This window comes from Rhipicephalus microplus, chromosome 3 (assembly GCF_043290135.1).
Source record: "Rhipicephalus microplus isolate Deutch F79 chromosome 3, USDA_Rmic, whole genome shotgun sequence".
NCBI lineage: Eukaryota > Metazoa > Arthropoda > Arachnida > Ixodida > Ixodidae > Rhipicephalus > Rhipicephalus microplus.
Genome location: NC_134702.1, coordinates 165,669,057 through 165,741,145, shown reverse-complemented (window position 1 = coordinate 165,741,145; position 72,089 = coordinate 165,669,057).

The window sequence follows — 72,089 nt, the reverse complement described above, 5'->3', positions numbered from 1 at the left end:
GGCTACATGGATGGATGGATGGATGGATGGATATGGCTGTACCCTTTAGATCGGGCGGTGGCTAGCGCCACCAAGCCGTAATACCTAATGAACCAAAAATTATGTTTATTTTTTTTCCTTAAAAAACAGTTTGAGGATTCGTACTTTGCAGTGAAGAGTTTAATTTTCACTCGTGCCTTGACTTTAGCCACCAATCAGATAACCTCCTTCTAGTTAAGTCTACCCGCTTAAAGTCTATTTTGCCCTCCCGGTCCCTAAACCCCAGTGCTTTGAAAAACTCTGCGCCATCATCCTGAACTATAGGGTGAAGCCCTTTACAGAACATTATCAAGTGTTCGGCAGTTTCTTCTTCCTCTCCACACGCACTGCATACTGTGTCTACCCCTTCGTATTTGGCCCGATATGTCTTGGTTCGCAGTACTCCCGTTCTGGCCTCAAACAGTAGAGAACTACCCCGAGTATTATCATAGATCCTTTCCTTGGCAATTTCCTGCTTAAACGTTCGATAGATCTCTAGTGCGGACTTCTTAATCATGCCCATTCTCCACATGTCAGTCTCCATTTCCTTCACTTTCTTCTTAACCGATAGTTCTTTTTGGTTTGGCCACCTGCTGTTTTCTAAGTATTTACCAGTCAACTTCCTGGTTCGCTTCCTCCATTTTGTATCGACATTCTTCATGTACAAGTAGCTGAAAACCTTCCTAGCCCAACGCTCTTCCCCCATTTCTCTCAATCGCTTCTCAAATTTTATCTTGCTGCTAGCTTCCCTGCCCTCAAATGATGTCCATCCCATATCAACTTGTACTCCCTGATTTGGTGTATTCCCGTGAGCTCCTAAAGCAAGCCTACCTATTCCACGTTGCTTAATTTCTAATCTTGCTTGAACTTCTGATCTCATGCACAAGACCGCATTGCCGAACGTCAGCCCAGGAACCATGACCCCTTTCCATGTTCCTCTCACAACATCATAGCGATTGTAATTCCACAGTGCCCTATTTTTCATGACTGCTGCATTCCTGTTACCTTTAGTCGTCACGTATATTTCGTGTTCCCTCAGATACTCGGTCCCATTGCTTATCCATACGCCCAGATATTTGTATTTATCTGTTATCTCTAGCGTGACCTCCTGTATTCTAAGCTCACTACCTTCGTTGTCATTGAAAATCATGACTGCTGGTTTTTCCTTACTGAATCTAAAATCTAACCTATCTCCCTCATTACCGCAGATGTCCATCAATCTCTGCAAATCTTCCTTGTTGTTGGTCATTAGCATTATATCATCTGCGTACATTAATGCTGGTAGTGCCTGATCAATAAGTTTTCCTTGTTTGACTAAAGAAAGGTTGAAGCCCAGTCCACTTCCCTCTAATTTTGCCTCTAATCCTTGTAGGTACATCATAAATAATAAGGGTGACAGGGGGCACCCCTGCCTAAGCCCCCGTTTTACCTCTGCAGGCTTGGATACCTGTTTTTCCCACTTTATAACTACCTTGTTACCTTTATAGATACCCTTTAAAAGATTAGTGATTACATGTTCCACGCCTAGTGTGTCCAGTATTCCCAACAATTTTTCTTGAACCATGCTATCGTACGCTCCCTTGATATCCAAAAATGCTAGCCACAGGGGCCTGTGTTCCTTTTCTGGTATTTCGATGCACTGCGTCAGTGAGAACAGATTGCCTTCCAACCTCCTGTGTTTCCGAAACCCAGTCTGCAGTTCCCCCAGCACCCCCTCATCCTCTATCCACGCCTGCAGTCTTTCCTTTATAATCTGCATCGCCAGCCTGTAGACTACTGATGTCACTGTAATAGGACGGCAGTTGTTTATGTCAGCTTTGTCCCCCTTTCCTTTATAGATCATGCTCATCTTGCTAAGTTTCCATCCCTCGGGAACTTCACCATTGATTATTATTGTGTTCACTGCCTCTCTCAAAGCCTGCTCAGACTTCGGACCTAATGTCTTTATCATCCTAATTGGAATGCCATCTGGCACTGTTGATGTACTACTAGGAACCCCTTTCTCAGCCCTTTCCCACTCTTGTTGTGAAAATGGAGCCATTGCACCACTTGATTCGTCCTTGTCTATTGTGGTGCATAAAGTACTTCTTTGTTGAAATTTTTCTGTCACTTTTGTTCTTATATATTCAATAGCTTCGTCCCCTTTTAGCCTAGCACCTTGGGCTGTGTTTATAAATCTCTGCTCTAGGCTCGTCTCATTTCTTAGGGAGTTTAGATGGTTCCAAAATTTCGCAGCTGCCTTTCTATCTTTTTTATGTACCTCTGCCAGCCACTGAGCTCCCTTCCTTCTAATCTTTTCATTGATGAGAAGGGATGCATCCCTTGTACAGCTTAGAAAGGTTGCCCATTTTCTTTCAACATCATCTGTCGGTTCACCCCGCTGCTTAGCATGTCTGTGTTCTCTAGAGGCTTCCTGACGTTTTGCTATGGCTCTCTTAACTTCCTCATCCCACCAACTTTTGGGTTTGTGTCTTCTTTTCCGGGGTGACTTGTCACGCGTCTTAGCAAGCTCTAGCTCAAAGAGTCTAATTAGATTCGTGTATGTCCACACTGTCTTATTATCCTCCGTGATTACTTTCTCAATTTGTTTAGTGGCTATTTCAATTTGCCTTTCTGGATAAAAATTTTCCTGTAGTTGCTCATCTTGTCTCCTTCCCACTTTCACTGCTCTTCCAAAACTTAGCTTGATACGTTTGTGATCGCTACCCAGACTTCTGGAGCCACCTTCATCTATGTGCATTCCCCTGAGCTTATTATACATCCTTTGTGACATCAGTGCATAATCTATCGTCGACTGAAGCCTTCCTACCTCCCATGTTATTTGCCCTTCACACTTCTCGGTACTGTTGCAAATGATCAAATCAAGCCTTTCACACATATCCATGATCATTTTGCCTGTCGGGATGGTATACCCATCTATATCTTCTATGTGCGCATTCATGTCTCCTAGTATAATTATCTCGCACACTCTTCCTAACTCCTGAATGTCCTTTGATATACACTCTACCATTGTCTGGTTTTCCTCTCTGGCCTTTGCTCCCGTCCACAAGTACACGAAACCAAGGAGTGTCATTTGACCTGCCACTTTCCCTTTTAGCCATAAATGTTCCTTGCACTCCTGCTTGACCCTTTGCCAGTCTGTACTTTTATGAATGAATGCCCCAATACCACCCCCCTTTCTGCTGCCTTCTGTTCTATTACAATATTCCCACGCGTAGTCCGGATTGTTCGGAGGTTGTTCCATGTCCCTGAGATGTGTTCCTACAAAACCGTATACCATCGGCCTCTCTACCCTTAGCTGTTCTTCTATCTCTTCCCACTTCAGCCTGTTCCTACCACCCTGCATGTTAATATACCCTATGTCTAAATTGGCTCGGCGCTCGTGACTACGTCTATTTATGCCCCGGACTCTACCTATCTTAGATATTGGTGCCACTTTTGAATCGTATCTGTCCATACCACCTGTCGAAGAGTCTCCCTGGTTGTTTTCCTCGTTAGTAGCTATCCTGCACCCCGAAGGGCTCGCTTGCCCCCCAAAAAAGCTACTGCGCGTCCTGCAAGTCGCGAACCCACCTCATGACCTAGCCGACCATCGAAGTGAATTCTGTCTCGTTGAAAACCTCCCCACCTATGCACCTCTCTGTTTATTTCCACCACCTCAAAGCCTTTCTCCCGACTCATCCGCCATATCTCTTGGTTTGCGTTGACCACCGCTCTTTGCAGGTTGCTATCACGCACCGGTACCTCCGGTATCGTGCATATCACTACCTGTACCTTCGGAGAAGTGGCGCGCATGTCATCGACGCCTTTCGCCAGTGTGGCTGCTAGTCCTACTACATCTCTATTCAGGACATCGTTTAAACCGCCTGAAATTATCACTAGGTTTCGTCTATCAGCTGTCGTTTTGAGCTTTGCGCTAGCTTGCCTCATGACTGGTTCCAGCTTGCGTCCTGGGAACGCCCCTACTGCAACCCTCTTGTCACCTCTTACCCTCTCTTTGATGGCTTCTGTGCATCGATTTAAATTCGAGTCCCCGGCGATTATCACATGCTGCGACTTTTAAGCTGGAGCGTTCTGCACCTGGGGGCTACTTGCACCTTTGACGCCGGCTGCTTCTTTCCCTCCCTGCCCCACCACTACCTCGCTGAAGCTGGGCCTTGCGACAGTTGAACCGGCTAAACCTGTTTTTTCCAAACTTGCTTGCTTTTTCTTCTCCACCGTTCTGGTTGCCGGTTCCCTACTGTTCCCTCGGTAGGTCGCTTCTTTGTTCAGCTTCGCTAGCGCTTCCTCGGCGGACTTCAGTCTTTCTCCCATTGCCCTCGTTTTTTCTTGCTCTGTCGCCAACTCGGTCTCGAGCTTGGCGATTCTCATCAGCAGTTCACTCTGGGCAACCATCATTTTCTCCATTTTTTCCTCGACCTCACATTGCCTACACTTCGCGTCAGCCTCTTCTCCATCCGCTTCTACGCTTGGGTCCACTTTCAAACCCACTCCACATTCTGAACACTTTACAGTCTTTTTAACCATGTCTTTCTGACACCAATTGTCCCTATACTCGATAATTACTAAACTCGAGCCCTGCACTACGAGAAAAAAAAGTCTAAGCTCTACTACAAAAATTTGCGTGTTCAATGTACGCGCACCTCCCCCGCGGGGTGGCAAAAGAAAAAAAACAAAAAAAATCAAACACACACACCCACACTAACTAATAAATACCTGGTGACTGGCCCCCGAAAAAGCCGTACCATAAAATAAGTGCTACGAAGATTTCAACCGCTGCCTTATAATTATAAAGACAAGCTCAAAACATGCAAAAACACTTATCTGCGCAGTCGATCCGGAGCGCTCAAAAAACACGTCCATCCACCTTGACAGACCGAACTGAAAAGCTACATACAGGAAACGGTACCGCCATCTAGTGAACACTGCAAGAACTAAACTAGAGGTGGCTACATACAGGGGACGGTACCGCCATCTAGTGAACACTGCAAGAACTAAACTAGAGGTGGCTACATACAGGCTACAGGGGACGCACAGCCCACGCCCTAAGGAGCTTCGCCCCTATAAATTTGAAGTTGATATCTGTTGACGACCCATTCTTGGTGAAAAAGCAGGAATAGGTGCGACATTTTTTTCGCAGGCAATGAAAACGCGAGTCTCTCAGCATTTTTGATCGATGATAAATATATTGATTGCACCCTACTTCAGACCGAGTTCATGACGTGTTTGTCGGAAGGTATTGACAGAGAAGCACTGGTTCAATTTCGAAAGCACTGCCGGTATATCGATTGAACGATTTCTAGAGCTCCTTTTCTTTTATTTTAATCCGACTTATGCGACGAGAAATGAGAACGCTGTGAAACGAAACAACGGAATATGTATAGGTTTCTGCATAGCCTTGTGCTAGAGTGACCTGTTTTAACAAAACGTAATAGAGTTCTTGACGAGCATGTGCAGCACACTTATGTAATTGTTTTTAGTTGCTAATGATGATCATAATAATGTTTATGCTAGTGCTTAAGGTGCTTTACAGGCGTGACGTGTACCTCTCTTATTAGCAAAATCAAAACTTTTTTGCGACCTATGTTGGTAGAAAGAAATGGCTCACTTCAATTGAATTGTTGCATCAGATAAATTTGATATTAGAGCTCTCTTTCACATAACAGAAAGATCAAATAAGCTATGTGTGTGAAGCGGTACAAACATGCTTCAGCCTTGAAAAATTCTCACGCGATACACGTACATAAGGTAGTTCTCGCCCAGTCTATAAATGTGCTAGCCCTGGTGCAATGCATTTACAGACACAAGAAACTTAAGTGAGGATCAAACCAATACTGAGATGCCATTGTATAAACTCTACTTGATATGTCCAATTTATAATTGATGAAAAAAAATTGATCGAATAACCCAGCAAGGTATTCTTAAAACTGATTTGCTGTCACCAGTTTTGACGTTCAGTTGACCGCAGTAAGAACATGTTTGAACATGATTGAACATAGGAACATGATTGAAAGCTTGTTTTCTATTGTTCACAAACGAACCACTTCTGCTCGGCATCACGGAAACGCCAAAACACTACAAATATATCTTGCAATTATTTTGCGACACTTGTCCGCCGCTGCTTCTGCCATCAGAATACTACATTTAGGTAACAAGAGTAAACGTTAAGGCATGCATGAGTGCTATGCAGTCTGCTCGCCACGTCGTCATTCTGGAAAAATGTCAAGGCTAGTTGATTCATCTGTTCGTATGGCATGGACGTTGAACTGAGTTCTCAGAACTTCGTTTGGACAGCTTTACTTATTTATCAACATTTTGTGTACAAACCAAAGCTTTAGGGTTGATGATTGATTTGTGGGGTTTAACGCCCCAAAACCACCATATGATTATGAGAGACGCCGTAGTGGAGGGCTCCGGAAATTGTGACCACCTGGGGTTCTTTAACGTGCACCCAAATCTGAGTACACGGGCCTACAACATTTCCGCCTCCATCGGAAATGCAGCCGCCACAGCCGGTATTTGATCCCGCGACCTGCGGGTCAGCAGCCGAGTACCTTAGCCACTAGACCACCGTGGCGGGGCAAAAAGCTTTAGGGTTGATATACACAGCAGGTTTATATGCGAACACTTGTGATGTGGGTGCCATTATTTTTCAGGACCAACGTTCACATGAACTGCTTGAGTAGCATTGATGACAAACATATAAAGTGCATTGAGTTAACTAGTTGAGATAAGGAAATTACTATAAAAAGGCATTACTTATGATATGTCGGCAAACAACAATATATACACCCTTTTGTGCTCTTAATTGAAAGTTTTTTATCTGAAAATAGGAATCTTTCCTCTGCACGTTATGTATAATGCTGCTGTGAAAGCAGACATTTTCTTCCCGCTTTACAAAGAGCTTTTCCTATCGTAAGCTTCTGCAGTATTTAGTAGCTTAGATAACTTCAATGTGAAAAAAAGGAAACATTTTGCAAGTGATAATTTTTGATAATATACGAAAATCAAGAAAAATAGAGTCAATCGACGTTGCCTCTGTTAGTATCAAAACATCCCTGACACCAAGTTTGGAAACGTGAGTTGCTTTTTTTTTTGTTTGAGAGCCCTTCATTCCGGGGTCACCTATGACTGGCTATTAGTGGCAAGCAATGCATAAAAAATATTTTAATATAAATTTAAATTTAAATTCTCGTATGAGTTATAAGCACCGAAACAATTACACATTCTTCTGCTAAAGAGGATCATGTATAGTTGCAAAACAGCAGGCGCTAACGTTCACACTGCCGGTGGCGTGAACGCTGGTGCGCATCGTAGCGTTGCTTAGCAGAGAAACCGTGAAAGGCGCAAAGCACGCTAACTTGGACCAGTGTTTCCTACCGAAACATATAAATTGCTGCTAATAGGCCAAGAGAGACAGAAGACTTCAATTGGACACAGATACACACTATCCACTTTTAGGTAACGCGGACGCTGCATTTTCTTTTGTTCAGCAACGCGCAGAAGGAATCTGCCAGCGGCGCTACCTTGGAGGGCAATTAAAATTAAGGGACCCTAAAGCTTTGCCTGGAGGAGATGAGTGCGATAGCAATATTCTGTTTTTTGTTGCGTACTTCAAAGCTTAGCGCATGAAACCTTTTTTAACTTGCTATGCACTCACTATGTGACCTTAAGGAAATAGGCGAAGTAGCGTGCATGGCTTTCGTAGTGGGTGACGGACTTTCAACCACGAAACCATTATTATAATGACATCTTGCGAGTCCCGTTGGCATTGGGTGCTTGTAGCATGCTTTATTACGGCAATATGTTTGTTGTAATGTGAAACATGTATACAGGACGTGTGTGTTTGTAAAGCATGAAATGACTTTTACTTCATCTCTAAGTAAAACATTTTTCTTCACTGTATGGCAATTCGATTCAGAGCTGAGGTGTTGCATTTGCGAATCTGAAAGAGCAGCCTTGCACCCACTCCTAATTGTAAGTTCACCCTTCAAGGGGTCTTGAGGGGATGCCTATAGCATGTGATTCAAGTCCGCCTTGCTGTCACAAAATTTGCACTTCTCTGAATGAAGTTCTTGAGATCAGTGGTTCATGGTTACCGGACAAGGAAATAGTATTATGTGTGGTTTAACGTCCCGAAACCAAGATGCTATTATCAGAGATGCCCAGACAAAGAAACGTATTGTCTGAAGTAGGCGCCACGCCTCCGCCTGCCCTTTGTGCAACGACGAGTGTGCTGGAGGATAAATGTTCGTGTTTAGCCTGTAACACTGCGTGATATCTGTATAAGTAGTCATCCAATTAGATCACCCTCTGTCCGCCAAGCAAGTCCAGGGTAATCAAGAGGCTCGCTCTGGGAGTCCTCGAGATGTCTGATGTGCAGCCTCACTGCCGTGTAAATATCAGCGAAAGACTGACTAGACTATGCTTATTGTTATCTGGACGTTTATTGCAATAGCAAATATATGGACACATTTGGCTAGATTTTTCCGCCACCGTCATCCACTGTATATGTATACGTATGCATATGAAAACGCCAGAAAGAAAAAAAAAATCAGAGAAAAAGCCTGGCGCACGGAATCGAACGTGGGACCCGCGCGTTGTGAATGCGTGGCGGGAACCACTGAGCGACCAGGAGGTTTTTTTATTGCCTTGCTTATCAAGACTGCTCACATTTTACATATTTACTAATTGGTAAAAATACAAGTACGTCACAAAATACACCCACACAATTGATTGACGTACCGTCAGCTCTTAGCTGACTATTGATCAATATGTGGGCATTCGTAACAATCGCTCAATGCACCCAATCAAGTTTGGTACATCCCCTTCGCCCTTCAGCACTTCAAGAAAATGGCGCACAGATTCGCAAAAATATTGACGCACAGATAGCGATTCTACATCCGCGTTTTCAAAGGCACATTGGATTCTCCATATACTGTGCAGGCGCAAAAGCATGATTATATCATAAGGTACACCTGCCTCGTTTCCAACAGAAAGAAAACGGACGCCGTGTTGACCTAACGGTAGTTCTTTTTTCAAGGTTTTTGCATTATGTGCGAGAAAAAGACCCTGATCCAGCAATCTATAAACACGTGTTTAATTGTTTCCGGTTTATTACTCAAATGGAAATTGTGCTCCATGGCACGAATATTTCTTTATCCTGCAACCACATTTTAACTGGTAAGGTACCAGTATGTAATTTAAAAAAAAGTTCTGACCCCTGGCACTACAAGCATTCTTTCAACACGTTTCAGAACATCGTGTCCTGGGCCTGCACAATATAGCTGATTGTACCATGGTACTGGCAGTAAAACATCGACAAGGTTTTTATACAATTTTTTACGTGGTACTTCAGCCAGATAATCTAACGAAAATCTCACTGACAAAGAGTCAGGAATCAAGTATCTCAAAAGGCTGGCGAAACTTTGTGTCATATACATAGGAGGACACGAATACCATAGACAGCCATTGCCTTGTCGATAATTTTTAACAGTGATGCATGCGTGGCTTACCATGACGGTTTCCACTGCTATTGACTGTCTACGTCACGATTTCATGAACAGAGACAATATAGCAACGTTGAAAGACTGGCACATCCCACTCCAGTACAGCTTGTTTGACGGAGCTTAAAAGGTTCAAAATCAAAACTTGTTTTTACCAAAACAGAAAAAAACCTGCGGATATTCATGTAGCAAAACATGTTGCACATCAATAGAAGCTTCTTATCAGTTTTAAAGCAACTAAACTTTATGATTACTGGCTGACACGTATTAATTAAAAAGCAGGTTCAATAAAGTGGCTAAATGATTACATATAATAGGTATTTGAAATTCAAGGTAACCGACACTCGGTCAGAAAAAAAACGAAACGCGATCAGTGGAACAACTACTAAGTGTAATACGCGCACAACAGTGACCTCCCTGCCACAACCATCGAGAAATATTGATCGCGAAACGAATACACAAGGCATGCAACTAATTTCTGTTCAGTTCATTACCAAGTTAATGTCTTTTCGTTCATTGGAGCAGGAATGATTAAAGTGCCTTGAAACAATTATTCTTGTTCATTCCGTCCTGATTTTAATAATTTGTATCTAGAGGTGAGCTTAAGGTATCTTTAGATTGTTATAAGGTGCTCCGCATAACTGTCTAGTATTTTTCATTAAAACATCTCTAGTATTGTGTGTGCCACTGCCTTTAGCATTTAAACTTTTTTGGATGGGCAGCGAATGCAGCTTCCAACTTAATACTTTGCAGCGAGTGGTTATGCACATCTTTGGAAAACTGCAAAGCCCTCTGACTGGTTAGTGAAAGTCGTTAGAGAGGAAGTTGACGTTTTGAAAGTATTCAGAACGAGTGTTATGACCACGTAGCCTCTTTCTCACACGAATATAACAACATAAATGTCAACTAAGGATATACATACAATCATACTAGTGGGCAAAGAAACAGCAGCAGGCACAGGATATGCAATCTTTTAGAGTAGAATGACAGATGGACACCAACATGCATCACTATCAGAGAAGCAACTAACAGCCATACCTTCACAACAGTTCACATGCCCACTAGAGTTTACATATGCAAACTCAGCAGTATAATAAAGTTGCCAGTTTTTACTCAAGATTTCGCCAGTGTGGTTCAACGGGAGTGAACAAGCTCACCAGGTCAGGGTATGTCCAAGATGGGTTGACAGTCGACGATGTCGGCCAACAGCAATTGCAGGGTGACGGCTGTGACTACCGCGGAACAAGCCATGATGCGAGGCAACTGGTTGGCAATGAGGGTCTGATGCATGAAAAGGAAGTGATTAGACGCATACAAGTAGCTGGTCAAGCAAACAAAATAATTAAAAGGGAACACTTCTTTAAAAATGCAGAGAATTGGCTGACAAGATGTGTCTGCTACAAGAGTAATTCAAATGGATGAAATAATGAGTAAGAACATGACCATTGACATAGATGCCTATGCTGCTATGGGAGAACGTATCAGGACACCTAAGATGAAAGATGGGATTGGATTCTGTGCCATGGATCGGATCGTGTGAGAGTGCTCACATGCGCAGGAAATAACAGACGCTCTTGTAAAGAGCGCCGTTGTATTGATGCGGCAGTGCGTGCGAGGACAGGATGGCGTTCATATCGCAAAGCCTGAAGATTAAGAAGTAGCGTTGTATTGTCAGATTTTTGACAGAATCTGGTGTTGAATTGGCCACGATTCAGCAACTACGATTTCCATGCCCATGAAAAAAAACATGAGATAGAGAGATGCTTCCATTCGGATGACAAACTCGAGAACGCTGTGGAACACTGCGTCTTGTCACGGCCACAGGAAGTGTTGAAAAAAGGAGTCCTCGGTTCGTTTATCACTTTGATTGTTGGCATCACACACTATATACTTAGACTACACATTTAATTCAGATTCGCAGTCGCTGATTCTCTCGTCACTGGCTTCTTAGGCGCTATCTTCAAACAGTGCGCAATCCTCAGCGCCTTCAAGTGCACTGGATATGCCGCACTTCTTAAAAGACCGCACAGCCAGGTTTGGATGTCGTCCGACGCTGCAGCAGCCGACTTCAAGCGACGCATATTTTTTTGATCCACTCCAAAGTCTCCCCGGGCTTGAACATTGAATGACGACTACGCAGCTAGGACAACTGTCCTTTTATAAGCGGCAATATAACGACAGCACCTGTTTGGCGCCACTAAGCTAAGCCACACACAGACCACTTGAAGCGCGACTATAAATGACAAATGGTTTGCCTCAAAGCTCGCCAAAAAGATCCAAATTGAGGCCTCTTGTGTGTACTTAAGCCAAGTGTTGGTTCGGCCACTAACCGCTACAATGCTGTCTAGGTGGCGCTACTTGGGCTTCACTTTTCTCAATGAAACATGCCACGTTTTTCAAACCCTCGAGTGTTGGTGGGCTCTAGAGTTTGATACAAAGATATTTGAAAAAAAAATTAATATCGTATACATACTTTTCATTGTGTTTGTAAACGATCGATCCTATAAAAGCTGGGCCAGGACTGAAACAAAGCTATGCAACAATCTAGCAGCCAAAAAACAGAGAAGTGAGGAAAGTTAAATACGACAGACATATAATTTGTGAAGCTCCGTTTTGAGCTGAATCATGGGCCCTTTACTGAATATTGGTGGTAAGAAATCAACAATTTAAGCTTATTTGCGGTCCTAATAATGTTCTTAAGCTCGAAAATATTAAGACTACCCCGCTTTTTTAAGGGTGGCAAGGTTCGTTGAGTTATTACAACTAATGAACAAAAGCAGTAGTTTGAAACTGCCATATATTAAGGTTCTTACCAAACTGTTGGCGCTAACAGAGTAGTATTTCTTTCTGACACTCCTCATCAGCTGCATTAGCGGCAAAGTAAGATCAAATTGTGCATGTCATTTTCTTCTTCCGGCCCGTGCATATTTACCTAAAACAAAATCAAGAAATTTCATCCAGAACATCAAAATAAAATAACATGTTCTTTGGTACACCACAGCATGAAGCACAGTTATAACCAACGAGCAGATGCAAAAATGTTCCAAAAGATGGGTCACTTCATGATTGAAATAGCAGTTCGGCGGCAGTGCACGAACCGGACGCAACGTAACAAATCTTCTGCTTTCGCAGACGGACGCGGGTCACGTCGCCACCACTTTGGTCATCGTGGTCCTGCGCCTGCGCTTGGAGTTTCACGTGACCTGGACGTGAGTGGACCACGCAGTTCGGCGGCAGTGCATGAACCGGACGCAACACGGACGCGGGTCGCGTCGCCACCACTTTGGTCATCGTGGTTCTGCGCCTGCGCTTGGAGTTTCACGTGACCTGGACGTTTCACGTGACCTGGACCTGGAAAACGCTTAAAAAGACGACATCGCCGAGTGGACCACGCAGTTCGGCGGCAGTGCACGAACCGGACGCAACGTAACAAATCTTCTGCTTTCGCAGACGCACGCGGGTCGCGTCGCCACCACTTTGGTCATCGTGGTCCTGCGCCTGCGATTGGAGTTTCACGTGACCTGGACGTGAGTGGACCACGCAGTTCGGCGGCAGTGCATGAACCGGACGCAACACGGACGCGGGTCGCGTCGCCACCACTTTGGTCATCGTGGTTCTGCGCCTGCGCTTGGAGTTTCACGTGACCTGGACGTTTCACGTGACCTGGACCTGGAAAACGCTTAAAAAGACGGCATCGCCGAGTGGACCACGCAGTTCAGCGGCAGTGCACGAACCGGACGCAACGTAACAAATCTTCTGCTTTCGCAGGTGAGAAACGGTGTTACTGACGTCTAAGTTTGCTCCTGTGCCTGTGCACTGCTGCCGAACACAGCGTGAAGTGTATTTGCTTTGAGTGAAGTGTTCTTGCTTTGCTATGGGAAAGGATTCCGCAAAAAGTGCGGAGAAAGACGCGGAAGAGGACGCAGCAGATGTAAAGGATTTAAAAGAGCTGTCGAAGGCATTTGAAAATATCAAACGCGATTTCAGAAGTGAGATTCGGGAAATTAAAGACTGCATAGCCTTTTGCTCTGACACCTGCAGTGAGGTGAAAGATGTAGCCACTGATATTAAGAATATGAGAGCTGAAATGCAAGAGCTCATAAGACAAAACAGGGAATTGAAAGCGGAAAATAAGAGACTGTCACAAAAATGCGATGAGCTCGAACAATATCAGCGCCTAAACAATCTTGAGATAAAGGGTGCGCCGGTCGGGAATGATCCAGTGGATGTTGTAAGAAAGATAAGCGAAGCTGTCGGCACGGCAGTTGATCTGTCTGATATTGACGCATGCAACTGGATTCCCACTCCTAAGCCTGGTGTGAAGAAAATAATCGTTCGTTTTGTAAAAAGAACAAAACGTGACGACATACTGGCGAAATGTAGAAAGAAGAGGCTCGATAGTTCTATGCTTGGGCATGACAAAAAAACGCCCATTTTTGTAAATGAGCATTTGACGCAGAAGGGCAAGGCATTGCGTGCAGCGGCAATACAAAAAAAGAAAGAAGCCGCATGGAAATTTGTCTGGACATCCGGTGGCAAAATCCTTGCACGCAAAGATGAAGGATCGCGAGCGATACACATTGCGGATGAGACAAGCCTGGCTAAAATTAGAAATTAGATGTGACATATGTCATAAAAAACTGAAAAACATTCCACTATGACTGATCTTGTAAATAACCAAAAGTATTACAGTGTTGAAGACTTTAGTAGGGCATTTCAATCCGGAAAAGGCTTGTTTAAAGCATTGCATATAAATTGTAGAAGCATAAAAAGAAAGGTCGACGACATTGCTAATTTTATATGGTCTATAGCTATCGGATTTGATGTGCTAGTTTTCTCCGAGACATGAATTACTTATAAAGAAGATGCGCCGTTCTTTCCAGGCTATAGTCATGAACTTTTTTGTCGTAACCAGCAAAAAGGTGGAGGTCTTGCTATTTATTTTAAGGATACGCTTTCGAGTGAACTGCTTGATAAGTATACTGTTATGAACGATGATGTTGAATGCATTACAATGTGTGTTGGCCCATTCATAGTAATTGGCGTATATAGGCCACCATATGGCCACAAAAAGAAATTTATTGAGTTTCTTAATGTTGTGTTATCCACTGTTCGCGGGAATACTCCTTGCATAGTTATGGGTGACATAAAAATTGACCTCTGTTCCAATGATCCTTATGCCAAAGATTTTGAAACGCTCTTACTTACATATGGAAGTACAAATTTTATACGTTCGCCTACTAGGATTACATCAACAAGTGCTACGCTCCTTGATATATACGCCTCAAATTTAAGTTCACAGAATATAAAATTCGGGGTATTTGCGTATGACATAAGTGATCATATGCCCATCTTCTTTCTTGCACGAGTTACTTCTCAAATTGGTCAGAAAACAGAGACATCTTTCCACCGAATTAAAAACAGCAAAACTCGGGAACATTTTTTTCAGCTAGTTCAGAACATAAATTGGACCACTGTTTATAGACAAGAAAATCCTGATGATGCTTATAACACATTCATGACGTTATTGAGTACTAGCTATGATGCGGCATTTCCACTTCAGAAGCGCTCACGTGGCAGAAATAAGAAATGCAGAAAGCCTTGCATAAATGGTGATCTTTACCGGCGCATAAAAATAAAGAATAAATTGTATCATGATTTCATCCGTTCGCGGAACACAGACGCCTTAGCTGAGTGCAAGAAATACAGAAACGTTTTAAATTCAGAAATACGGAAGGCTAAACAGAACTACTATAAAAAATTATTTGAAAGCATTTACAATGACCAGAGGAAGCTATGGGAGGTCATAAATGGGCTTACGAACAGAAAAAAGGGTTGTAATAGGACACAGGACCTAACAATTAATGGTCAGATTTTCAGTGGTGAAAGGTTGGCCAATGTCATGAATGAACATTTCATAAATGCGGGTTCCTTTATTTTAACGGATGAAAAGCGAGATAATGCTCCAACTCCTGATAAATCTCCTTTGCCGTATTCTATTTTTCTCGCACCCACAGATCCGGTTGAAGTAGAAAGATTAATTAGAACACTTAAAAACAATGTTGCATCAGGGATTGATGAGATAGGTTCTGTTGAGTTAAAAATGGTGTCACCATTGATATCTAATGTCTTGGCCTATATTATCAACCTCACCCTCACTGACGGTGTATTTCCAGAGCAGCTAAAAGTAGCAAAAGTCACTGCAGTACATAAAGGTGGTGATATCAATACTTTAGCGAACTATCGACCTATATCCGTTCTTCCAACAATATCAAAAATATTTGAAAGGGTTACTTATGATAGACTTGCATCCTTTTTTGATAAGCACCAAATAATAACAAAAAGTCAGTATGGTTTTCAAAAAAATAAATCAACAGAACAAGCTCTACTGTATATGAAAGATAAGATAATCGAAAATATGGAAAACAAAAAATATACTCTTGGGCTCTTCCTCGATCTTCAAAAGGCATTTGACTCCATACAATTCAAATCATTGATTCATAAATTATCAAGTTATGGGGTGCGTGGAGTTGCACTACAACTGTTTAAAAGTTACCTAGAAGATCGTTATCAATATGTAAAACTGAATAACACTATTTCTGCAAAGATAAAGTTGAACCAAGGAGTCCCCCAAGGGTCTATACTGGGGCCATTATTGTTCCTTGTCTATATAAATGATATTGTCGATATACCTCATTCTCCTGAACTTATAATGTACGCTGACGATACGAATGTTTTCTTTTCATCAGACAATCTAATATCACTTGAGGTCAGTGTAAATAATTATCTAAGCAATCTTTCAAATTGGTTAAGGCAAAATGGACTGCGCTTGAATGCAAAAAAAAACAACCTATATGATATTCCGACCTGTAAACAAACCTATTAGTAACATAGCTGTAAAATTCGAAGGAAATTGCATCGCACATGTTAGGGAACAAAAGTTTCTTGGTGTATGGTTTCAGGAGGAATTAAACTGGAATACACATGTAAATCATCTGATCACCGCATTAGCGCGAATAGTTGGTTGTTTTTTTAGAACAATGCACTTAATCCCATTGAGGTTAAAAATAAGTATGTACTATGCACTCTTCCATTCTAAAGTAAGTTATGGGATGTTATTCTGGGGAACGATATCACAAGGGAATTACCATAAGTTAATAATTATACAAAAGAAAATATTGCGCTGCTTTGAAAATTACAGGGGGAATCTACAAAGCTTGCGCACTGCTCCACTATTCATTAAACATTCCATACTCAGAATTGATCAATTAGATCATTTTAAATTACTTCAGTTAATACAAAAGACTAAGCTATATGAAGAAAGTTGCACCGAAAGCCCACACTACAGTATGCGAGAACAAAAGAAACGAGCTCCTAGAACAAGAACCAAGTATGGAAAACAAAGTATTGCTTACCAGGTACTTCAGGTTTTAAATACCCTTGCAGATCAATTGAACTTTAGGGCTAGTAGTGCGACTTTCAAGAAACAAATAAAGAACTTATTCATAACCACCGGTCTACACTATCGAAACTACGTAATGAAGTCTCATGCCTCTGCAAATGCTTAAATTGTTCATAAACTTCTATGTCAATTATACGAGTGTATACAGCGGAATTCATTGTATCCGCATGCATTTTGTGTCTGTTTTTGAGTTGTTTCATTGATATTGTTTAGTTGTGAATTATAACGAGAGTGACCTCTAATTCTTAAAATGTGTTATGTAAACTTCTTATGCTATTTATGTTTGAATTTTGTGTTTACAATTTCAGGTTGCTTGAAACCAATGTATTGAATATATATATTGTTTAAGCTTTGCACTGTCACGGACTGCGGAGGGACAAGGGCCTTTGTCAGGCTGTTCGCCTTTAGCCCTTTGCCCCTGCAGTGAGCTCTGTATCCGGCTTACTGTAAATAAAAATACTACTACTACTACTACTAAAATAATGGACTCAGACTTAACACAGCAAAATATAACAAAAACCACATGGATGCTTCACCAGATATGCGGCTGGCATTCTCGATATGCCCTGGCACCAAATAAGCGGAGACCACACAGTTTACTGCTTGTCTCGTATGTCTCTACACATCTAAGTACACGGCCACAGTTGTTGCACACCAACTTGTCCCAATGAATGAATCATGACTCGAGAAGCTTTCTCATTCCCCTCCCCCCTTTTCTCTCCGAGCCAGCGTCATCTGATTACTGAAGTCAAAGGCATGCCCCGTTTTCCAGCAGTGTTCGATGAGTTTTCCCTTAGAATGCGTGGCTTGCGGGGTTTTCGCTATGGGTTCTTTGTGCTCCTTGAGCTTTGTTGGTCGCTTCCTGCCTCTGCTACTGATGCATGAGGTGTTGCATATTTCACTGTTTGTTCTTATCAGCAACAAAAGTCATATCAGATGAAAATTGTGGTACGTGCATTGGAACAAAGTCATTATGAGAGAACGTTTATCAACTACAGCTAGAAACGCCTGAGAAAGAGAACAAGGAGTTTGCCACGAGAAATAACAACATCCATTGTTTCTAAACTGTATGTTCAGAGTTTGTCAGACTATGTTCGGAAAGCGCTTCGTTTGGTAGAAGAATAATGTTTTCTTCTTAAATCCGAAGCATTTCTTAGTGAACTTTTGCGACTTTGAGCGTATCTATCTATCTATCTATCTATCTATCTATCTATCTATCTATCTATCTATCTATCTATCTATCTATCTATCTATCTATCTATCTATTCATCTAGCCGCCTCCGACATTTAGCTATCCTGGCTGTTTTGACAATAGTACCAATACCAAACTTGCGTGGCTGAACGTGATTGTATGGAGAACATATTTGACTAGTCATAACATGAAAATCATGACATGCATGACATGAATGTCACGATTTACATTTCATGATCTTGCAGCTCATACGGTGGTTTCATTCACACGGCAAGTTTCAAAACTCTATTGGTACGGCAAGATTGCATGGCGCACGCAAGCGACAGACCCTAACATGAAAATTATGACATTTCTGTCATGTAACAACATGACTACATGCCACACTCATGATGCGCTCGCGGCCATTTCGCTAGCGTCACCCATACCGAATTGGATATTAAGGTACGTGAATGGATGACGAAGGTAAGTGACTGCTGCAAACATGATAAAAATGAGATGCGTGTCATGTAACAACATGAATACGTGCTACGCTCATGATGCGCTCATGGCCATTTCACTAGCTTCACATGTACCAAACTCGGTATTACTCGACGCGAACAGACGATATAGGTAACTAACATATCCAAACATGATAATCCCGACATGCGCGTCATGTAACAACATGGCTACATTCCACACTCATGATGCGCTCGCGGTAGTTACGCTAGCTTCACATATGCCAAATTTGGTATTACGTGACGCCATTGGATGACGAAGGTATGTGACTGTTGCAAACATTATAATCATCAGATGCGTGTCATGTGTGAACATGACAACTTACCACGCTCATTGCGTAGTCACGGCCGTTTCGCTAGCTTCACTTATAGTAAATTTGGCATCACGTGACGTGAATAAATGACGAGGGTACACGATACATCCAAAAAAGATATTCATGGCACGGAAGTCATGTATGGCATCATTTAACTCAACCTCGTAAAGGTGTGTGGTTTTTATAGTGACATAGTAACTATTCTTATTCGTGCTTCGCGTATGACCGATTCCCACTGTACGTGGGATCTGTCTTTTTTTTCTTACATCATGCAGCCAATAGCGCTGTTCGCCACACGGGACGTTTTTTTAGCCGCGAAAAACGTGGTATGCGTTTTCCGCTGTAGTAGCTTGCGTGCACTGTTAAGAATTATTATAAAGTGAACAAAACGAACAGCGTTCTTGGCTCAGTGTCAGAGTTTCACAGCGGCGTCTCCAGCATACGTTTCGGAGAGTTCTTGAAAAGCGCCCAGCCAGCGAATGGTCGAGAGAGAGCCGCGAGCAGACGAGAAAGTTGGCTTCAGGGAGGGGAGAGAGCGAACCGCGAGAAAAGGAGCGGCGAAGCACACATGGAGGAAGGAAAAACAAAAGAGAGCATGGCGTCACGCACTCAGCCTTGGAAAGCAAACCCGCTTCAAAACCATCAATGTCTGCCCAACGTCTAGTGGCTAAGGTACTCGACTGCTGACCCACCGGGTGCGTGATTGAATCCCGGCTGCGGCGGCTGCATTTCTGATGGAGGTGGAAATGCTGTAGGCCCGTGTGTTCAGATTTTGAGCACTTTAAAAAACCCCAGGTGGTCAAAACTTCTGAAGCCTTCCACTACAGCGTCTCTCATAATGATATCGTTATTTTGGGACGTTAAACCCCACATATCAGTCAATCAATGTCGGCCTAACACGTGACCTTTTGCCATGAGCTCACACAATAAACGAGACTTGCCGATACCTCAGAGTATGGCGCCCGGTAGCTTTTATTCGAAATTCGCAGGTTCGGCGCAGACTGGCCGGCTCCCACAGGTGTTTCTAAGACGGAACAGCACCGAGAGTCCCAGAAGCTACCACAAGTTTCGATGTTTTGATCAAGTGTTGCGCAGACAAGGTGGCCTTCACTCGTGTGACGTATTGCTTCCTCCTTTTCTTTTTCTTCCCCTATAGAACCACTGGACCTACCCTCTCCTACACTCTCTCGCACCGCATGATCCAGTTGCTTGCGGCAAAGATAAGCGTGCGCTCCCGCACCCGTTGCTATGAGAGAGAGGGTGAGAGTAGAGAGTTAGAGTGGCACCGCGGTCACCTCGCACGATGCCTGATGTCTGACATAGCCCGACTAAGAAAGGCGTTCGCATTTCAAAAACCGCAAGGCCTGCACGGAACGTGCAGCAAAGCTGAAAGGGAGGCCTTCACAGAGCCTTTTTTAAGCATTCTTTGGGAAACAACTGCACAGTAGCTGCTACGTCCTAAATCATAATTTCTTTTTGTGTTGGAAATGCACTCAGCCTGCCAATATTGTCATTGTTTAGAGAAGCATGGTGCCGGCTACACAATTGCAATGAACTTTGTGCAATTTTGGTCCCGTGGTTGATGAAGATGAAGAAATATGGCTCAGATCTGCAATGCGCTCACGGCATCCGGTGATTCGAAAGCATTAGGCGTATTCAACTCCCTTGTACCGAATCACTTAACCCAGGCGCGATTAGTATGGGTGTCGGGGCATAAAGGCATAACTATAAGTGAAACAGCTGATGCACAAGCAAAAGCGGCGTTAGACGGACTAGCTATCAATATTGCCCCTACAAAAGCCTTTAAAGCAGCTTCCAGATTTCCAAGGCAAATGATGATGCCTAATTTCTCTACATTAGTTTTCAAAAATCTCGGCATTTCAATCATCTAATGACGCCCTGGAAAACTTTTTCGTATCATAACCGATGCCTGGAAGTTTTAATCACTCGATTAGGCTGTCGAATTCCTCCATTAACTTTTTATTTATTTAGAGCAGGCTTGACTTCCCCCCCCCAACTGTTCTTTTTGTGGAGAAAAGAAAACTGTAGAGCACTTTTTATTCTTTTGTAGACAGTTTTCAACATTAAGAAAGGTATCACTTGAAATACCGTTACGAATCCTTGGGTGCGCTCCGACAACTTCAAATGTACTATCCCTAGGTGCACATACCCTTGGGCACAGCACCGGGAGAGTGTTTGCGGCCGTGCAATATTTCATTCTACAGTCTAAGATTAACCTATTAATCTCAATATCAAAAGGTTCTCAGTTAGTCTCAGCAGGCTATAGAAAAATTTTATTTGATATCAATCATTTATTGCTTATTCATAAGGAACTAATTGATATAAGTTTTTCTCAAGAGTAATTTACAAAATATGTATATTATTGTTAAGTTTTTTGCCAGTATTTCAATATATACATCAGCTTCTTTTGTTAGGCTACCCGATTCTTGGCGAATACCCCAGGGTGGGTGTGATCCACAAGTTTAGGATCGGCATCTACGTCTACATTTATTAGGGGTTCGAGCATTTGACGACCCATTCGTTACGCAATTTGCATTAGGTGACGCCTCACGCGTTTTTCCTTTGCCCGGCCGCGGTGCACTAGTGGATAAGGTACTCGACTGCTGACCCGCAGGTCGCGCGATCGAATCCCAGCTGCGGCGGCTGCATTTCCGATGGAGGCAGAAATGTTGTATGCCCGTGTGCTCAGATTTGGGTGCACGTTAAAGAGCCCCAGCTGGTCGAAATTTCCGGAGCCCTCCACTACGGCGTCTCTCCTAATCTTAGGGGGGTTTTGGGACGTTAAACCCTACATATCAATCAATGAATCAATCAAACAATCAGCGTTTTTCCTTTGCTGTCTTAAAACGCCTTTATTTCTCTCAATCACGAAATTCCGTTCTTAACAGAAGCCTGCCTGAAGCTTGCAATAGAGTTTCAAGCCCCGAAGTAGCTCAGCAGTAGAATACTGAGTTCGTATGCAGGAGGCCCGGGTTCGAAGTCCATTGTGTCGTTGCCGTTTTGTGCTCACTTAGTTGTTTTCCTTATTTTGTGCGATAGTGGTTACAGGCACCGGTGGCGGCGGACATGTACGGCATAGGCGACCTTTGGTATGTTATTTCGTAACAGCTGTTGCAGCAAAAGTGATGCTTTCACATTCACATAGCTGCAGTCATCGTTGACTTTATCACTTGTAAGTTCAGACGAGCTGCGACAGCTGGACTTCACATTGAATGACTTTGTAAGCTTGCTTCTTGTCATCAATTTAAGCAGAACCCTCGTTTTAAGCCTCCAGGTTTCTGCTCCGCAGCTAAGTACCGGCAAGGCGCAGCTGTTATATACCTCCTCTTGAGTGATAGTGGCAATCTACTTGTCATGATTTGAGAGTGCTTGCCAAATGTGCTCCACCTGACTCCTATTCTTCTAGTTACTTCAATCTCGTCGTTGGCTCCGTGGTTATTATCTGTCCTGATTAGACATAGTCTTTTTCAACTCCAAGCGCACTATTACCCATCTCCAAGCGCTGCTCTATACCGAGGTTGTTTTACATTACTTTCGTTTCCTGCAGATTAATTTTCAGACCCTCCATTCTGCTCTCTTTGTCTAACTCCGTAATCATGAGTTTCAAATCGTTCCTGAGTTACCCAGTAATACAATGTCATCTGTGAAGCGCAGGTTACTTAGGTACTCTTCTTTAACTCTTACTCCTAACTGTTCCCAATTTAGGCCTCTAAAAACCTCCTGTAAGCACGTGGCAAACAGCATTGAGGGGTTTGCATTTCTCTGCCGTACACCCTTCATAGTTGGTATTCTGTTGCTTTCTTTATGCAGCTCTATGGTAGCAGTTGAGTTCCTGTACAATTCTTTCAAGATATTTTCGCACGCTTCGTCGATGCTCTGATTGTGTCTGCATTACTGCTGATATTTCTACTGAATAATGCCCTCTCGTAATCTTTGAAGTATATGTATAGAGATTGGCTATATTCTGAGCATTTTTCTATTACTTAATTGATAGTATTGTTACGGGGTCGTGACGTGACCGAAGACAGCAGACTTTGCGTTGGAAGTTAACTGTTTATTTGGGCGAACCTCTCCCGGTAAACGGAAAGTCCGATTACAGTAGCAGTCTTGGACTGATAGCGGCGAACGGAGCGTCGGCCATCGCTCATCTACTGACAAGCGTGAAGTGCGTCGGCATTTATACTCTTGCCATCGATTGTTCTAGCGTTATCGCTGGGGGTGGCAAAGGTTCCAGAATAATCTGTACAGTTCGCAGAAGGGGCTTGATCTTATCGAAGTGATCTACTAAAGTCCGGAAGCTTCTCGAAAAACTGCACGCGTGTTTTGTGCTGAGAATTGTGTAGTGTTTTGGGGCGATAACAAAACTTGACAAATGGAACGTGGCATTGCCCCCCTCTGAAAAAAAAGCATCGTCCTGATGCTTTAACTAAAGATTAAGGTAACACAATAATGCAAGAAAGTACAATGAATAAATTACGATACAATAATAATAATAAAAAAACACTGTTTCAGTTTGTAACGTGCATGAAACGGCTTGAGGCGCGCGACATGGTCGAATTCAGGTCGCAATCGGCGTCGTTAAGAGTTCGTGATGCCGTCGGGGACAACCTCGTAATCAAGTGGGCCGAGACGTCGAACCACCTTCTATGGTCCGAAGTACCGTCGCAGAAGCTTTTCACTTAGTCCACGTCGGCGTATTGGCGTCCACACTCAAACACGTTCACCTGGCTGGTATTCCACGAAGCGTCGTCGAAGATTGTAACGGCGGCTGTCGTTCGTCTGTTGATTCTTGATGCGGAGACGGGCGAGTTGTCGGGCTTCTTCGGCACGTTGAAGGTACTCACTCACATCGAGGTTTTCTTTGTCGGTGACGTTGGGTAACATGACATCGAGCGTCGTTGCCGGGCTCCTTCCGTAGACCAATTTGTAGGAAGATATCTACGCCGTCTCCTGCACCGCCGTGTTGTATGCGAAGGTCACGTACGGAAGAATGGCGTCCCACGTTTTGTGGTCGACATCGACGTACATTGCCAGCATGTCGGCGATCGTCTTGTTTAGCTGCTCAGTGAGGCCGTTGGTCTGTGGGTGGTAAGCTGTTGTCCGGCGGTTGTTTGTCTGGCTGTACGCCAAGACCACTTGAGTTAGGTCAGCAGTAAATGCCGTTCCTCTGTCGAAGATAAGGACCTCCGGGGCACCGTGACGTAGGACGTTATTTTCGACGAAGAACTGAGCTACCTCGGATGCACTGCCTTTTGACAGGGCTTTTGTCTTGGCGTAGCGGGTGAGGTAGTCGGTAGCTACCACGATCCATTTGTTTCCAAAAGACGACGTCGGGAACGGCCCCAGTAAATCCATACCAATCTGCTGGAAAAGTCGGTGAAGTGGTTCAATTGGCCGCAGAAGTCTCGCCAGCCTTGTCGGCGGTGTCTTGCGTCGTTGACAGTCTCGGCATGTCCTCACATAACGAGTGACGTCGGTGGTAAGACGTGGCCAATAGTACCTTTCTTGTATCCTCGCGAGCGTGCGAGAAACACCGAGGTGCCCTGCTGTTGGATCATCGTGCAGGGCCTGCAGGAGGTCTGGTCGCAGAGCTGAAGGCACCACAAGGAGGTACTTGGCTCGAAGCGATGAAAAGTTTTTCTTTTGGAGAAGACCGTTTCACAGGAAGAACGACGCAAGTGCGCGCTTGAATACCTTCAGGACTTCGGCGGTACTGCCTTCGAGGTATTCTGTTAGGGCCTCAAGTTCCGGGTCGGCCCGCTGTTGTTCAGCGAAGTCGTCGGTAGTTATCGTTCCCAAGAAGTAGTCGTCATCCGGGTCGTCGGGTGTTGGTTGGTCGACAGGTGAACGAGAAAGACAGTTGGCGTCGGAGTGTTTCTTGCTGGACTTGTAAACGACGGTAATGTCATATTCTTGAAGTCTCAAGCTCCATCGTGCGAGGCGACCCGAAGGGTCCTTCAAGGTGGCTAGCCAACACAAGGCGTGGTGGCCACTCACAGCTGTGAAGGGCCTGCCGTAGAGGTAGGGCGAAATTTCGACGTAGCCCAGATGATGGCGAGGCACTCCTTTTCGGTTGTGAAATAATTGGCTTCTGCTTTGGATAGTGATTGGCTGGCGTAACTAATAACCCTTTTAAGTCCGTCAGTCCTCTGCTCAAGAACGGCGCCAAGACCTACGCTGCTTGCGTCAGTGTGTATTTCTGTCTCGGCGAATTCGTCGAAATGAGCAAGTAACGGAGTCGTCTGGAGGCGATGTTTAAGCTCCTGGAAAGCGTGTTCTTGCAGCGTTTTCTACTTGAACTCCACGTCGGCCTTGGTAAGCTTAGTGAGTGGATCGGCGACTCGGGCGAAGTTTTTCACGAGCTGCCTATAATAGGCGCATAGGCCCAGAAATCGGCGCACCGCCTTCTTGTCAGTGGGTGGCGGGAAGTCGGCGATGGCGGCTGTTTTCCGTGGATCGGGACGGACTCCAGAATTGGTAATCACGTGTCCCAGAAACAAGAGCTCTTCGTACGCAAATCTGTACTTTTCTAGATTCAGTGTGAGTCCGGGCATCTCGATAGCTTGAAGTACAGCTTCAAGGCGCCGAAGATGCTCGTCAAAACTCGAGTAAAACACGACGACGTCGTCCAAGTACGCAAGGCAAGTCTGCTACTACAATCCTGCCAGTACTGTATCCATAACGCGTTGAAAAGTTGCAGGCGCTGAGCAAAGGCCGAAGCGCATCGCCTTAAACTCGAAGAGGCCGTCCGGTGTTATAAACGCCGTCTTCTCTCGGTCTCTTTCGTCGACTTCGATTTGCCAATAGCCAGTCTTGAGGTCCATTGACGAAAAGTACTTGGCGTTATGGAGCCGATCAAGTGCGTCGTCTATTCGTGGGAGAGGATACACGTCCTTTCGTGTGATTTTGTTCAGGTGGCGATAATCGACGCAGAAACGTAGGGTCCCATCCTTTTTCTTCACTAACACCACGGGGGACGCCCATGGACTCTTGGACGGCTGGATGATGTCATCCCGCAGCATTCAATCAACTTGTCTCTTCATGGCCTCACGTTCTCGTGTCGAAAACTTGTACAGACTCTGACGGAGTGGTTTGGCATTTTCTTCGGTTATGATGCGATGTTTCGTGATTGGGGTCTTCCGAATTTTTGATGACGATGAAAAGCAATCTTCATCTTGCAGGAGCAGGGCCTTGAGCTGTTCTTGCTTATGGTTCGGAAGTCTGAAATTGACGTCAAAAGCTTTGGGAGGGGCTTGGTTCCTTTGAGCAGGTTTCGCAGAATCGGCGAGGGCGAAAGCACTGGTGGCGTCCACAATTTCTTCGATGTATGCGACCATTGTTCCTTTGTTCACATGTTTGTACTCATTGCTGAAATTCGTGAGCATAACCGTTGATTTGCCTCCCAACAGCTCTGCAATTCCTCTTGCGACGCAGATATTTCGGGTGACCAACAGATGCTGACTGCCTTCAACGGCGCCTTCCAGGTCAGGTGATTTAGGAGCGCCGACTTAAATAATGACACCGGAGCGAGGCGAAATGGTGACTTGTTCTTCCAGCACATTCAAGGCATGGTTTCCTGACGGCGTGCGTGGCGGTAGTGCTTCTTCCGTGGATAACGTTATCGTCTTTGCTCTTAGGTTTATGACAGCACCATGGAGGCATACGAAGTCTGTAAGATATACGGCCCTTAATGGTGACTCTCGCTGTGCAGGTTCCTGCAGGCGTTACGAGATGTGCGGATTTCAGGGCCTTTCCAAGCTGTCCTAACTTTCTTTAATTTCGCGGCGAACGACCCACTGATGACGGAATTGTCGGCTCCAGTATCGACGAGAGCGGTCACACTGTGGCCGTCGATAAGAACGTCGAGGTCGCTAGTTCGCCGTCTCGCATTACAGTTTGGGCGTGGAATCGGGTCACGGCTGCGTTGGCTTGTTCCGCTGCTCCCATGTTGCGTCGTCCAGCCAGCTTCGGTAAGTGAGGTTTTGCCGTCAGGGATTTGCCTTGTGGGCGTTGTGTTCAGAAAGCTCCATCGCGGCGTCGTCGTCGTCGGAGGATCTTTGGTAGTTCGTCGCACAGCAACCGCACCTCCATCGGTTGCTGCCCTTAGTTTCCCTGGTACGGGCTAGGAGACCGTCCCCGCGTTGGGCCAGAGTACTGCCGGGGGTGCGGTGACATGTGGCGGCTGGGTGACGGTGAACGGGAAGGACTTCGTGGTGTCCATTGAGTTCCTGTCAGGTAGTCGGCGATGTCACGTGGCCGATCTTCTGGCTGCGAACGCGGTGCATTGACGGCGAAGCCATGCAGTCCCGTCGGTCGGTACTGGCAACGGCGGTACGTGTGTCCGGCCTCGCCGCAGGGGTAGCAGAGCGGGCGGTTGTGAGGTGCACGCCAAACGTCCGTTTTCCTCGGCGCACTGCGCTGGCCCGCTGGGGAACGGTAGGACGTCGGTGGGGGTGGTGGCGGCGGTGGCGTCTGGCGACGGAAGTACGACTGGGCGGCGTTTTGGCGTGGATGGGGAGGAGCATTGTGGCGCACTGCAGCGGCGTAGCTCATAGTTTCTGGCTCGGGCAGCGGTGTTTGGGGAATGCGAAGCGATTGCCGAACTTCTCGCACAATGTCGGCGATCGAATCCACTTGAGGCTGCACCGAAGGCAACAGTTTGCGCAGCTCTTCCCGCACGATCGCTCAGATCGTTTCACGCAGGTCTTCGGAGTCACTGGCTTGAGCAGCAGCGAATTCTGGAGTCAGGCGACGATTATACTGTCTGGTGCGCATGTCCAGGGTTTTTTCGATGGTGGTCGCCTCGGATACAAATTCTTGAACGGTGTTCGGAGGATTCCTCATTAGTCCCGCGAAGAGCTCCTGTTTGACCCTTCGCACGAGGAAACGAACTTTCTTCTCCTCAGGCATGTCTGGGTCAGCGTGAAGAAACAGGCGGATCACCTCCTTTGTGAAAATTCCAACCTTTTCAATTGGTAGCTTAACCCGGATCTCTAGTAGAGCAGCGGCCCTCTTTTTGCGAGCGACGCTCGCGAACGTTTGCAGAAATGCGCCGCAGAAGACATGTCACGTTCGGAGCATGGACTCCCAATTTTCTAGCCAGGTCCTTGCGGTGTCTTCCAGATAGAAGTACACACGACGGAGCTTTTTTTTGTTGTCCCAGTGGTTGAGGGCTGCCACATGGTCGTATGTTTCTAGCCAGGTTTCCTGGTCTTCAAACGATGACCCATGGAACGTTGGTGGTTCCCTGGGAGGATGAATGCCGATCGCGGGCTGGGACGCTCCGGTTGTCATTGTCGCTGCAGTCGAGGTCATTGCCTTGGTCTTCCTCGCCTTGTCTTGTAGAAGCCCGTACTCCGGTGGGAGACCTTGCTGTCGGCGGCTTGTTCGCTGCTCTTGGTTGGCGTCGGTGTCTTCTCCGCGACGTGGGCTCGGTTCACGGCTTGACGGGGGCGTCCGGTACATGAACGAAGCAGCACCTCCACCAGATGTCACGGGGTCGTGACGTGGCCGAATACAGGAGACTTTGCATTGGAATTTAACTGTTTGTTTCGGCGAACCTTTTCCCGGTAAACGGAAAGTCCGATTACAGTAGCAGTCTTGGACTGATAGCGGCGAACGGAGCGTCGGCCGTCGATCAACTACTGACAAGTGGCGAATTGCGTCGGCATTTGTACTCTTGCCATCGAATGTTCTAGCGTTATCACTGATGGTGGCATAGGTTCCAGAATAATCTGTACAGTTCACAGAGGGGGTGTGATCTTATTGAAATGATCTACTAAAGTCCGGAAGCTTCTTAAAAAACTGCACGCGCGTTTTGTGCTGAGAATTGTGTAGTGTTTTTGGGCGATAACAAAACTTGAGAAATGGAACGTGGCAGTACGAGTGTGGTCAAGTGTTGAGTACCCTGTTCGAAATCCTGCTTGGTTTTTCGGCTGATTGAATTCTAGTTTTGTCTTATTTCTGTTAGCAATTACCTTTGTAAACAGCTTGTATACTACGGAGAGCAAGTTGAACCACGGCCGGTAATTCTTCAAGTCCTTGTAATTTCTTTCCTTAGATATTAAGATGATGTTAGCATTCTTCAAGAATCTTGTACTTTTCCCGTTAGGAGACACCTCGTGAAGAGGGTGGCTAAAGTTTCTAACACGATCTCTCCTCCATCTTTTCGCAGATAAGATGTTACCTGATCCCCACCAGCCTCTTTGCTTATATGCTTGCTCTTCAATGCTTTTCTGACTTCTTCTATCATTATGTGAGTCTCCAGTCTAAATAGTGTACCTCCTACTTCCACTGCATACTCCGTACTGAGACTCGTCAGAATATGATAGGTCGGTTTTTTTTATACGAGCCGAGTACCTATTCTGAAGCGTGACTTTGAATTCCTCTACCTTCCCTCAAAGTGGTAGCTCAATGATTGGCTTCTTGTGCAACAGTTTTTTTTTGTTCCTTCTTCAAATCTAGGCATATTCGAGACCGTACTATACTATGGTCAGTGCATTGTACCTCGCCAATATTTTCCACGTCCTGCACGAGGCCTGGGTGTGCACTCAGTATAAAGTCTATTTTGTTCTTATTTGCGCCTTTAGGGCTGCTCTATATCCACCTATGGTGCCTTCGTTTTTTATAGAAGATATGCGTAATCCGTAAATTATTGCGTTCAGTGAATTCTACTAGTAGCTCCACTCTGGCATTTGTAGTACTGATGCCATAAACTCCTACTGCCTGGTCTCCAGCCTGATTCTTCCCTCCCTTTGCATTTACCTCTCCCATCAGTATAGAATACTGTGTTTTTACCCTACTCGTTCCCGACTGCACGTTTTGTAGAAACTTATAACTGACATGTCAGAACAACTGGACGTAAGCGCGTAAGCCTGTGCCAACTTCATCTTGGGGCTCTTATTGAATTTAATTACAAAACGTAGCACTCTTTCATAATGCTATAGTATTCCTCTATGTTGCCAGCTAGGGTTTTGTGCATAAGTAACCCCGCTCCCAGTTCTCTTCTGTCAGCCAAGCCCCGATAGCAAAAGACGTGTCCATTCTATAGCACCATATAAGGCTCATATGTCCTCCTAATCTCCGTGATCCCTATTAAATCTCATCGAACACCATCAACTCCTCAGTCAGTACAGCTAGACGTGCCTCACAAGATAAAGTTCTAGCCTTAAACGTTGCCAAGTTCAGGTTCTCATGGCGACAAGTCCGGAGCCAGAGATTCTTAACACCCGCTGCTGCGTAGCAAATCTGACCACCACCGGAATCAGTTACTTTGTGTCTGCTGGGGACTGAGGGCCATGGGGTAATTGTCGTATGAATTTAGTAGGTAGTGGGCAAATATTGCAACAGGGTGGTCTATCATTCTCTTGTGATGGAGTGCGTTACCGGTGGTGGTCACCGTTCAGGCCACACCCCAGGCCTCTTAATATAGTTCCATAACCATGATGATTTTTTTAAAATCTGGTTGGAAACTGCCCGGCACCGGGATTTCAACAACGTAGCTCTTGAATGCGAGGCTGATGCTCTAACCATTACGCCAAAGCAGCGTGTTCTTTATAATAAGGAGTGATCATATAAGCTATCAAGTTGTAAAGGTAATTAGCTGTCTCTGATTTTGATATTTTTGGGCCTTTCAATTGACTAGAGGGTGGTTAGAAACTTGTTTTCTATTGTTCAAAAATTTTGTCCTTCTTCTTGACACGCTTTAGTTCTTAGGTAACATGCCATTGCCTAAGCAGTACAAATATGTTTTGCAATTATTTGATGACAGTTGCCTACCGCTACTTTTGCTGGTTAAAACCTCGTTTCAGCTATAAAAGTCAAAGTGAAGGTGTACTGGGGTGCTATAAAGTTTCCAAGCTACGTTGTCATACTGAATAAATGCCGAGCCTTGCACGATCACTCATCTGTAAGGCAAATCCGTCTGATTTAAGCAGTTGGCTGCCTGATTTGCATGTGAAGCAATGCGTTATTACCTGCATTATAGTTGAATTGACTTCTCAAAACTTTGTTTCGGAAGTTTAACTTATTTACCGTTCCATACACGGCCCAAGCGATTGATATGGAAAGCCGATTCATATCGGACCCTCTGTGACCTGTGTAATGACACAAGAATCAGAGTTCATGTGAATATTGAATTTACTTAAAATTATTCTGGGTGGCGTCGTGTAGCCTTGATGAAAACAATCTGAATTCCTGTAGATTACTCTCTCAGATAAGTATGGCGATGGGCTTAGGTGTGATGAGTCAACCAACATGCGTGTACGTGAATCACCAAAATCAAAGCATATTCTTCAAGAGGCTGGGGATGATTGGGCGAAGCTTCGGGCGACCCTTCGATTAAGTTAGAATCATCCGTACATTGCCAACTCAAACATCTAGTTGAGTAATCACACTTGCGTAGAGTATTTATAATGTAGTTAAATTGCTTATATGCGGTATTGATGTGCAGACTTACATTTTCCTTCATCAAGGCTGCCTTATGTTCCGGAAAATAAAAAGCCAAGGGTTCTCGACGTGGATGAAAACAGAGGTAGCAAAGACGAGTGTGTTGGTTCACTGTACAATGGTCAGTCTGGCGGATCTCACTGCTCGCCCTGGTAAACGAAGTAGGATTCAGTCTAGCGATTTTACGAGGCACGCCAAAGTATATTAACGAGAATGTGAAGTCTTCTCTGGCGTGGTCGTCAAAGAGCACAGATATCGTATTTGGCTTCACCAGGTGGCATGTGGATACTCTGGGTTCGCTCGACTAACTCCGATTTTCTGCCGTCGTCAACATCACTTGACTAATAGTGTTCAGAGCAATGACTGCTTGCTTTTTGTGCACTTCCAAGGCCACATCATTAGGTATGGTTGTAAAAGCCACTGCACCACTTTCTGTAGTTGCATGGGGACCTTAAGCCCTTGATCTCTATTTCTGAATTGTTCTTTGTCATTCTACGTCAAAAGCCTGACGCTCACGACTGGCCAACTCGCAGTGAGGAATCGTTCTTCTACAGGGTTCAAAGTGGGCAGCTTGTTTTAGTTTTGGTGAGGAGCGGTACCGTACGTAACGCTCACTGCAGGAACTTTGCGTACCACCCAGGAACTTTTACAGATTGAGCAAATCAAGTGCTCACTGTGATTAACGGGGGGAAATCGCTGCATAGCTGCACTGGCAGTGGCGTGGAATGATGCATGTCATCCTCGTCAGATGATTGTTGAACAACGATCAGGGACAAACTTGAAGCTGTGCCCGAAACTTCGGTCGAGGATCAAATGCTGAAACCACACATCGGTGATACCAACCTCAGGTAGCGACCAGTTCAAGTGCTTTGAAGCCGCTTCCCGCGTACTCCTAACCTCGAAGTCCACTTGCTAGCGCTGCGTATCACCGCATCTTCGCGAGCCCTCAACGCCAACCAAAAATACACTCATTGACTTACACACTTGTAGTGGGTACGTCACTCATAAGCATTATGATGAATAGAATAGTGAATTAGTGGGTGGCTCACCATTAATAACATTCCCAGAATGTATATTGGTTACTTTGCATGTGCTGTGCCGTGAGAATTTGTTTTCTGGAACTGAAACAGATTCTGTTTTGTTCAACGCGCTTCTTTGTCTTCATAAGAATCATCGTAATCGAGGGATGGCTGTGGACTTTGCACTACCCCAAGGTGCTTCTCCCCTGAAAAATCAGCACTGTCTTACTTTACCTATGTCACAATATACAGAGCATGAGCTACACACATACGGGCGAGCGAACGCATGAATATATTGGCAGAAAGACGGAAAAAGCATTAACGTACAAACAACGCATAGACGGATAGATGCACCAATGATGTATAAATGGACAGACAACCCACGGATGGGTGAACGAACTATGGATGCATGTACGGAAGAATTAACTAATGGACAGACCTACACGAACAACGGGTTGATGGACGGACGAAGTGCGGAAGGACGGAAGAACTACAGATGGATGGACGGGCTCTTGAAGGACGGATGGATGAACTGGCTCACGAACCACATATGGCCGGGTGGGTGGACTGATCAAAGAGCGAGCGGTCTCACGCGTTTCATGTGGCCGCCCTGTAGTGACAAGTCGCTCCAAGAGCTTTCAGGCCTTCTCCAATGCGCCAGCTTGGCACCATGTGAAGTTGCTGCTTCTGGCGCTTGAGCAGAACTGCTTATTGGGCGCCACGCGAAGCCTCTCAACTTCGGCTAGTGCAGCTCACGATATAAAAAATAAATGTTTAAGGATACACAATCCATATTAAAATTGTGAATGCTCAATATAAAACTACAAGCGCAAGCCCTAGCTGTGTACTGATCATCACTTCAACGTAGATTAAGGAATTTACGCCAAGCTTTGTCGTCGACGCTTTATGCCACTCAATTTACATTATATGGGACAATACTCAGGCTACATATGCGAGAAACTATAAATGGTTTGAAAATATGTAATATGAGTCATAACTGTGAGGAAGCAATGTGAAACGCCTACAAGCATAAACCCTTATTACTTACATTGTCTCAGGAGTCCGTTCAGGTACAATAGAGGGACAGGGTCCCATAGACAACAGGAAAGGCGTATAAACCTTCTCATGTATCATCAGCGTCGCTCGCGTCGTGTGCTAAGCGTCTCTGGCATCTCCGGACACACGTTAGGCGGGCAGACGTTAGACGAAAAAATAAATAATGGCAGCATTAATCCATCCACATGCCCTCCACTGCAAGTTTATCACGTTGCGTCGCTCGCTCTGTGTACCGTAAGTGGCAGATTGACGCGTATATTTGCAATATATATTAGGCTTGGAGTTTCGGCCGCGTTGTATTTGTTACACTGTGCTATCTCCATTAACCCCTACAAATTTCTCGGCGCGGCAAAGCTAGCAAGCGCGGTATAAGAAACAAGTTATCTCACCAGTAACAAAATAGGCTATGCGAGACTTTGTCCTGATTATGAGATGGCACAAAGCCATAGCTATTACAACAATCATTCATTTATTCGGGCAGTCTGAGTGAGCGTCCAGGGCTGGTTCCGACTAAATCAACAGTCGATGACCGTCGATTCAGCATGGATGCTGCCATGTTGATCCTCAGTAATTAACCATTAACCTCAGTAATCAGCCATTAACCTCAGTAATCAGTGGTGGCTGCTGCAGCAAATGAAGGAAAAGAATGAAAATAAATACTAGGATAAACTTAGGAGGTATTCAACCACTGAAGCAAATGCTAAACAAAGGCTGCCTTGACCTCTCCAATTGAAAGGTAGTTTTATATGGAAACGCATTTTCCGGCTCTAGCTTCAGGTTGGCCTACACTCCATAGCCTTAACAGTGTGATGACGTTTATTCGATCCGAGAAGTCGCAGCGAGGTCGCAACAGAAAGTGGGCGTACGGCAAGTCTGGCAGAGGCGGCCCAAACTCTCGCGCAAGCAGAGCACGGGCTTTTCGTTGTCTTCCGAAGGCGCATACGCGTTGGTGCGTATGCTCCACTACAATACCCCCGGGGTGAAGGGTAGCCATCCTGGCGTCTCAGGGAGAAGGCACAATGAGGGGGTCGTAGTAGCGCTTGAGACGGTCGACGTGTATGGTATCGCGTCCTCGACGGCGCAAATCTGGTGATTGTGTTATCGGCTCGATAATGTAATTCACCGGGGAGGTCGCGTCAATGACACGGTACGGCCAGAAGTTTAGAAGACAGGCCAGGAACGTGCGGGAGCACCCAAAGCCACACAAGGGAGCCAGCACAAAATGTAGGAGCTATGCGGTGAGCGTCGTCGTGTCGAGTCTTTTGTAGACCTTGAGCCTCACTTGTCAGAGACCGAGTCAACTGACGGCAGTCTTCAGCGTATCTGGCGACTTCCGAAAGCGGGGAGCACTCAGATGCATCAGGGCGGTACGGTAGTATAGTGTCGAGCGGGTGGGAAGGTTCGCGGCCGTACAGTAGAAAGAACGGGGAAAAACCGGTAGTCGCTTGCGTCGCGGTGTTATAAGCGAAGGTAACAAAGGGCAATACAGCGTCCCAGTTAGTGTGGTCGGAGGAGGTGTACATCCTCAGCATGTCGCCAAGTGTGCGGTTGAACCGCTCAGTAAGACCATTTGTCTGTGGATGGTATGCGGTAGATTTCCGGTGGATAATGTTGCATTCAGCGAGGATAGCTTGGATTATCCCCGACAGGAACACTCGACCCCTATCACTGAGTAATTCCCGCGGAGCACCATGGCGTAGAATGAAGCTGCGGAGAATGAAGAGTGCAACTTCGTGGGCGGTCGCTGCCGGTAGAGCTGCAGTCTCAGCGTAGCGTGTCAGATGATCGACTCCGACAATAATCCACCGGTTTCCAGAGCTACTATATGGGAGGGGGCCATAGAGGTCTATACCCACGCGGTCGAATGGCCGAGCCGGGCACGAGAGCGGCTGTAACATGCCAGTAAGGTGCCGCGGAGGTGTTTTGTTCTGTTGGCAAGTGGTGCAAGACTGAACGTATTTCTGCACAAAACGATACATTCCTCGCCAGTAATAGCGTTGGCGCAGCCTTTTGTAGGTTTTCAGGACACCTGCGTGAGCACTTTGGGGATCTGCATGGAAATTTATGCAGATGTCAGAGCGCATATGAGTTGGGACAGCAAGAAGCCACTTCCGACCACCAGGCATGTAGTTGCGGTGGTAAAGAATGTTGTCACGTAAGGAAAAGTGGGCTGCTTGCCGGCGCAGCGCTCTCGTGGAAGGGACAGAAGACGGATCAATAAGGTAGTCAACTAACAAGGCAAGGTATGGGCCTTTACGCTGCTCGAAAGCATGTCAGTGCTGTCGAGTGGTGACAAGGTGGTAAAAGGGGGTGACAGAGAAGCCACATCTGGTGTTAATGGCGATCGGGAAAGTGCATCGGCGTCCGCATGCTTGCGACCGGAACGATATTCGACACGGATGTCGTATTCTGCAATCGAAGTGCCCAATGGCCCAGACGTCCGGACGGGTCTTTCAAGGTGGACAGCCAACATAGAGCGTGGTGGTCTGTGACCACGTCAAAAGGACGACCGTAAAGGTACGGGCGAAACTTCGTAAGCGCCCAGATTATGGCCAAACACTCCTTCTCTGTCACGGAGTAATTCAATTCAGCTTTCTTAAGAGCGCGACCTGCGTAAGCGACTACGTATTCGGTTTGGGTGCCTTTCCGTTGTGCCAAAACTGTGCCAAGACCAACGCCGCTTGCATCAGTGTGACCTTCTGTGGCAGCAGTGGGGTCGTAGTGGTGAAGAATAGGTGGCGAGGGCAGCAGGCGGCGCAGCTGGTGAAATGCGTCGTCACATGCAGGTGACCATGCAGATATACCTTTGCTGTTGGAAAGCAGACTAGTCAGAGGTGCAATGATGGACGCGAAGTTGCGCACGAAGCGATGAAAGTAAGAGCAAAGACCAACGAAACTTCTTAGGGCTTTCAGTGATGTGGGCATTGGGAAGTCAGCGACAGCTCGAAGCTTATCGGGGTCTGGAAGAACACCGTCTCTTGTGATGACGTGTCCCAAGATGGTTAGTTTTCGGGCTGCGAAGTGGCACTTCTTGGTGTTAAGTTGTTGGCCTGCAGAAGCTAGACACGTCAGAATCTCGTGGAGACGACGAAGATGTGTCGGGAAATCAGCTGAAAACACTACGATGTCATCTAGGTAACACAAGCAAGTTTTCCACTTGTGGGCCCGCAATATGGTATCTATCATGCGTTCAAACGTCGCAGGCGCGTTGCAGAGCCCAAATGGCATGACTTTGAACTCATACAGGCCATCCGGCGTTACAAAGGCTGTTTTAGGGCGATCACATTCAGCCATTGGCACCTGCCAATACCCAGAACGCAGATCCAAGGATGTGAAGTACTCGGCGCCTTGTAAACAGTCAAGAGCATCGTCTATTCGTGGTAGCGGGTAGACGTCTTTCTTTGTAATCTTGTTTAAGCGGCGATAGTCCACGCAAAATCGAACGGTGCCATCTTTTTTTTACCAGAACCACGGGTGACGACCAAGCGCTTTGAGAAGGCTGTATGACTCCACGTTTAAGCATGTCATATACTTGCTCTGTAATGACGCGGCGCTCTTCGGCAGAAACGCGGTAAAGACGCTGTCGCAGAGGCGAATGTGAGCCGGTGTCAATAGTATGAGTGACAGTCGTGGTGTGGCCCAAAGCAGGTTTCTGAAAGTCGAAAGAAGAGCGAAACTTGTTAAGGAGAGCAACAAGTTGGCTGCGATGCGAGGGGGGAAGGTCTGCGTCAATAGCATTGTCGAAGGCTGGTGAGCTTGATGGCTCAGACGCCTGAGTGATTGCGGCAATGTGACATGGCGTTTCGTCGGGAAGAATATTATTGTTACGCACAAGGAGGACCAGGACGTATACGGCTGAAGGGGGCCGTTTATTTTTGGTCGCGAAGAGAAGCGCCGGAGCGGCCAACAGGTTGATGATCGCAGTCTCTTCGTCTTCTTTCTTCCTCCAGCTTGGGGCAGTCAGCATGTTCACCCATCTTCGTTTTCTTCCAAGGCATGCGTAACATTCCTCCCCTCGCAGACGAAGCCTGCCGGGCGAGGTAACCGATTCACCTTGGTGTGTACAACTTCAGTCGAGCGACATGGACTGCTTGGGTTTTAGCGGCTCTTCTACCACTTCTCGTGAGGCGAGCTATTGTGTATGTGACTTTCGTGATTTTGTCGAGAACGACAAACGGTCCGTCGTATGTGGCCAAGAACTTTTGGCATAACCCGCGTCTTCGTACCGGAGTCCACAGCCACACTAAGTCGCCTGGGTGGTAAGTTACAGGCCGGTGGCGGACGTCATAGCGTACCTTCGATTTTTCCTGTGATGACAAAGTGCGTAGACGAGCAACACGACGCGCTTCTTCTGCAAGGCAGAGGATTTCGGTGACTGAGAGGTTCTCGTGCGCCGAGAATGGTAAAACTGTGTCGAGTGTGTGCCGTGGCGGTCGTGCGTACATCAAGAAAAAGGGGCTATAGCCTGTTGTCTCGTGCTTAGCGGTATTGAACGCGTACGTTATAAATGGTAGCACGTCATCCCAGTTCTTGTGGTCGGATGCCACATACATAGAGAGCATGTTTACAATTGTTCGGTTGGTACGCTCCGTGAGCCCATTTGTTTGCGGATGGTATGGCGACGAGTGACGAAGGCGGGACTCACTCAATCGAAGCAGCTCTTCTACTATGTCTGCCGTAAATTGTCGCCCACGATCACTGATGATCACCTGAGGTGGGCCATGTCGGAGGATAACGTGCTGAAGCAGGAACACAGAGACGTCGCTGGCAGTTGCGGTTGGTATGGCCGCCGTCTCGCAGTAGCGCGTGAGGTAATCGACACATACAATTATCCAGCGATTGCCCTTAGCCGACTCTGGAAAAGGGCCCATGAGGTCAATGCCCACCTGTTGGAAAGGTGTGCTTGGAGGTGGCAAGGGCTGTAGAAAACCAGCCGGAGCAGTAGACGGGCGTTTGTGGCGTTGACACTGTGTGCAGCTGGCCACATACGCCTCGACTGACTGTCGCATTCCTGGCCAATAAAAGCGTTCCTTAGCACGGTAAAGCGTCCGCGCAGAACCTAAATGTCCGGACGTAGGATCATCGTGCATCACACCTAAAATCGCTGTCCGAAGGGTTTCTGGCACTATCAGGAGGAAACGTGCACCAGTGCTGGAAAAGTTCTTCTTATATAGGAGTCCGTTGCGTACACAGAAATGGCATGCCGTAGGAGCTGTGCAAAGCGATGATAGCCTGGTGTCCTTTCGCTGTTCATCTTTGAAAGTACTGAGGTCGGGAAACTTCGGTGACACAGAAGCTACGAGGTGATCGAGGTCATCGGCGTCACACTCTGTAGTGCTCAGTGGCATGCGCGAAAGGCAATCTGCGTCGGCGTGTCGTCGACCACTTTTGTACGAGACTATGAAGTTATACTCTTGGAGCCGAAGTGCCCAGCGCGCTAGACGGCCTTGGTGGAAGCGTGCTGGGTAAGACAAGCCCAACAACGGGAGCTTCACTACCTGGACTACGCCGCAGCCGCCGCCTTGCCGGACTCCCGCCTGCGCCGATCGTAATGGCCCAAGATCAGCCATCTAACGCTTCAAGGCCAACTCCAATGGGTTCCGTGCCCTACTACCGAGTCCCGCCAACCTTTGGAGGAAAATCGGGAGAGGATGTCGACGCGTGGCTCGTCCAGTACAAGCGAGTCAGCAAGTCCAACGGCTGGGATGCCGCCGCTCAGCTCAGCAACGCGGTCTTTTGCCTTACGGATACTGCGCTCGTGTGGTACGAAAACCACGAGGACACACTGACGACGTGGGACGTTTTTGTTGCAGAGCTGAAAGCGTGTTTCGGCGACTCGAGCGTCAAAAGGAAGCGGGCAGAGCAGACATTGTCTCAACGCGCGCAGCTTCCAGGTGAGACATGTACCACGTATATAGAGGATGTGCTGAAGCTCTGCAAGGTGGTGAATGATCAGATGTCAGAAGACGACAAAGTAGGGCATTTGCTGAAAGGCATAGCCGAAGATGTATATAATTTTCTAATCGGAAAAGAGCACCTGAGCTCGGTGTCCGACGTGATTCGGCATTGTCGAACTTTCGAACAGCTGAAAATGCGCAGGATTGCTCCAAAGTTCGGCCGGCTCACAAATGTTACAACGGTTGCCAGCATCGACACGAGCACCTACCCAGCACCTCCACCAATCTGTTACGCACAAGGAGGACCAGGACGTATACGGCTGAAGGGGGCCGTTTATTTTTGGTCGCGAAGAGAAGCGCCGGAGCGGCCAACAGGTTGATGATCGCAGTCTCTTCGTCTTTTTTCTTCCTCCAGCTTGGGGCAGTCAGCATGTTCACCCATCTTCGTTTTCTTCCAAGGCATGCGTAACATTATCATTGATATGGTCGACAGGTTGCACATATTCTAACATTTCACCACGAAGCAAGCCAATGGGGTAAATGCAGTGGTTGGTAACCAGACGCAATCGTAAGAACGGCAAATGGAAGCACGAGGCCCTTGCGTTCAGTAAAAACAGGGGATGGCGTAAACACCACCGTGGCGTCAGGTTGCGCCACACATGAAAGGCTAATAGGGACTGAAGCTTCCGGAGGCAAGGTGATGTCGTCGTCAGCGATGAGTTTGCAGAGCAGTGGTGAATGATCGGGCGGTGGAAATTCACAACTTGGCACTAGGGACACTTCCGCACGGCAACAATCGATGATAGCTTCATGACCTGATAAGAAATCCCAACCCAGGATGAGGTCATGAGAGCAAGATGGTAGTACAAAAAATTGGACAATGTACAAAACGTCTTGGATGACGACGCGCGCCGTACACACAGAGGAGGGCTGATCGCGTTGCGCGCTAGCCATGGACAGCACGATGCCACAAAAAGATGTGGTCACTTTCTTCAGTTTGCGACAAAATTTTGCGTTCATCACAGAAACGGCGGCCCCAGTATCAATTGACGCTTGTGTGGCGACTCCCTCAACATTGACATCAACAACATTTTGCGGCGAAAATGGAGGCCTTGATAATTGCGCAGAAGTTGCAGTTATTGCCTCTGAAACTGCATTGATTAGTTTCCCTCCTCAGGAGGTGGTCTACGACACATAGGAGATGGCGATCGGCGACGAGGAGATGGGAAACGAGAAGTTGGGCGACGATCCGGGTCAGAGTGCCTCTGTTCGTATGCAGACGTGGTGGCCTGCTGCGACGCATAGGTAGGAGTTCTAAAAGAGGCGTATGCAAGTGTGGGACGGCGGCGGCAGTAGCGTGCAATGTGGCCAGCGATGCCACACGCGAAGCAGATAGGACGGTTGTCATGGGTGCGCTACTCATTAGATGGACGGAAAAAGCGAGGTGAGGGTCTGTAAACCGGAGGCGCTGCCGGAGGAGGTGGAGCCGATAAGGATACTGGATGCGGTGGGGGTCGTGCGACCACAGCTGCGTAGCTGAGAGGTGAAGATGGTGCAGGTGGTGCGTAGCTGACAGCTGAGAGATTAGATGCTGCTGAAGTGCTTGCGTAAGGGGCCTGCACTGTAGGTAGGACATCGCAAATTTCAGTGCGTATGGCCTGCTGCAGTGTCGAAGGCAGACTTGCGGTGGGCGCGTCGCTATGCGGCAGCAGGGAGAGCTGTCGGGCGACTTCCTCCCTGATGAAGTCTTTGATCTGGTTGGAAAGACTTTCTTGGCGAACGTTGGCATTTGCGAGTGCGACAGCCGAGATCGAATCTGGTGGTGAGACACTCTGTCGGGCGATGGAACGCTGACGGCGTAATTCATCGAAGCTCTGGCACAGGCTTACGAGGATTGCCACCGAGGTCGGGCTTTTCGCTAGCAACATCTGGAATGCGCCATCCTCAATGCCATTGAGAATCTGCCGAATTTTCTCTTCTTCGGGCATAGATGGGTTAACACGCCTGCAGAGGTCGAGCACATTCTCAATGTAACTCGTAAACGTTTCGCCAGGCTGCTGGGCTCTGTGGCGCAGACGCTGGTCAGCGCGGAGCATGCGGACCTCTGGTCGGCCGAACGCTTCTGTTACGAGGGTCTTAAAGGAGGACCAGTTGGCGATGGCGGTTTCGCGGTTGGTAAACCATAGCTTAGCTACGTCTGCCAAGTAAAAAATAACGTAGGCGAGTTTAGAGTCGTCGTCCCACTTGTTGCTGGCGCTTACGCGTTCGTACAAGGAGAGCCAGTCTTCGACGTCTTGCTCACCACTTCCGCTGAAGATTGGTGGGTCCCGCTGGCGAGTGGTAGACGGGGCAGCCGATGGTGCCGGCTGGGCTGGGACGGGCTGGTTGGCGACTGCGTCAGTCATGTTTCGCGGTAGTCTTTCAGGCAACTTGCGAGAGCGGAGCTCCAGGTCTTCTTGGGGATCTCAGCAGCCTCCACCAAATGTGATGACGTTTATTCGAGCCGAGAAGTCGCAGCGAGGTCGCAACGGAAAGTGGGCGTACGGCAAGTCTGGCAGAGGTGGCCCACACTCTCGCGCAAGCAGAGCACGGGCTTTTCGTTGTCTTCCGAAGGCGCATACGCGTTGGTGCGTATGCTCCACTACAACAGTGATGAACTGAAGTGGTTTGACCGATGATGATCTGCTGTACTTCTGACCCACCCAGATATTGGACATGTGCTCCCATGAAAGCGCGTGTCCCCTCTCTCGTTCAACCACTCGTCGTTGGTGGCGCTACCTAGAAACTGTTCGTCTGCTACTCTGCGGCTGTTCGGATGGCGCTAGAGCCAGAACGCCTGCAGTGTGCGATGAACTGTGGGCATTAATGTGATTGTTTATGCAAACTAAGAAGGATGGTGAAGCAAGCTATTAGGTGTGGTTAAATATCTATCGCACACTGGTTTAATAACGTGGGAAGCCGCAAACTTGCATAGTGTGAGACAGTTATGTTGTGCCGCGTAAATTTGTTGCAGCCAATTTGTAAAACACTTCTAGTACATTGATTTTGGAACTATTGTGTAGTTATGCGTAATAGTTACACGATATGAGTTCTGCTCACTAAAAATCATGACTACCACTGCAGCTGACGTCAGCTAGTTGGGGCTGACTAGCGCCGTGCTACTCGTAGGTTATTTTCCTAGCGGCAGGAGGATAAACTAGACGTGGGTGCTGGATAGGTTACATGTGAGCAAGTGCGGAGTATAGTAGGTCGTGAGACAGAGTATAGTTGGTGACTTCAACGTAAACGTTATGAACCATATGAATCTTAGGACCTTAGCATGCCCACTCAATCAAATTTACATCGTGGAGATACGTGGAATTTTCGCTCCGTCATGTGCGCTCCGCCTTCGGTGGGCACTTCATAGCACGCAGGGCTAGTATGTTTGCGTGGTCTGGCTTCAATTGTCCTTTTGATATGTCGGCATTTCACTAGGTTCCTAACACCTGAGTGTTACTAACACCTAATACACAGAGTGGTGTGGGAACCCTCGAGCACTGGCAGTTTCTATGACAATATGCGACGAACGCTAAATTCGTATCACTACAGAAAGCCACAAAGTTTGTGAAAAGTTGGCGTTGCTGCAAGAAAAAGCTGCGTCATAATGCGCATTAGTGATATCACAATTATTTTTTTATACTTGGCAAAGTAAAAGCATCCTTTCATTAAATTCCATTACCCTTACGAAGGAGAAAAACTGCTTCGCTTTGCTTACGACATAGGACGCCTGTGTTAATAAAGTTAGCCAATTGAATGACGCGTTACATTCACATAGAAAATAGCTGACATCTGTTTTCAGCGTTCGTTTAAACAGTTCTAACTTACGTGACGCACCGAAAAAGTCATTTAAATAGCGTGAATGACTTGTCTTCATACAGATGTTGCTGCACAAATGGCATGATTGATAACAAAACGAACAACTTACAGACCTGAAACCTATGCATAGCAAATAATTCAGAAGTATATTTCATAGGTCAGTGAGGGTGACTAACACAGCATACACAATCATTCACAAAAAAGGTCTACGTAGATTCAGTCAAGAATAAAATAAAGGCATCGGAACTTCCTCTTGCCTATAAGTATTATTTATAATAGCCACAACGAAATCAAGTTCCGAAGGGCATGCTGTTATTTCCATGGCATTATAATTTGTTGCTATTGCATATATTTCTGGGAACTTAGAACAAAACAATGCACAACGAGTGGTCAACTACATCTGTGAAAACAATTATCCCTTTTGTGTTCTACCGATTACTATGGCAGACAGATCAATCTTATTTTCAAAAGCACACTTCAAAAATCTTAATGAAATAATAAACCCAACACACCCGGCAGTAAAATCATTTCAAATTTTATTATCTATTTAGCTGTATTATTACACATTCTTACACATTATACCAATTAAAAATTTCAGAAAACTTCAACTGGTTCTTCTAGAGTAGTTCGCAATAGTGGAGCTGGGCGTCGTGGGCATTGCCTTTTGAACGACTCACGTGATTTGACTCTAGCTACATTCTTCAACCTTGCCGGAAGGAAAAGAAAATATCGTTGAATGCATATTGCGAGCACAGTTAAGTGCCCACTATGCCATAGAGCTTCCTAATATACCTTAAAAGGAACCCTCAAACTAGTGTCTATTTAAGCTAGTACCTATGGTCCTTCAGCGAGCATGGGAATTATGGGTAGTACGAGAATTGTCCCAGTCTCGTATTTTAAGTTTTTTCTGGCTTCGCGTGGCTTGAAGTTGCTTTGTAACAAAACAACAATCGGCGAATGTTCGGTAGTAACGCTTCACCACCTTCACCATTCTAGTACCACCTTCTAGTACCACCATTTCAAATTTTAATGGTGACATTAAAAACAATCTGTCATTTCAATTGAAAGAAAACGGAAGCACCGCAATAAACAAAACTACAGGTGCGATTCGCCACCCGCAAACACGAAGACTAGGCAAATTCATGTCATATACCCATAATTATCAAGGTCGTGGAACGATCGCAGTGCCAGAGTCTCCTCTAGTTATTTTTAGGAGACTCTAAGCACTTCACCATAAGTATTTCTTTCGCAAATTCAAAGCAGACGTATATTTTACTGTATTTGACCTCCATTTCATGATTACGTTGTTTGTGTCTGGTATACGTGTTCTTCAATATACGTTACGTAATACGAAACTTGGTAGATGGGAAACTTGCGACCCGGCCGCGAGCACGTTGTCAAGCACGTAGTCGTGTTTTACATGACAGAGAAGTCATGATTATCATGTTTCGACGTGCAATTCATATTCGTCGCCTACTCAAGTCACGTGATACGAAGTTTCGTACATTAGGAGCTAGCAAAACCGCCCCGAGCACGCTATGAGCGTAGCATGCAGTCATGATTTACATGACCCTCGTGTGACGATTGTCATCTTTGGACAAGTCATTTACCTTCGTCGTCTATTCACATCACGTGATGCAAAGTTTGGCATATGTGGCTAAAGTACTCGGCTGCTGAGCACAGGTCGCGAGATCGAATCGGAGCTGCAGTGGCTGCATCTTTGTTGCAGGCGAAAACAATGTAAGCCTGCATGCTCAGATTTGGGTGCACGTTAAAGAATCCCAGGTGGCCAAAATTTCCAGAGCCCTTCACAATACGGCCCCTCTCATAATCAGATGGTGGTTTTGGGATGTTAAGCCTCACATATCAATCAGCCAGCAAAGCGACCTAGAGCGCGCTATGAGTATAGCATGTAGCCTTGTTTTAGATGACACGCATATCATATTTATAATGTTTGTACGTGTCAGGTACCTTCGTCAATCATTCACATTACGTAATACCAAATTTCTTATATCTGAAGCTAGCAAAACGGCCGCGAGCGCATCATGAGCGTGGCATGTGCGCATGTTCATACATGACACGGATGTCATTATTATTATGTTTGCACTAGCTTTAATCCTTCGTGATTCATTCACGTTCAGTAATACTAAATTTGGTATATGGGCAGCTGGCAGAACGATTGCGTGTGCGCCATGAGGGTGGTGTGTAGTCATGACTTTACGTGAATGCCATGATTTCTACGTTTGGTATGTCACCTATGTTCGCCATGCAGTCATGTCATACCATACCAGTTTTGCAATATGTCATGTGCACAAAACAAGGCTAGGCAAAGATAGCCGAAAAAGTGCTCCGGAATAGAGATATCAAAATATAGGAATTGAACGCCTGGAACACAGATACTCCGATACACTTGTTAATGACATAACTGGATGTTTCGGATTATTTTATCACCGTACTCTGACAGCCATTAAGGCATTACAAAAAAGGCTTACATTGCACATAATTTTAATAATAACATATAAACTGATATCAGTCGCAATGAAAAGCTATGCTGCGTGACAGCAAGAGTCAAACGCATTGTACGCCGTAACCAGGATACTTGGCGGCAACAGTATTAGCTATGCTAGAAGTAGCATCATTCAAGCGATGCTCTAGAGCCATAGACAAACGAATTGAGATAAGATATGCTTTTATTCACAGTGGTCAGCATGTGACTTTGATAAAAATAAAACGAAAGGCTCCTGAATTTCTAGCTGCCGCTGTATTGGCGGCGCTTACTTCAGCGGCCTTCTACTTAGTAGCCTAGCGGTTCATGTTAGTTAGTTTCCAGTTTTGCTAAAGTGGCCTAGCGTGAAGCAGGAGAGAAACACATAAACAATGAAGACGGGCGCTTACTTCCAGTTGAAGGTTTAGTGTTTCCTAGAAACATAAAAAAAGGCAAAAGAAGAACGAACAAAACAAAGAATGCGAAAGGAAACGCAAAACACTTCCTTTAAGTTGCCATGTGGCCACGCGGGTGGTTCCAGAGTTTTAGAGTAAGAAAAATTGATTGATTTGTGGGGTTTAACGTCCCAAAACCACCATATGATTATGAGAGACGCCGTAGTGGAGGGCTCCGGAAATTTAGACCACCTGGGGTTCTTTACCGTGCACCCAAATCTGAGTACACGGGCCTACAACATTTCCGCCTCCATCGGAAATGCAGCCGCCGCAGCCGGGAATCGAACCCGCGACCTGCGGGTCAGCAGCCGAGTACCTTAGCCACTAGACCACCGCGGCGGGGCAGAGTAAGAAAAATCGTTGTTGGCACAAGGCACCGCACACCAAATAGTTTGGGTGGTTTGTGGCTTCTGCGATAAGCAACGGTTTTTTAAATGGCCATCTCAAAAGAAAAGATAAAGAAAGCGAGGAAAAACAGCACTGCTCGTTCAATTGACATGGGAGAACACAATTTAAAAACAAACCTGCTGCTTGGCGTTCATTATGCAGTATACAATGCTACTCACATTAAAAATATCACTGCTGGAATTGAAGATGACAGTATAACATTGTTGGCAAGCTCAAACAGGCGATCATTCAAACACATATCAGTGCTGCATGAAGGTGCACTATCGGATGCGGGTAGCAAACCGGCTTGCTCGCTTTTAAGAAGGTAGGACCCAGTTTCTCCCTCAGCAGAAACGTAAAAAGGGTGGGTGCATATCACACCACGTACTCCCAAGTTCAGCAAAAGAACAGTGTTTTTTCCCGTTGTAAACACGTCTCAGCTCATTTTGAAAAAAAAAGTAAGAAGATACCCGTGTCCTTGATAGTATCGCGATACGGGCGATACAGCGTACAAGTATTTCGCTACTGATATACAAATATAATTTTGGAAAGTATCTCGATAATCAAATACAGGTCTTCTGAAACAAATTGTAAATACTATCGCGATACTTTTGTCTCGCGATACTGCTCAGCTCCGGAACCAAACCGCCACAAAAGCAGCAAGGCCATGAAATGCAAATCTCTATATTTATAACATACATGAAATAATATTCAGGTTTTGACTAGTCATTTATGCTCGGTTCACCATCATGTTATGCACTAACAATTTCGTTATCTATACTATTACCAAAACGGCCGGGAGAGCTACAAGTCGTATGCGGCTTGTAGCTCTCGTATGCGGCTTGTAGATAGATACGCCGAAGTTTGCGAAAAAGTGCTTCGCATTTAAAAGCTGCTCCTTTTATCATTGTTCCTATCATTACTGGGGATGTGTCATATGGGTTACTGCTAGTTCTTTTATTAAAATCACGGTTGTCCCGGCTGCTGTGCTGATCTCTGTAAACGTCCTCCGTGATTTTAACTATCCTGTTGACATAAGCAGCTAATTTGCCTTCCTTGTTCCTTAGTGCATACATCCGACTTTTGCTTATCCCAAGTTTCCTCTTCAATGCTTCTACGCTTCCTCCGTTCTCCAGAGCATGATACATTCTCTCCATGTTATATCTTCTTACATCGGATACCTTACGCTTAATCTACTTTGAAAGCTCTACAAACTCTGCTTTGTCTGTTGTGCTCGAGGCTTTCAAGCTTTGACGCTTCTTAATGAGATTCTTCGTTTCCTGGGAAAGCTTGCCTGTGTCCTGTCTAACTACCCTACCTCCAACTTCCACTGCACACACCGTAATGTTACCCGTCAGATTATCATTCATTGCGTCAATGCTAAGGTTGGTTTCCTCGATAAGAGCCGAGTACCAATTCTGAGGCGAGACTCTGAATTCCTGTACTTTTGCTATTTAGCGCTAGCTCATTTATTGGCTTCTTGTGTAGCAGTTTCTGTCGTTCGTTCTTCAAGTCTAGACAAATTCGAGACCATACCATTCTAAGGTCACTGCATCGTACCTTGCCAAGCGCCAAGCACTTCCACATCCTGCACAATGCCTGGGTGCGCACTAAGTATAAAGCCTACTTCTTCGTTCTTTGCGCCTTCAGGGCGCCTCAATGTTCAGTTACGGTTCCCTCGTTTATGGTAGAAGGTATTCAATATCCGTAAATTATTGCGTTCTGCGAATTCTACAGCTAGCTCCACTCTGGCATTTCTACTACCGATGCCATATTCTCTAACTTCCTGGTCTGCAGCCTGCTTCTTCTCTACCTTTGAATTGAAGTCTCCCATCAGTATAGTAGACTGTGTTTCACCCTACTCCTTGCTTATTGCACTTCTTCATAGAAGCTTTCAACTGACGCGTCCTCATGTCTGGACTTATGCGCGTAAGCCTGTACAACCTTCATCTTGCATCTCCCATTGATTTTATTTACAATACCTACCATCCTTTCATGAATGTTATATTATTCCTCTATGTTGCCAGCTACGTTTCTGTGGATGAAAAACCTCACTTCAAGTTTTCTCTTGTCAGCCAAGCCCCTATAGCAAATGATGTGCCCATTGTGTAGCACCATATAGGCCTCATCCGTCCTCCTTACCTCCCTGAACCCAACTACGTCCCATTAAACACTCTCAACTTCTCGAATAGTACAGCTAGACGTGCCTCCCTCGATAAGCTTCTAGCGTTGTATGTTGCCAAGTTCAGGTTCTATTGACGGTCAGTCTGGATCCAGAGTTTCTGAGTACCGTCTGCTGGATTGGAGATCTGACCACCACCATTATCAGTTGCTTCGCATCTGCAGGAGACTGAGGGCCGTGAGTGAATTGACGTATGCATGTAGAAGGTAGTGGCCACATACTGCACCAGTGGGGTCAATCCTTCTTTGGTGAGGGAGTGCGTAACCAGTGGGGGTCACCGGTGAGGCCCCACCCTCCGCCTCTTAGTGCAGTTTCATCACCATGCGGATTTTTTAAAAACCGGTTGGGAACTGCGCAGCATCGGTATTCGAACCACGTACCTACTGCGTGTGAGGCTGATGCTCTAGCCACTACGCCATCGCCACGTTTTCTTTATAGTGAGGAGTAATGAAATATGCTTTCAAGGTATATAAGTTGATGAGCTGTCACTGATTTTGATGTTCTTGGGCTATCAATTGATCAGAGGATGGTTAGAAGCTTCTTTTTTATTGTTGACAAACTTCATTCTTCTGCTCGACACCCTTTAGTTCGTAGGCATCATGAGAATACCTAAGCACTACAAATATGTTTTGGAATTATTTAATGACTGTTACCTGCCACTACTTTTGCCAAGATAATACTTTGTTTTTCAGCTAGAAAAGTCAAAGTGAAGGTGTACTGGGGTACTATAAAGTTTCCAAACTACGTTGTCATACTGAATAAATTTTGAGCATTGCACAATCACTCATTTTTAAGTCAAATCCGTCTGATTTTAGCAGTTGGCTGCCTGTTATGCATGTGAAGCAATGCGTTGCTGCATGCATTGTTGTTGAATCGACTTCTAGGAAATATGTTTCGACAATTTTACTTATACTTTAACATTGTATTTACGACCCAAGCTATTCTGGTTGATATGAGCAGCCGGTTCATAAAGGACCCCCTGTGACCTGTGTAACAACACAAAGATCATAGTTCATGTGAATGTTGAATTCCATAAACTTTATTCTGGGTGGCGTTGGGTAGCCTTGATGAAAAACAATTTGAATTTCTCTGCATTACTGTCTCAGATAAGGATAGGCGACGGCCTTAGTAATGATCCGTCAACCAACATGCGTGTACGTGAATCACCAAAATAAAAGCATATCCTCAAAGAGGCTGGCGATGATTGGGCGAAGCTCCGGGAACCATTCGGTTAAGTTTGAATCCTGCGTACATTGCCAACTTGAACGTGCATTTGAGAGATATCACTTGCGTTGAGTATACACAATGTTGTTTTATTTTTCATATGCGGTATTGATGTGCAGACTTACATTTTCCTTCATTAGGGCTTCCTTTTGATCAGTGAAATAAAGAGCCAAAGGTTGTTGACTTGGATGAAACTACAGGTGGAAAAGACGAATGTGGCGGTCACTGCACAATAGTGACATTTGCGGATCTCGCTGGTCGCCTAGGTAAACGAGGTTGGTTTCGGTCTGGTGATTTTACGAGGCACGCCAAAGTATATTTGCGGGAATGTGAAGTGTACTCTCGCATAGTCAGGAAAGAGCACCGATATAGGTACTTTGTCTTCGCTAGTTGCCCTGTGGAGACTATGCATTCGCTCTACTACCTCTGATTCCCTATCGTCGCCACAGCATCACATGACCTATAGTGTTCAGAGCTGTGACTGCTGGCTTTGTGTGCACTTCGAAGGCCACGTCGTTAGGTATGGTTGTATAAAGCCACTGTACCACTTTCTGTGCTTTTATGGGAAGCTTAAACACTTGATCTCCAATTCCGAACTTTTTCCGAAATTTGTCATTCTGTGTCAAATGCCTCATGCTCAATATCAGCTTACACGGAGTGAGTGATCGTTCTTTCACAGGGTTCAAAGTGGGCAATTGCTCCAGTTTGGGTGGGTAGCAGTACCGTACGTAACGCTCACTGCAGGGAGTTTGCTTGCCACCGATGAACTTTTACACGTTGAGCAAACTAAGTGCGAAGTGGCACGGAATGATGCCTGCCATCTTCGTCAGATGATTGGTGAGTGATGAGCGGTCACAAACCTTGAAGCTGTGGCCGAAACGTCGGTCGAAGAACTAATGCTGAAGCCGCACAGTGGTGACAAACCTCAGGTAACGACCACTTCAAGTGCTTTAAAGCCACTTCCCGCACACTCGCAACCTTTGGACCCACTTCCTGGCGCTGCCGTATCGCAGCAGCTTCACGAGCCCTCAATTCCAACACAAAATTCGTATAATGCCTTACAGGCTTGTAGTGAGTACCTCACTTATATGCAGAATAATAACTAGTATATTGAATTAGTTGGTTGTTCACAATCACCATCACCCTCCTCACGTATATTAATTACCTTGCTTGTGCTGGGCCATGAGAATGTGTTTTGTGCAATATGCCTGTTTTTCTTCATCAGCGTCATCGTAATCGACAGACGGCGGCAGACGTTGCAAAACCCCAAGGAGCTTCTTCCCTAAAAAATTAGCAGATTCTTACTGCACCTATGCCACAATATACAGAGCGTGAGCTACACACATACGGACGAACGAACTCATGAATGAATGGATTGGCAGAAAGGTGGAATAAGCATGAACGTACAAACTACGCATGAATGGATGGATGAATCAACGATGTATGAATGGATGGAATACTCACAAAAGGGCGGACGGACCATGGATGCACGCATGGAAGCATGAACTATTAGACAGACCGACGCATAAACCATGGGTGAATGGACAGACGAAGCGCGGAAGGACGGCAGAACCACAGATGGATGGACGGGCCGTGGATGGACAGATTGATGGACAGAGTGACGAACCACCGATGGTTGGGCGGGCAGACTGATCAGCGAGAAAGTGATCTCACGTGGCTCAAGTGGCAGCCCACTATTTACAAGTCACTCCAAGAGTTTCCAGGCCTTCTCCAGTGCGCCAGCTGGGCACCGTGTGAAGTCACTGCCTCTTGCGCTTGAGCAGAACTGCTTATCTTAAGCCACGCGAAGTCTCTCAACTTCGACCAGTGTAGCTCAGGCTACAAAATACAAAGGGTTCGTGATAGATATACGGTAATATTCTCGTGAATGCGCAACATAAATCAACAAGCACGAGCCCTGTATACTACTTTTCACTTCAAAGTTGAGATAATAGATTTTACGCCAAGCTTTGTCGTCGACGCTTTATACCACTCAATTTAAATTATATGGGACAATACGCAGGCCACCTATGTGAGAAACTAAAGATGGTTTAGAAATAAATGATATCAATCATAACTAGAAAAAGCAATGTACAACACCAACAAGCACAAACCCTAATATTTACGCTATCTCAAAAGTCCCTTTAAGCACAGTAGAGGTTACAGGGCCCCATGCACAATAGGAAAAGAGATTACACCTCCCCCTGTATAATCAGTGTCACGTAGTCTGCTAAGCGTCTCTGGCGTCTGCGGGCAAACGTTCGGTCGGCAGACGGTAGACCAAAAAAATAATAAATTTTGGCAGCAATGATCATCCAAATACCCTCCCCTATGAGTTATTTATGTTGTCATCGTTCGCTCTGTGGCCTGTAAGTTTCAGACTGACGCCTATATTTGGTTTCGGTATATGCCTTGGAGTTTCGGCAACATTGTATTTGTTACACTGTGCTATCTGCATGGAGCGCTGTAAATTTCTCGGTGGGGTAGGGTTAGCAGGTGCACTTGAAGAAAGAGTTTATCTCGACAGTAACGAAATATTCTATGCCATTCATTATCCTGATCCTGAGATGGCACAACATAACTTTTAATTTTGACAATCATTAATTTATGTCAGTAGTCTGAGTGAACGTCGAGAATTTGTTCCGATTGAACTAACCGTCGATGTGCGTCGATTCTTTATGGATGCTACCATGTTGATTATGAACCGCAGTATTCAGTGGTTGCGGATGCTACAAATGAAGAGAAACGTTGGAAATGTAATGCAGAATAAACATATGAGAATTGAACTGCAGGAAAAGCCGCCTAACAGACGCAAATGCCTCAACTTTGCAAATTGAATGATGGTTACATATCAAGTCCTGTTTTTCTGCTCATGTTTCTGGTTGGCTGACACTCCGTATCTTTAACAGTGATGAACCATAGTGGCGAGACAGAGGACGACCTGCTGTACTTCTGACATGCCCAAATAGCGGCGTTTCTATGGGAGTGCGTGTCCCCTCACTCGTTCAACCACTCGTCCTTGGCGGCGCTACACATAAACTGTTCGCCTACTACTCTGCGGCCATTGGGACAGCACTGGAGCAAGAACGCATACATTTTGCGACGAGCTGCGGGCATTTATGTGACTGTTTCTGCAAGCTAAGACTGCTGGTGAAGTAACCGGTTTAGTTGGGTAAATACCCATTGAACACTGGTTCGTAAACGTGGGAAGCCGCATACTTGCATAGTGTGAGACATTCTATGTTGTGCCGAGTCCATTCGTTGTAGACCATTTCTATTTCACTTCTAGTATATATTTACTTCAAAATTAGTTTGTAGTTATGCTTAACAAAAGCACATTATGAGTTCTGCTCGATGATTTAAGATGACGACTACTGCAGCTGATGTCAGCTAATTGGTGCTTTTTAGCGCCATGCTGTTCGTAGATTACATTTCCAACGGCAGAAGGTATAAACTAGGTCTGGGGGCTGACGAGGTTACATCTGAGCAGGTGAAGAGTACAGTGAGTCCTCAGACGGAATATAATTGGTAACTTCAACAAAAAATTATGAACCTTATGAACTTTAGGACCTTGCCATGCCCACTCGTCAATATTTAAGTCGTAGAGATGAGGGGAATTTTCGCTCTGTCATGTGCGCTTAACCCTTGGTGGTAGCTTGATCGTATGCAGGAATAGCTCGTGCATGGTGTCTAACTTGGCTTGTCCTATCATGAATGTCGACATTTACCTAGGTTCCTAACGCCTGCAACACACGAAGTGGTGTGGGTAGCCCTCGAGGGCAGGCAGTTTCTAAGGCAATGGGTGACGAATGCTAAATTCAAACTGCGGACAGCCAGAAACGTTTTACACAGTTGGCGTTGCTGCAAGACAAATCTGCGATCAGAATGCACTTTAGGGAGTATATCAATCATCTCTCAGTTCTTGACAAAGTAATAGCACCTTTTCACTAACTTTCATTACTCTTACGAATGAGAAAAATGGCTTTGTTTTGCTTACGTCGTAAAGAGGCTGTTTTTTTTGGTTAGCCAATAGAACAAACGCTTACCACCACAGCAAGCTGACGTCTGTCTTCAGCGTTTGTTTGCACGCTTCTAGCATGACGCATAGATAAAGTTCTTTCAATAGCATGGATGACGTGTCTTCATACAGATAATTCTAAGCGAATGGCACGCACGAGAACGAAACGTACAGCATAACACTGCTGACTCAGGAATAGAAAATAATTCAGTAGTAGTATGCAAAGACAAGCGAAGGCTTCATAGGACAGTGATGGTGACTAACACAGTGTATTGATTTTTTACAAAAAAGTCAAGAATAAAAAATAGGCTTCTGAACTTTACTTGCCGAATATATTATTTAATATAACATGAAGAAAATCAAGTGTCGAAGGGCTCGCCGTTCAATCCATCACAATGCACAGTGAGCGCTCAAATGCCTCTTGAAAACTCGTATCACTTTTGTGTTATACCGATGCCTATGACAAAAAGACCAATCTTGTTTTCCAAAGCACGCTTCGATAATCTCAATAAAATGATAAATAAAAACGTCCGTTGTAATCCTTTAATAGTTTAGTACCTATATAGGTGGGTCCTTAATGATCCACCGAATAAAATGTGAGAACTCTTCAGCCTGGCCTTGGCCTTCTAAAGAAGGTTGCAGTAGCGGAATCTGCAGTCGTGGGCACTGCCATGCGAACTGCTCACGCGCTTCGCCTTTCGGTGTCTACCTCAGCCATGCAGTAAGGAAACGAAAATATCATTGAATGCGTATGGTGAGCACAGTTAGGTTCCCATTGTGCCATTGAAATTTCTAAATACACACTAGAGGGAACTCTGGCACTAATTTCTACGGAAGTTGTAGCACATGGTGTTTCAGCGAGCGTGGAAATTGTGAATAGTAAATGGAGTTGCCTACTCTTCGTACTTTACGTTCCTCCTGACTTTGCGTGGGATGAAGCTGCTTTGTAACAAAACAACACTCGACAAGTGTTCGGTAGTTACGCTTCACCACCTTCAATTTTTAAGATCGCCATTTAAATTCATCTCACGAAGTTCAAGACGGTTTGTGTATTTTTTTTATTTGAAACGAAACCGAAACACAAGAATGAACGAAACCACAAGTTCTATGCGCCACCAGCAAATACGAAAACTAGAGAAATACATGTGATACCCATAATTCCCATGCTCACTGAACGATCGCAGCGCAAGTGTCCAATCAAGTTATATCAAAGAAACTCTAAGCACTTTGTCATAGTTAATTCATTTGTTCATTCGAGCCGGACGTAAAATATGCCGTACATCACCTCCATATCATGATTATTAGGTTTGCACCGGGCATTTGTGTTCGTCGTTCATTCACGTTACGTAATACCAAATTTGTTATATGTGAAGCTAGCGAAACGACCGTGAGCACGGTATGAGCGTCATGTCATGTCTTACATGACGCAAATATGATAATATTATGTTTGAACGTGTCGTTTACCTTCTTCGTCTCGTCACGTGATGTTATACTAAATTTTGTGTATGTGGAGCTTGCGAAACGGCCGCAAGCTTGCTATGAGCGTAGCATGTAGTCATGTTTACATGACACGCATGTCATAATTATTATGTTTGGCGTGCCATTTACCTTCACGTCACGTTATACCAAATTTGGTATATGGGAAGCTAGCGAAACAGCCACGAGCGCATCATGAGTGTGGTACGTTGTCATGTTCTTACATGACACGCATATCTTGATTGTCGTGTTTGCACAAGTCGTATACCTTCGTCATCCTTTCACGTCTCGTAACACCTAACATCATATGTGTGAAGCTAGTGAAACGGCTGCGAGTGCATCATGAGTGTAGCATGTAGTCATGTTTTACATGGCATTACACAATGAATATTCTATAGCAACGCCTGTGTTGACATAAATAGAAGGAAAGTGGTAAAATAGCCAGCTTTGAAGTACCACTAAAAGAAAGGGGCGGCACACATTCTGGGTGTGAAAAATTCGCAACAACTGTCACACAAACAAATGCGTCAGGCGGACGCCAACCTTCTCAAGTGGTGGAAAAAGGTGGCCTCTTCTCATGGGTTTCTAAGATGGGCTCCAAATAAAATAGGCTAATATTCTATGAAATAGCAGTGCAACACCTGCAGAACATAAATAAGCTTTGACGCAAGAAATATATTGCAAGAATTTTCTCTCGCAAAAATGAAAAAGCCTCGTCCATGCAATGTTGCCACCTTTCGGCAGATTGTGGTAATTCCTCAGGTTAGGTGTGGTCTGCAAGTAGGATAATTATTGAGAGGCACATCAAGGTACCGAAAAGAGTGACATTTCAATGATAGTTTCAGAAGACCCAAGGAGTTTGGGCCCGCTTGCCTAGCTATATTTCTCTACTGTTATCAAAGTTTAGGCTGATGCTAGCGCCTTCACAGAAGCATAAAGTAGTGTTGATTGCTTCTTTAACGAAGAGCTTATCAACACAAAACAAGGCACGATTTCTGGTTTCTCAGAGTCCTGGGGGACCCATCACAGACGATCAGTCATGAAACAGACGGTACCTCATCTTGAGGATTGAATTTTTTTCCCAGCCGTGATACTTAGATTGGGATGTTAAAACAAAGAACAGATAGATAAATGATGGATTATAAAAATAAATAGAGGTAACAAAAAATAACAAGCTAATATAGTTTGAAATAGAGTGAATTTATCCCTCATCGTAACGTTTCATTCGCTTTGTTGCCATTGAAAAATCTCATAAGGCCTCGCAAACGTTTTCATGGCTAAAACCCTTTTAAGTTGCTCCAAAGGAAAGGACCACCGGAAAATATGAACTTAGAGCCAACCTACGGAGAGGTTCTTTTAACAGTCTCTACCTTTGATTCGTGTATAACCTGCATGTTAAGAAGAAATGGTGCAGGGATTCACTCTCGTTGCAGTGGGGGCATTGGAAGACTGTGCCAGACCAGACCCATGTAAATAAAATTTCAGGGGGTGGGTGGGGGAACTCGGCATTTTAATCTCGTAATTGAGATCTTCGTCATTCTAGAGGAGCACCATCAATTTTTTCAGGGGTACTTAAGAATCAGAAAACGATCTGATATAAAAAACGTTTCAAACCTTGCCACGGCAATAAATGCTAGCGTCCGCAATATAGAAATTATGGGATAATTATTTGATGCCACTGCGAGTGCATCTGCATATTCATTGAGGGTTAAACCTTTATGCCTAGGTATCTACACCGAGCGAATGAGTCGTAAATGTCTTGGCGTAAGAGCGTAAAATACTTTGAAAGCATTGGCCATAATAAGCTCACTAATGAACTACATACAGACAGGCAGTTTGAAGGAATCACAGCATATGTTATGGATTGAGGCCATTTCCGTAATTCTAAAAAAACTCAAGTAATTTCGATTGATAAATATGTGTAAAATTGGGAAACGTATCGACAAAGACAAATCTAACAATGAAATGCAATTCTGACTCCTGCCTTTTTCTGGGAAACTGAAGCATTAGTTGGTATTGCACTCATTTTCTATTTTTGGTAGCTCTTTTTTTAAAATGGCATTTACCTATTTACTGAAAAATTTTTCGCAGTTACTAGGAAAACTCAAATATTATTTTCATTCTTTGAATAGATGTTCTTTGTTCCAGTAACTCACGAAGGTTAACTTGTATTGTTTCCAAAAGCTTCTGTACAAAGATGACTTGTGGGCGCCTTAATCTAGACCACTGATCGTTAAAAAAAGACGTCAGCTAATTGAGGAAAAGATATTGTGATGTCCTCTGTAGAGATGCATATAACTTTAGGAAGGCACGAACTGATAGTATTTGGAACCTAGCACGAAAAGAAGGTAGGCGCGCTTCCTTATATAAAATCATAATTGCGACAAATTTAGCAAGCCCAAGACATAAACGTAACGCTGCGCGTTCTAGTAGTACCAGTGGTCTAATTTTGTAGGCGGGTGCTCCAGAAAACAAGACACAGCCAAACTACAATACTGAACGAATATAAATACAATATATCATGGCCAGCACATAATAACGTAAACCAGAGCGCTTATTGCTGAGTGTACGAAGCATCCCAAGCGCTTGTGCTCTTTTAGCTGCCATATTTTCTATACGTGGACTCTTAAGTCACTCCTAAGTCAACAAGTCTCAACTAAGTACTTAATCAATTTCACCAGCGGGGTAAAGTGCTGTTTTCAAAACACGGAAATCTGGACTGGAACACTTATCGGGAAAACCACGATTGCGCTTAATTTGGTTTTTTAAAAATAGAATAATGTCATCTAACCATGTGTCCAGAGCATTCATATAATTGATTGATTTGTGGGGTTTAACGTCGCAAAACCACCATTTTATTGTGAGAGACGCCGTAGTGGAGGGCTCCGGAAATTTTGACCACCTGGGGTTCTTTAATGTGCACCCAAATCTGAGTACATGGGCCTACAACATTTCCGCCTCCATCTAAAATGCAGCCGCTGCAACCAGGAATCGAACCCGCGACCTGCGGGTCAGCAGCCGAGTACCTTAGCCACTAGACCGCCGCGGCGGGGTCAGAGCATTCATATAAAACTGTAGCTTCGGACAGAGTGTATGTATGTCTGCAGCTGTAGCAAAAAATCACGATGTCGTCAGCGTATAGATACACCTGTGTATCATGTTGCACTGGAATTGTGCAAAATCAAACATTAAATAATGGTTGTGACAGTGCCGAGCCTTGGGGGAGACCTCTACATTACTAATACTTTGAAGAAGACACACCTGATTGAGAGCAACGAAATTCTCTCTCTTTTAGAAAGGAGTAAATCCATGCCACTAAGTAATTTGGTAAACCAACGTGTGGTAGCAAATTTATTTGTTTAACGTGTTTCACACTGTCACAAGCTTTTGCAATATCTATAGTTACTAAGGCGGCACCCTATTTCTTAGAACGAGCTAGTTTTATTCTGCGTTCCAAATCAACATGACCACACCAAATGGAGCAGCCACGCCAGAATTCAATTGAGCGTAGTCTTAAAATTGTGTTTTCGCCCAATCAGTTGTTTCTTCAATTGTTTAGAATTCTTTCGATAAGTTTTACCAGATTAGATGTGAGTGAAATAGGCCTATTGTTATCCAAAGTATACCCTGATTCATGTACCTTTAATAAAGCAATTATTTTCACGATTATCCATTCAGGCAGAATGCATGAATGTGAAACGGAGTGGTTAGCTATTGCAAGGAAATGCTGAAGTGATCCTTTAGGGATTACTTTCATTACCAATGCAGCTATTACATGCGAAGCTGGAGTAGAGTTTGGCGATATTTTCAATACTTGTGCTATTTTTGGTGCTGTGACTTCTTCAAAGTCATCGGTTTCAACAGGAGACCGTGAGTGGTAAAAAGATGCAGCAGTGAAGCTGCTTTCCAGTCCTCAAACATTGTTTTCAAGAAACGTAGGCAACTTACTTGGCGTTGCGACTATCGATTCAAGGTTTCTTGGTGGTGGGATTAATTTTCTGGCTTTAAGGAAGTTAAAAAGTGATTTCCTGTGGTAAGGTTTTGAAAGGAACTCCGGACGTTGGCTATCATAGTTATTGTTCGCAGCGGCAACTTTTCGCTTAAAAACTGCAGTTGCGTACTTATAATCGCTTCAGTTTCCAGGGCGCAGATTATATAGCAATTTTTGCTACGCCACTTTTCTTAGGAAGTCAAAGTTCCACCTATGATTCAAAAAACGTTGTTTAGAAAGCTGAACTGTGAACTTAGCTCTATTCAAAGATGGTTTTATAACATCGTTGAAGTTGATAGCATTCCGCTCTTCATTTTCCTCTGTTCGTTTTGACTAAGTCACACGTAGTGTCCTTTCAAGTGTATTGAAATTGATGTGAGAAGTGCGCTGCCTGATTACAGAAGTCACGGTACATACAAGCTAAAACAATATAGGAAAGTGGTCGCTATTTGTACTTGAGTTCACAGTAGACCATTTAGGAATACAGAGGCTATGACTAGAGAGATTAGGATCAATCGCGAAACGACACTGATTGCACCCAAACGTGGTGGTTTGTTGGTTATTGTATGTTAAATAATTTTGAGCAACGAAGTCCCACAAGTGCTTTCTACTCATATCTACTCTGAATCCCCACGAAGTGTGATGAGAATTGAAGTCTTCTACCAATATTATTTAGTTTCTGCAAGGCAAAATTACAGCATCTAAGAAAAAAGGCGTTTAATAACGAAAACAAAAGTTACACTGGAAAATATCTAACGTTGAAATTTTCGATTCTACATTCATAATTTGACTTGTAATTTTTACCTCATGCGCGATTTGGGAAGAGATAAATACTGCTAAACAACCAACTTGACGCAGGTGGTCTAAGCGAATTTTTTTCCATATATAAAGATGAAAGCTTTTTCTTTTAGAGAGCCAATTTCCTTGCAAGCCTATAACAACCGCGGAATACTGATTAAAAAGGCAAAATAAGTCAGCAGTTACAGAAAAATGGACTGACCATGGCACGGCAAAATTGTTAATCCACCCATTTTGAGCATATATAGGAGCAGCATTTACTGCCTTCTGCAAAGAGCTATCATTCAAAAAATCCTCTTTTGACGCCATTTGTTTGTGATATTTTTTTGTTTTCTCTTTAGGGTCGACTTGAAATCTATGCTTTCAAAACGACACTCGCTGTTTCATTTTTTCAGTCGTATTCCGTTTGTGAGTCCTGCGAACCTGAATCACAGCTCCAGTCCAAATGTTCAACGAGTATTGTTCTACGGACGCTGTCCGACGGACAAGCTCTTGTTGAATATGACTCTCCAATCGTTGTCGTTCAACAGGTTATCAAGTCGCTCGGATTAGATAGCCTAGTTTCTAGAGATCCTTGATTCACCTCTTAAGCTGAGGAAAGCCTAGGGGCTGTATCAGGATGACTTACTTTGATGAAAACTTGAGTGATTTGTGCATTTGCTGTTTGAGCGAATGACTATGTCGGCGTCACAAAAAAAGTCTTCAATAAATTTGTCATTGTTTTCTTAACGGTCGAGACAATCACTTCAGAGAGTGACAAGTTCGTGACATGGTTGTTACGCGTCACTGCAACAGCATACCCACGAGAGCACTCCGTGATGGCGATTCGAGCTTCGAGACTTGAACAACGTTTTTGGTCAATATTTCCTTAACATAGATCTCCCGAGCTCTCGCAGGGCATATTGTGCCATCTTCAGCTGAGTGAGCGTCATCGCAGATACAGCAATACTTTTCCGGAGCTGTGAATTCTTTAGATTTGTGTTGTCCTGCACACATATGACACTACTCTAGTCATCAGCAATCCTTTATGCTATGTCCAAAACGTCAGAATTTATGGCACTGCAGTGGACGAGGAGATAGCGCTTCGACACAATATATCAATGTCCACGCTTCCATCTCTCTTGGTTTAGTAGCACCAGCAAAGGTGAGTATCACCGACTCTGGCGGGATTTTTTGCTGCGAACGCTACATGAACAGCGAAAGACCGCTACCGCATCTGCTACAAATAGGATCTCTAGAATTTCGGGTGGAGATAGCCTAGAGTCTACCTCACGAACTTTTCCTTTCACGCATGCCAAGTGAGGCGGAACAAAAGAGCCCACCGGGAGAGGGGCAAACGATGTGCCTTATAGCAGACCTGATGCGCAGGCGTGATCGGCGGAACAGCACAAAATGCCTTCACGACCAAGCTGTCGCACCTCGGTGATTAGTCGGATGTGTTCGGTCACCTTCCGTAGCTCCTCCTGGACGCTTTTTGGCTTTTTCATGTGAATGGAAGCCCCATTTCTTCAGACCAGAGCCACCGGAACGCTGCTGAGACCACTGCTCAAAAAAAAAGATCAATGGGTAAGTGATCATTAGAGAGGGCACAACCAAGCAGATGCCTGGCGGGGAGACGCGAGAGACATCAGTCAGCTGAGCTCAAGTCAGCACGGCCCGCAATGGCTGTACACCCCGAAAGGATGCACCCAGACACCGAAGACAGCGAAACAGGAATGGGCACGAGGAACGGGGCTGGGAAAATCGTGCAGCAAACGGGGGTACTGTCTTCTTGCACGCACACGATTAATCCGGATGTGACCGCACTCCTCATGAAATCACGTCTTCTTCTACTTCGCCTCACGCTCACGCGAGCACTATGCAAAAGCACGAACTTTCAATTTCCTGGGCATCATAACAGTATCATCTTATGCTAGAATTTAAAAGAACACCTAAAGATAATGGATCCAGATGAATTGCAAAGAGCAAAGGCAAGAGTGGAACTTCCTGACGTACAGATGATTTCAACTCTAATATATAGGAAAATGTGCGATTTTCAGTTAGCCCTGTCGTTTACTTCTTATAACAGAGTGAAATACCGATGTAAGGTACATCACCCAACTGCAAGTGTTTTAGGAGCCGGAACAAAAAAGCAGGCAGTACCTTGTCAAATGCTTTAGCAAGGTCTATTTGAAGGAGGGCTGCTTGGTCCGTGCCAGTGTTGCGGAATGAGAGCCTCGATTTCATTTCAAATTCATTACGGGGAATGAGAACTTGTCGCAATTCCATTCCTTTCAATTCTTCGGAATGAAAACATTTTGCCTGTTCTCACTCCGGGATGACCGGGCTGTTCAACTTCATTTCTGTAATTCCTCAACGTTGGAAAGGCATCCTGACAGTTTTATTCAGTTAGGAAGGAATGCCCCATAAAGCTGACGTCATTAGAGGAAACAAAAATGCAATGAAAATCCTAACTACGCCATTTTTTTTGGCTGTTTTGGTTAACGAAACTTGAAACTAAATTAAGAGCTAACATATTAAGCGTATTTTTTCGTCTTCTTTAAATCTTTGTTTGTTAGCGCTCTATATGTTTTAGAGCGTTCATTTCGGGGGAACAGATACATACGCATTCGAAGAGGAAGAATATTGCGAATCCACGCGGGGAGTCAACGAAATATAGTAGATGTTTTAGAGTTAGAAGAACAAAAAACACGTTACTAAGCTCTAGAGTTAGTAGCTTAATGACATATCTCGTGCCATACTCTACCCTACTCATTTCTGTAGGGGCAGTTTTATCGCTACCTATAGTATTAGCATGATCAGCATGTTTAAACAAATGGTGATGCTTCAACATCGTGTAAGCTTAAATGTGTTACTGTGAAAGGGAAGGCATATGGCACTTTTCTGCCGACCATATTATTGTTCAAGAAGACTAAGCAGTTTTGCCAGGTGTCGAGTGGTCGTGATTAAAAAGGAACCTGAGATATGCTTAAATCACAGCGAAACCCTCAAGATCTACTTGTATTAGTTAAAACAGTGCACCGCTCGGGAACCTTATGCCTTTGCATCGAATATGCAGCACTAGAATGCCGCAGTCTCGCTTGTGAAGCGCACCTCGCAAGTGTGGATGGGGTGAGAACTTGTGTTCGCCTGTGCACAGGTGTGCAATATTTTCCTTTGTCGAAAAGGTTATTTACGTCTGTCGGGTACTAAAGTGCTGATGGGATAAACTACAGGCTGTATATAGAGTGTCATTTAAAGTTAACGCGCATGGATAACTTGTTTTTTCCTTCAGTATCTGCCGCGATAAGGCACTTGTTTGTACATTACCTCATCCCTCGGTTTCTCTATTGCAACTACGCAGATCGTTCATTCTTTTACATCACGCCTACGCTTGGCTCAGGCTTGGCTTTGAATAACTAAAAGTGCAGCTTGAGAATTCGTAGCTATCTACGACTTCAATATAATTCTTGAAGGTTAACCTCCCAAAACCACCATATGACTATGCGTGACGGCGTAGTCAAGGACTTTAGAAAGTTCGAGCACCTGGGCTTCTTTAACGTGCACCTAAAGTTAAGCACACGACCCTCAAGCATCTTCACCTCTATCGAAAATGCGGCCGCTGCAGCCGGGATTCAATCCCGTGGCTTGCAGGTCTCAAGCCGAGGGCCTCAGCCACTACATCGCCATGGCGGGCCAACCTCGATTTCATAAAAAAACATGTACACATGCCTACACGACTAATTTTGCATGACATTACGTAGTAGCATGTAACGGTGTAGCAAAATACATTCCTCTTCATTGCCCTCTGTTTCGCGATGCATACACGGGTATGCTTCGCTCCACCGAGGCGAGAAGAAGATACAAATGGAACTGAAAACAAATATTTTCAAATTTTTCGATGATATTACTGTTTATATTCAATATAAAGATTTCTTTGAAATGCCTAGAAAAAACGCAAGGCCTGCGTGGAACGCGCCGCACAGTCCCAGCTAAATCTGGAAGAATGGCTTTTCAGAGCGTTTTCTTAACACACTTTGGGTAAAGCGGCCTCTTGCTCGGTACCCACTACGCCATAAATATTGGCAATTTTTGTGTAGTAGGCCAGCATTCACCAAGCTATCCTTCGTTAATCTTCGAATAAGCGTGGTATTGGCTACACACTTGTTATGCAATCGTCCGTCATTCTTCAGAGAAGCATAGTATCGGCTACACACTTGCGAGAAATTAGGTGGAATGTTTTTATGCAGTGGCTGATGCCGATGAAAATTTGTGCTTGACCTGGGTACTCGCCACAGTTAATAGGTAATCAAGAACATGTTTTCCAAAGCGTTAGAACACTGGACGACCATCTCTACGCAATTTCCATTGTATGCTGCCTGGTTTTCTATTGATGTTCTAAAACACTTCATTGGTCATAAGCGCGATTCTTTCTCCGACATCAATCCTACCTAAAAGCAGTAGCGGTAGCTCACAGCCTGCTGAACTTGAAACAGGCCACCAACAACTTAACGTTATGATATGTTTTTAAGTCGTTTTGATCGGCTCAAAAAATGACCGACCGACCAACCGACCGACTGACCGTCCGACCGACCGACCGACCGACCGACCGACCGACCGACCGACCGACCGACCAACCGACCGACCGACCGACCGACCGACCAACCGACCGACCGACCGACCGACCGACCGGTTGGCCAGCCAGCCAGCCAGCCAGCCAGCCAGCCAAAAACAAACAACCAACCAACCAACCAACCTATAGATGTCAGTTGCGCTTCACAAACATGAGCTGCTCGAAGCAGGTGCTTCACGGCCGGTTTCGCATCGCTTTCATGATCAGGGATGCAGCAAGAAAAACAGCTGTATGAAGTCATTCTTCACGTGAGCTAAAGCTAACGTTACATATCATGCTGCTCGTATACTGCCATCTGCAAAACAATGAATGAACCGCCACCTTTAAAATGTTGTTTTGAATAGCTTGACCATGTTTTATTCGACGCCTCTCCGGGGGCAAATCGTGTCTAAATTCACTGTGGCGCATTGTACGCCCCGGCCTATAATATTCTATTTCCCTTGTCGCAATCTCATTTCTTCTAGATAAACACTTCGATGTGAAGCGGGTACAACATGGTTGCTTCGAATTGTGACTTTGCTCGATCTCTTCTCAATCAATTGCGATCCGCGTTTCGAGATGGAGCTTCACGATCACAGGTGATTCGGTGTCAGCACAGTGATGACCAGTGCAGTAAAAGAGCTCGACTCTGATAGTTTGCCCGTGTAGTGCCTACCATGGTTGGTCGAAATTAATATATTGAATCTGGATTGGGTGCGATGTTGATTGCTGGTAGCTGTGCGCCACTGTGGAGCACTAACGCTGCGCGCTCGTGGGCGTAGTCTGGCACGTTACACGGGGACCTACTTTGTGACCTAATCTGCGCAGCTACGCATTGCTTCACATGACAAGCGAGACAGATGAGGTCTAATTGATCCGGTATTTTAAAAATAAGCACAACATTTTGAGTTTTGTGTCGAATTATTTGCTTTTAAACCACTGGCCCCAATAATCGCGATACGTTGAATTCATGTTTATTTTGACAAAATGTCGAGCCTTTTCAGTAATTACATAAGCTGATCGTATGAAAAGACGGTGCAGTTACCCTAAAATCTCACCTATCGTTCTGTACTTGAACATATTTGCCTAACTTACCACAACTGAACTAATCACCGTTCGTAATACCTTTCAGTTTGACGAAGATAGCCGTCTACTTCGAGAAGGGTATTGTACCTGCAGGTATGGAGCTGCGGGCACTTGCAAACACTGCGCTGCTGTGGCGTTATAGATTACCAGGCATGAAGATGTGTCATGCACAACACAAAAACAGAGATGGGGACAATCTGAGGAGCTCTTTCGCAGTACGCATACTGATGAAAGGTTACCTGGTTAGAATATATGTGAAGTGTACAACTGTGTAAAAAATCATTCCAATTAAATTCACTTTTTTCTGGGAAAATGGAAGTGTGAACCATGTTTAATGCATGTTCGTGGCTGTGTCTATACATATATATATATATATATATATATATATATATATATATATATATATATATATACATATATATATATATATATATATATATATATATATATATATATATATATATATATATATATATATATATATATATATATATATATATATATATATATATATATATATATATATATATATATATACATACGTGTGCTTGTGAAACTGAAATCTTCAGGGCAAAGTTTGACCCCTTCAACCCCTGGCTACGCCAGTGGTTTAACGACATTGTCTTTCGCGTGTCCACAGTAAACGTGCACATGCGTTGGCAAGGAGACAGTAATGTTGATCACTGTTTAGTCTCTATACCCGGGTACTTTTATCGTTGCTCAGAGTAATGATATTATAGTTCTAATGCACGTTTCTGCTCTCAGTTCAGTCACAAAATAGCAACTATGTTGTTCAGGTATCTGGCGGTTTGCTCAGAAATTTCCTTTATTTTGTTTTCTCCATGGAACTTTTCTAGCATCTTGCTGAAAAACGCAGTGAATCCTGTTCTAATATGAAGTAAAACGTTGGTCAGGAGTACTTATTTATATGCTCATGCATCCATATCAACGTTTACTTCCATGTAATGAACACCCTTACATGGGTGGGCGAAAGCCTGCAGCCTTAGAACTACATCATGTGCTCCATCACTTCCCTGGCATGCACTGTCCAATGGCAAGGCTACTAAGACAGGGCAGTGAAACAACAGAGAGTGTCAGCAAGACGGCAGTGGAGGACGTCAACAGAGTCATCATTATTTGAAGATTTGCGAATCTTTGAAAATCTTCTTCAACCACGAAAGAAGGTTTTATATGCACTTGAAGTAGAAGACAACTACCCAAAAATGATCATCAAGAAAAATAATTTGGGGGAACAACCGAGCAAAGACTGCGCGGACTTCCATGAGAAAAGTGTGAAGTGCACAAACACACACTAGCTGTGTGCCATTACCACCGGGACACTAGTGATCCCATGTACAGTGCCATGAATGCATCTCCTAATACTTCCAATATTATTTTCTAACAGGTGCATTTAGAGCGAAAAACAAAAATATCGTCTTTAGCCTAGCAATGCTTACGAAATATATATTAAGGGATTCAGATGGAGCCAGTCGCCCGTGCAGATTTCCAAGCAAAAGTTTGTACAAACATTCATGAGGTAATCTGTATCACTTCTTTGTACATGCCTTTGCAAGTGAAAGATACCTACAGTTGCCCCACGTATCGGACACTCAAGTACCGTGTTAGCATTGAGGTGTTCAGAAATATCTGTAACTTTCATTTCTACTTCCATGCCTTTTATCGACAAAAGAAGAACGTGAGTACACCAAAGTGACTGTGCTGATAGATCAATTTACCACACAGCAGTATAGTGTTAACAATAATGTTGTGAAAGTACCCTTTTACAAAGAAATTGTACATTGAGACGTGCAGCTTTGATATCTAACCATTTTACTTTCTCAGGCTGAACTTGCTCCTCATTGAAAGCAGCCCTGGCTTTGTGGAAGCCCTAATGGCCTTTTCTACAGAGGTGATGAAGTTTGCCTCATGGGAATGAATAGCCCAATTTCTAACAGAGATATTGTTTTGATTGATGCTGAAATTGAAATTTCATATGTGCCATACGTAAAATACCTAATTGGTAAGCTCACGCTGCTTCCAAGCCGCAGGTACTACACGCAAGTGCACCTGCTCATCTACGTGTGTAATTTAGCAGAATGCTTTCTTTTCGTATATTGCTCTTCATAAAGTAATCTTTTAGTTGTTTAAAGAAACAACCTTTTTGGTTGTGCTGTACGGCTTAAGAAGGGTTTTACTTCACATTTTTGTCGCCTGCCCTAGCCAAGCATAGAAATGCAACATAATAGGACCCCTGACACCAAATCTGGAAACTCAAATTGTTGTTGTTTGATAGCCGTATATGCATGGCCATGGACCAATTATGAGTGACGAATGTTGCCTGCAAATAATTTAGTTTAGTTTCAAAGTAAGCGTTAGTGCTCATCTGAGTTTTCGGCACCTTCTAACATCACATTAGCATGATGGAGACGGATGTCAAAGACCATTCGTGCGGCTGCCTGGCACCTGGCAAGAACTGCTGTTTGTCACCTTTTGCGCTCGTTTGTCAGGCTGCTTTCAACGTAGTTCTTGCCGCTTTGGCCAGGACTGCTATTTTTTAGGGGGAGGGGGTTGGGAATGTACTTAGCACTCGCATTGTTTGCTGTGCGCAGACCCCGTTTTGACAACTGCGAAATTGACACCAAAGCTTAGGTGCATGTGAACTTGGATGCTAGTTTTTTTATGCTATTTAGGCAAGTGCTTTAAACCAGCGCAAATGTTTTTCCTAATTACCGATACTAGCAATAAATATATATAATGCTTTAAAGCATTCAACATTAAATTTCGGGATTGCCAGAAACAAAGCTACAAATTACAGTAGATTAGGGGCAAACAAAACTTTCACTGTAAGGGGTTTTTAAACAAGGTTGAAGAGTGATTTTTACCAAGCGATATTGACAGTTTTTTTACGGACAGAATTTCCAGAAGCTGCTACTTTAAGTGAAATGTTGGTGCTGATGAGGATAACTTTGGCTAAATGCCTCTTTGCACGCTTCATTTTATGTTGTTCCAAGAATCTTTTATAGTGTGGAAAATTTAGCTTTATCGCGTACAATCTGGAATCAATTAATAAAAAGTGAAATATACAGCAACACTGTCTACACAATCAATGATACTAGATCTTGGTATCTTGCTTTGAGAAATGCTGTGTTGCCACTTAGAGAGCTATAAATGAGCCCTTTTTGAGTTCACAAAGAGTAAAGAAGAATAGAATTGAACTCTTTTTGAAATCAAATTCGGCTAAAGTTCTTCCAGTTTTGCACGATAAGTGGCTGTTGTTTTTCTATAACTTTCCGATCTATATAGAGTCTGAGTAAATAGAAATCTCCTAAACAAAACAACTGAATCTCATCTAATTGGTTTCATAGATGAATTCAGCACCCGTGTTTATATCTCAGTAAATGAAACTCATTTTTCTGATTCTTCAGTTTACATTTCGTGAGAGTATCTAACGTGCTTTCAGTGACTGTGTCCATTTGTGCAGAACTCGCTTGTTGAACATCTCCAATATAACTGCGTCTTCATTTTGAATTTGAATTTCGGCAAGGCAATTTCAAAAGGACTCAATCTAGAGCCCTAAATCATGCTGAATTTGATAAGACCGTTTTGTTGGTGAAGTGATAAAAACTGAGCGATGCTGCAGAGTCACCAACCCTGCAGTGCAGTGAATGTGAAAGTGCAATTAGAGTAGTACAGAAATTTTATTTCTGGATATAAACATTTTAAGTAATTTTTGTTGAGGCAATAACACTGCTAAGTGTTTTTTCTAGTCATTTTGCATTTTTATAGGAATATTTTACACTAATGTAATGAAAGTGCAACCAAAAAAACATGTCCTCTGCGACTTTTCACATAGTGCCGGGTACACATGATTGGTTTGCATAACACCTTCGGTAGACCTGTAACAGACAGTTCAGTTTTGCGACCTTGGTGTCAAATTTAAACTCTGAGGACAACCTGAATAAGCATCGAAGTGGTAATTTAAGCGAACAAGTGTGTTTTTCCTCTGAGCGAGCTTATCATGTCTTTAAAATGCATCTTCAAAAAACAATCACAAGGATGCAAGTTGAGCAAGGCATAGTGGACAAAGCATAAAAAAAAACCATCCAGATAATTATACAGTCTCACAACATTTTTGTTAACGTGACACGAACTATTACGTTTTAACCTTCGTTAAAGAGAAACTCAATAGATTCAAATAGTAGGAAACTACATACAGACCACACTAAATGAGTAAATTCAAAACCTTGTTGGGCGAGCTAAAAACACTCTCTCTAAAACAAAAAAAAAGATGTACTCTTGTTGTAAATATTAAGGACGTTTCTCACTATAGTTGATCTTAACGGACAAGAAACAATTCACATGAACACCGCTTAGACTAAGAAGAAACCTTTATGTTTCACACTAGAAAACAGAAGTGTGAGAGGAGGCAAAAAAAGCTACACAACACTACACGTCACACGAAATACGCGGGAGTCAGTCCTGAATAATATATGGAGAGTATGGGTACGCCACCACACGAATGAGTCGACTGCTTATAGTTCCAGATTTGTAATAAAACGCCATCTCACTGTTTGAATGACTGTCCTCGTGGGATGGTGTGCTCGTCGACGTGAAGGAGGACGAAAGTGGCACGGTTGGGGCGGCCGGAATGGTCATCGGCACACTGATGTGCTACCGTGTGTGGCACCGTTAAGTAGCTCGTCGTGGCCAAACCAGCACGATGGGCCGCGATTCCCAAGGACCAAGCTTAGGTCACAATCCACAAAAACCGGACCAGGTAGGCCTCCTCCACGAACATGCCCCGGCAGGAGCCACTCAGCAGGAGTTCACATTGCACTTTGCACTGGCCACTGGAATTGGTGCTTATACAAGGAATCGGAACTGGACATAATAGAAGCGCCCTGGACTAACGACCGCCAAAGAAACGCCAGCAGGAGCTCGTCCTCTCGAGCGGCGCACCAAGTCTGCCTTTGTAGCTTTTATCCGCGAGCTACCCACACGTTCTCTCGTAGCTTGTTCCTTCTTTTTTCTTCTGTTCTTGTTTTATTTCCACCATCATGCCATCTGCCCTCAGCTCGTCTTCTTGAGTTTCAGTTGTTGCTTCCGCGACGCTTTTCTGTCCCTTAAATTCACTTCTCATGCCTAACACACAGCAAATTCGGTCCTTTCTTACACTAGTTTTTATGCTCTTTGGTAGAAAATAGAAGGCACTAACGTAACCTCACGAATAAAGTTACATTGTGAAAACAAGATAACCGTCAGCAGAAGACGCATTGAATCACTGATTACTTGTGCTCGTACTTGCCTGTCACAGTGCATGATAGGGCATCATTGTGCATAGGTCAACCAGGCACTGTACAAACACACCATCAAGGAAGTACACGCGATCAACACACTAAAAGCTACTCAGATGCAAACACACAGCATAGGATGGTACAGCAAACCTTAGAAAAACAAGATGCCCATACATTCGCATAAGTGCTTTGTTCATTGTTCACGAACACTGTCTTGTTACTCCTGCGTCGTTCGCTACTTGAATTATGGGTAGCTGTGTGTTTCCCAAAACACAACCGACGTAAAATAAGACACTCATTGTTGTAATCAGCTCTTTATATACACGCACATTCAAAATGTTTAACATTTTGATACGCTGTATTGCCCTCTCGACATGAATTTGTACTTGGACAAATTTGTACGTCTCACGTCCAGCACTTTCTGATAACTGGCCACCACGTTGTAGAAAAGGGGGTATCACCAACACAGCTTGTGACACTTCAAGACTTGCCTGAATTCTAAAAAAAACCCATTGTCCGCCATTGGAACATAGCCTGGTTGCACCATCTTCAAAAAGTCCGACTCAACAGTAATGAACGCATCTGACATTTTTTCTTCATAAGCCTTTCAGCAAAGCACAAAAAACCACATGATGTGATTGTCACCAGAAACTTGAGGGTGTACCCCATCCCCTAGCATTGTGAATAGAGAACGCGCTGCTGATGAATTGATTGGCTGCTCGGTTCATACCTCAGTGCAGTCTATTATCTATGTGCAGTTCGGATAGTTGAGTTTGAAACAATGTGGCACTGTGGGTTTAGTGACCTGCCCAGGTAGCATG